This window comes from Falco biarmicus, chromosome W (assembly GCF_023638135.1).
Source record: "Falco biarmicus isolate bFalBia1 chromosome W, bFalBia1.pri, whole genome shotgun sequence".
Lineage (NCBI taxonomy): Eukaryota > Metazoa > Chordata > Aves > Falconiformes > Falconidae > Falco > Falco biarmicus.
The window spans coordinates 6,385,206-6,456,073 of NC_079310.1; the positions used below are offsets into that span (position 1 = coordinate 6,385,206).

Consider the following 70,868-nt stretch of genomic DNA (forward strand, 5'->3'; position numbering starts at 1 on the left):
CTGTTTGTTAGAGGAGATCCTCAGCAGCAAGGCTATACCGTGATGAGTGTGTTTTATGGTAGGAACTCAAACTTGTGTTCTTATTTATGTATTTAGAATAGAATAGAATAGAATAGTTCAGTTGGAAAGGACCTACAGTGATCATCTAGTCCAACTGCCTGACCAGTTTAGGGCTGACCAAAAGTTAAAGCCTGTTATTAAGGGCATTGTCCAAATGCCTCTTAAACACTGACAGGCATGAGGCATTGACCACCTCTCTAAGAAGCCTGTTCCAATGTTTGGCCACCTTCTCTGCAAATAAATGTTTCCTAATGTCAAGTCTAAACCTCCCCTGATGCAGCTTTGAACCATTCCCACGTGTCCTATCGCTGGATACCAGGGAGAAGAGCTCAGCACCTCCCTCTCCACTTCCCCTCCTCAGGAACCTGTAGAGAGCAATGAGGTCACCCCTCAGCCGCCTTTTCTCCAAACTAGACAAACCCAGTGTCCTCAGCTGTTCCTCATAGGACATGCCTTCCAGCCCTTTCACCAGATTTGTTACCCAACCTCAGACATATTCAAGTACCTTCACATCCCTCTTAAATTGTCTCGGGTTGATGGACATAATGTTTTGTCCATATGGGATCAGATTGACTGGCAGGACACGTGGGCTGGGAGCTGTGCTCTTGCTTTGTGCCAGGCTTCCTGGGTAGCAGGTACTTCCATTGTTACCGATTAGTTAATAAGTTAAAATTGATTGATTTTATTTGATTAATTAATTGATTTTATAAAATCATTTAATAGAATTAAAATATAGAAGGATAAGGAAAAAATTTCATAGGAAACTTGCATCTACGCAATAAGAGTTGTTATGGAATCTTTTGTACGTCTTGTACCAAGGCTAGAAGAAGGGCCTGGAACTATTGTAATAACTCTAGGGTTGAAAGGTTCCATTGTATTTAACCAGTCTTCTGTACGCAGAGGTGTATTGAAATGTCAGAATATGAGATTAATGGGAACTGGGGAGAGTCGACTGGAACAGCTTGTAGGTACCTGCCAAGAAACTGTGAACTTTAGTAAAAGGTAATTCCGGCAGGGGGAGATCGCGACCACCGACTCATATACCACCTACCCAAATCGTACCCCAGACCCATTTCTAGACCTTTCTAAGCTCTACTGCGCAGAATCGGATATAGGAGGAGAATATGTTAATGATTTACGGGAAATATCATGGTTATGCATGAATACGCAATGAATATGTATGAATAGGTTCTATATATGGAATCTGATTTTGGGACCTGGTGTGCGTTGATCGTGAGAGGACTCGCTCACGCACCCGGCCGTCAATAAAGAAGTGTCTGCTTATCTACATCACATTGGTGTCGATAAGTTTTTCATTCTGAGATTTCGGTAACAGTTTTGGCGACCCAGATGGGACCTCGCTGAAGGAGACCGGAGGAGTCGGGGACCTGATCGGTTCCGGCCGGCACCGAGGATTTCTCGGGGACACCCATCGATCCCCGATCCATAAGGCTCTTTGCGACGTTCCCTGGATATTTGGTAAGACACTTCTTTTTTTTAATTGTAGTAAGTGGGTGGGAGTCCCACTGAGTAAGTAAGTAAGTGCACTGGAGAAAGTGGGGGGGAGTCCCGCTATAATAATTGTATGGGAAAGAGTGGGATGGAGTCCCACCAGTGGGTTGGAGTCCCACTGAGTAAGTCTACCTGTCAGACGTGGTGAAAGAGCTGCGCAGGGTAGGACTAGGAGTCTGCCCGTAAGACATAAGTGAAAGCTATTGCAGGGTTGGACTAAAAGGATCCTTGTGGAAGTGGAAGCCTAGGTGTCTGCCCGTAAGACATAAGCAAAAGCTATTGCAGGGTTGGACAAAAGTGTAGACAAGAGAAACTATATGCTATAGTGTTCTCTAAGGTAGTGCCTCTAACAAGAAGTTAGAAGTTGTTTTTGGTGTTCTTTGTTGTTTTGTGAGTTTGTGTATTAAGAAGAAAATTAAGAGGTATAATATTGTGTTATATGTTTGTTTAAAGTAACTGTGGGAAAGTGTGAGTGTGGCTGTAAGAGTGAGACGTATAATTGAGAACGAAAGTGAGTGTGGATCCGCGGATCGGAGTGACAGAGTTGAATAATCGTGTATTGTACTGTGGGTAATTACACCATGGCAACTAAGTTAACTCGGTTGTTTAAAAGTAAAAGCATGGGTAATCTTGTGTTAAATGATAAAATCCCGAAAAATTCTCCATTGGGATGTTTATTGGCGCATTGGGGGGATTTATATGAGGATTTGCCAAAGAGCCAGATGATTGAATATTGTAATAATTGGTGGCCACTATATATATTAGAAGATCAGGAAAAGTGGCCCATGAACGGGACACAGAATTATAACACTATTTTGCAGTTAATGTTGTATTGTAAAAGAGAAGGGAAATGGAGTGAAATGCCATATGTGGATTTGTTCTTTTACTTGAGACAAAGAAAAGATTGGCAGGAGGAATGTAAGTTAACTATTGGAGATAATTTAGTAATGGCTATAACTTCTGATAATAAGAAAGTGGAAAAAAAATGTTGTTTAAATTGTGAGGTTGGGAGTGGATACAGGAGCAACATTTTTTGTATTAAATACCTGTAAAGGAAAAACTGGAACAAAACCAGGCCATTCCTGCAACCCCTGGATTTGAAATTTGGAAATAAGATAATTATACATGAATTTTTGTATGTACCAGAATGTCTGATACCCTTCTTAGGAAGAGATTTCTTATCCAAATTAAATGCACAAATTGTTTTTGATGAAGGAGAATTCTTTTTGAAGATACCCGAGTCAAAAACAGGAGAAATCCTGATGATACAAGAAAAGGTAAAGGAACAAGAAATTCCACCGGAGGTAGATTTGGCAGTGATCCCTACTGTATGGGAGACAGATATTCCTGGTAAATCGAAACTAGCAGAACCGGTTAAAATAGATTTGAAGGAAGGCGCAGGAACAGTGAGAATTAAACAATATCCAATCAAACCAGAAGTGAGACAGGAATTTTAAAAAGTTGATTGATAAATTTTTGGAGTATAAAATTTTAGAGGAATGTGAATCTGAGTATAATACTCCTATTTTACCAGTCATAAAACCTTCGGGTGAATATAGACTGGCACAAGACTTGAGAGCAGTAAATCAAATAGTTAAGGATATTTATCCTGTAGTAGCAAACCCTTATACACTGTTAACAGCATTGAGGGAGACTTATCAGTGGTTTACAGTGCTTGATTTAAAAGCTGCTTTCTTTTGTATACCTTTGGAAAAGGAAACCAGAAAACTGTTTGCTTTTGAATGGGAAAATCCTCAAACCGGGCAAAAGATGCAGCTGACATGGACTAGATTACCCCAAGGATTTAAAAACAGTCCAACTATTTTTGGAAATCATTTAGCAAAGGAATTTGAAATCTGGAAACAGGACAAACCAAGACCTGGACATTTATTTTTACAATATGTGGATGATATATTGATTGCTACAGAAGAAAGATTTATTTGTATACAGGTGACTATTGACCTTTTGAATTTCCTGGGACTAAATGGGTATAAGGTATCCAGGAAGAAAGCCCAGATAGCCTGCCAGACTGTGATATATCTCGGCTTTGAGATTTTAAAAGGACAACGACAATTAGGAAAAGATCGCAAAGAAGCTATTTGTGGTATACCTGAGCTGAGAAATATTCATGAACTCAGAGCATTTTTGGGAATGACTGGGTGGTGTCACCTTTGGATCATGAACTATGGGCTAATAGCTAAACCGCTGTATGAGGCCCAAAAGAACTCTCCCTTTGTATGGGGCCCACAACAACAAAAGGCTTTTATAGAGTTGAAACGTGCCTTAATGTCTGCACCTGCCTTGGGACTGCCAGATCTAACCAAAGATTTCCAGCTGTTTGTACATGAAAGACAACACCTTGCACTGGGCGTGTTAACCCAGAGGATAGGAAGCTGGAAACGACCAGTCGGATATTTCTCTAAACAACTGGACACAGTGAGTAAAGGGTGGCCAAACTGCCTTCGAGCAGTGGCAGCAACAGTGATGCTCATACAAGAAGCTCGGAAATTGACTTTGGGAAGAACAATAACAGTCTATGTTCCACACATGGTGATAACTGTCCTAGAACAGAAGGGGGGACACTGGCTGTCTCCCAGCCGAATGATGAAGTACCAGATAGTATTGACTGAACAAGATGATGTGATTCTAAAGACAACTAACCTGGTAAATCCTGCAGTGTTTTTAAGTTCCATAAAGGAAGAAGGACGACTGGAACATGACTGCTTGGCTACCATCGAGTATGTTTATTCCAGTCGTGAAGGTCTGAAGGATGTGCCCTGGGAGCGACCAGACTGGGAATTGTATACTGATGGAAGCAGCTTTATGGAACAAGGAGTCCGATACGCCGGATATGCGGTAACAACAGAGACTACAGTTATAGAAGCAGGAGCATTGGCGAGTACCACCTCAGCCCAAAAGGCAGAACTCATCGCTTTAATTCGAGCCTTAGAATTAAGCAAAGACGAGAGAGTAAATATCTGGACTGATTCAAAATATGCCTTTGGGGTAGTGCATGTCCATGGAGCTTTGTGGAAAGAGAGGGGGTTATTGTCCTCTCAAGGATCAAACATTAAGCATCAAACAGAGATTTTACGATTATTACAAGCAGTTCAAAAGCCAGATCAAGTAGCAATCATGCACTGTAAGGCACACCAGATTGGGAATACAAAAATAATAGCTGGGAATAATTTAGCTGATAGGACTGCAAAAAGGGTAGCAAAGAAACAAGCATTGCAAATGGCAATAATTCCTTCTAAAACAGTAACCCTTCCCAGGGAAAAACCGAGATATTCAGAAGAAGATGACAAATTGGGTCAGTTATTAAATGCTAAGAAAAACTTAGCTGGATGGTGGATAACTCCTAACGGGCAAGTAGTAATTCCACCTCTTTTGATGAGAGAGATAATTCAAATGAGACACCAAGAATGTCATTGGGGGGCAGAAGCCTTAGTAACATTTTTACGAAAGCAAGTAATATCAGTTAAGATGTTAGGAATAGCTAAAATGGTAACTGCAAAGTGTGAAGTATGTTTGAAAAATAAACCAGTGATTAAGAAAAAGGTTCAAATGGGTAGGCTGAAGTCTGGTACAGAACCTGGAGATTATTGGCAAGTAGATTTTTCAGAGTTACCTAGACAAAATGGGTACCGGTACATCCTGGTAAGGGTTGATACTTTTACAGGATGGCCAGAAGCCCTTCCCTGTCGCACCACACAAGCAAAAAGAGGTGGTGAAGTGGTTATTACAAGAAATAATTCCGAGATTTGGAGTTCCTATTGGAAATCCTCTGACAGAGGTCCACACTTTGTTGCTGAAGTAGTCCAAAGTGTTAGCAAAGTATTGGGTATTAATTGGGATTTGCATGCGTCTTGGAGACCACAATCTAGTGGGAAAGTGGAGAGGATGAATCAAACTTTGAAACGACAAATAAGTAAAATTTGTCAAGAAACCAGTCTAAAGTGGCCTCAGGCACTTTCATTGGCATTATTATGAATCAGGGTACAGCCAAAGAGTGGAACCTCAGTCAGTCCTTATGAATTATTATATGGAAAACCATATGAGTCTCTAGAACCAAATCTAAACATACATGTAAAAGGAAAACAAGATGTGTATAACTATTTGCTTTTTCTAAGGAATACTTTGGCTGTGATTTGGAGTGTAGTAATTTGAAATAGACCTTTACCCCTGGAAAATTCAGTGCATGATTTCCAACCAGGAGACTATGTCTATGTGAAGACTTGGACCTCCGAACCTTTGCAGGAGCACTGGAGAGGACCTTTCCAGATACTGCTAACCACTTTTACAGCTATCAAAATTGCAGAATCGGATGCTTGGATACATTATACTCGAGTGAAGAAAGCACCGTGAAGAAAGCATCTACTCCGTGGAAGATTGTGAATCGTGACCCAGAGACTTAAAAATTGACTTTGAAACATGTCTAATTTTGCATATCAGGTTATGATTGGTTTTTGGATATTTTTTTTTGTTGGTAGTGTTGGTGGGATCATGGGCTGACTTGGTGGACAGGAACAAAAGACAAATAGAAACAGAACAAGTGATTGACATTCCCAAACTGAGCTGAGGAAAATTTGATGGTAGGATTAAAGAATTTGCCAATTTACAGAACATCACGCAGATCACTGCTTGTTTGCCAATACCGAGGGCAGTAGGTGAATCTATTCCATGGGGAATTTTAACTATGAATCTGACTAATCTGGAACATAAAAATGAAACCACCTATTGTGAACAAAGGCCAGTAACTCAATGGTATGAACAAGTAAAGGTTATTAGAAAACAGTGGAAGTCACCAGGTAAAGAAACAGATTGTAAAAAAAAAAAACAAAAAACAAAAAACCAAACTATTGAATTATGATTTTATAACAGGATCCCGACCTAGTGCCATAGCTTGAGTTCTTCTTCCTGGGGGTCCAAATCTCCAGTTAGGATGGTGTTCTTATGATGAACAACTTAAAACCAATGTGAGCAGAAGTATCATGAAATGGAAGTATAATAAAACTGGCCAAGGTACCCTATTAGTAGAACAATGGGACTCTAAATGGTCTATGTCCATATTTTCTCATTTTCACTATATGGCAAGAACTTCTTGGTGTTTTACCTGGGATGGGAAAGTTTTTTTCAGTATTACCCTGGGTCAATGATAGGTCAACTTCATCGGGAGAGAAGGAAAATAAAATAGTGCCATGGTGGAAATGTGAAAAAGTGTATGATTGCAGTAATGCAGACTTAGTAATCCAAAGAATTCCTCCGTAGGCCACTGTTTTAAAATATGGTTATTTTGTCGAGGTCTTAAGAACACTCTCAATTTAACCAGCACTTTTACAGTTAGGAAAGGAACTTTGTTTAGTTGTAGTAAAACTACTATTTGAAGTCCAGGACATTTAGTTTGGGCATTAAGTGATGGAACCTGGACCACACATTTACCATTAGATGGTAAGGTGAAACAAATCACTTTAGGCATGCCAACATTGTGTCCAATTTGGAAGAAATCACCATTTAAAGGATCTCTAGAGAATCTAGAACTAAAACGAATAAAGAGATCAGGGATAAATGATATTTGGAATGAACCATCTACAGGAGTGAAAATTGGCTGGGCACTGGAATCACTTTTAAATCCTATAGCTTCATATAGAAACAGAGCATGGCTCTATCATTTAACTGGTCAAGTGGAAAAATTGGCAAACGTTACCAAGAAGGGGTTTAAGGAATTGAATATACAACTACAGGCAACTTCCAGAATGACTTTACAAAATAGAATGGCACTAGATATGCTCCTACTTAAAGAACATGGAGTATGTGGATATCTCAAGGATAAATTGGACCACTGTTGCATCCACATTCCAAATGTCACTCAGGATGTGGAACATGATCTAGACCTATTGGGAAAAATTGAAAAAGAAACTGAAACAATTCAAAAGGATATGTCAGAAGATTGGCTTGGGAAAATTTTTAACAAACTGGGATGGAATTTGAGCTCTTGGATACAATCTATAATTAAGACTTTGTTTCTGTTACTAGTTGTCTTTTTGATGAGCATGCTAGTATATGCATGTCTGAAGAAACAGTTTATCAATAGAATTGCAGCGAGTCGTACGATTATGAGAGAAGTACCAACTATTTCACCAAGACATGATCCATTACCCAAATATGTTGAAACAAAAGATATATGAATAATGTGAAAGTATTGAAATAATGATTTTCAACACTTTCAAAGGGGGGAAATGTTACCGATTAGTTAATAAGTTAAAATTGATTGATTTTATTTAATTAATTGATTTTATAAAATCATTTAATAGAATTAAAATATAGAAGGATAAGGAAAAAAAATTTTATAGGAAACTTGCATCTACGCAATAGGAGTTGTTATGGAATCTTTTGTACGTCTTGTACCAAGGCTAGAAGAAGGGCCTGGAACTATTGTAATAACTCTAGGGTTGAAAGGTTCCATTGTATTTAACCAGTCTTCTGTACGCAGAGGTGTATTGAAATGTCAGAATATGAGATTAATGGGAACTGGGGAGAGTCGACTGGAACAGCTTGTAGGTGCCTGCCAAGAAACTGTGAACTTTAGTAAAAGGTAATTCCGGCAGGGGGAGATCGCGACCACCGACTCATATACCACCTACCCAAATCGTACCCCAGACCCATTTCTAGACCTTTCTAAGCTCTACTGCGCAGAATCGGATATAGGAGGAGAATATGTTAATGATTTACGGGAAATATCATGGTTATGCATGAATACGCAATGAATATGTATGAATAAGTTCTATATATGGAATCTGATTTTGGGACCTGGTGTGCGTTGATCGTGAGAGGACTTGCTCACGCACCCGGCCGTCAATAAAGAAGTGTCTGCTTATCTACATCACATTGGTGTCGATAAGTTCTTCATTCCGAGATTTCGGTAACACCATCACCATTGGGTTTGGCCAACCATCTCATCTGGGCGGGCTACAGACACGATGCTCTCAGCAGTGCTCTCTCCAGGAGAGAAACAGTGCTTCACCTCTGCCCGCCACGTCCCACCCAGCCCCACAATGGAGGTCAGCAATGGATCTTTGTCTTCATCCCTGTTCTTCCCAATCCCAATAGCTTGGTCCCAGCTGTCCATGCTTAATTACTGCTCCACAAACCCTATCAGCCCCATTCACACCTCCATCCCCACCTCCCAAATGCCCAAGTGTAATGTCACAGCCAGCATCATTCCCAAATGCCCCAACCCCAGCACCCACTTACAGCTGCCCCTCCACATGCCCTGTTTCTATTGCTAACAAGTCTAATAACACATCCAACCTGGAGGGCCACATTGTGACCTTTCCCAATTGACACCAGCCAGCAAGGACCTACTTTGTTAACGCAGCATCCCAGCTCGCTGGTCAAACATGTCTTTGCTCAGGCTTGGAGGAAAATTGAAGAGGGTCCCCCATGGAGAGTCAGCCAAGTCACGACAATCACACCAATATGGCTACGTGCCGTGCTCACTTTATTAAACAAACAGGTCATATTTATAACTTCAACTGACCGCTCACCCGACTTTACACACAGGTAATTGGATAAAAGTCTCTGGTCATGCTGCAGGCGCCTGATCAGAGTGTGCCGATGAGAGTTCGCAGATCCCAGGACTTGCTCTGCACCTGGCTTCTTGTTTGTGCACAGCTTGTTTTCTTTCTCACACTGCTTGTTCCCAGGACAATTTAAAGTTGCTCTGCAGCTTCAACTAACAGGCCTGGGTTGTCCAACCCGGACTATGGTAACATATGTCTTTGGTCCTTTAAAAATCCCACTACATATCCCCCTTTTTCTTTTTGGACAGCCCATGTCTGTTTCACAATAGATGTTAAACCTTTCTTCAAACAAGAAAATAAACAGCTAAAAACTAAGAACATTGCAACAATGATTATAACAAAGCGTATTCCTTCCAACAATAACGACTTTAACCAACCTGTTATCCCCAGTCCTCTCAACCATTCATCGAAGGGATTATCATCAGCAAGAATATGCTTCATGTTTCCCTGCATTTGTGACAACTTCTTGTGCATTGATATGGAATGATCGGAAAGGTTCACACAACACATCCCTTCAAAATCCTCACAACCGTGTCCATGTGCTAATAACAAAAAATCTGTTGCAGCTCTATTTTGTAATGTAGCATGCCTAACACTATCTACATCAAGCAATAACGAACTTAGAATGTGTGACGTAAGATTAAATTGTTTCTCTCCCCAGCACGCTAACCTTCGTATATTCTTAGCATTTAATGCTGCCATTCCCCTGGCATAAATATGGAGGCCAGGACATTTGCTGTTACAGACTGCAGATCGACTCTGTCATTACATGTTTCATCAAAGGTGCGCAGTGCCCTCCGTGATCTATGAGATTGTTGAGTCTGTCTTTCATATGTGGAGCAAAGGAAGTCAAATGCCCTAAATAACATGGTCCACCGACAGGATACAAAGGAATCCCTGGCCACGCTCTGTCCCCACATATCAGAAAGACTCCCGGTGGCAACTGATAACCCCCTGATACATCTATATGGAAACCCCCAGTTTTCAATTCACCCCAAATAGGTGAACCAGTTAGATTTTGAAACCCTGTATAAAACCCCCGTTCACCTTGACGTGTTAGCCATAACTGCCACGGGTCACCACACCAAATTACTCCAGTGCCATTCATGGGTTGAAGTGGTGATGACATGTGGGTACAGTCTGCCATACCAGTTGCAGTTACATTAACATATTCAACAGGTACAACGCTACCCAATAGGTCTAACTCCTGCAAAGGTAAATGATGTGGCTGATTTAAATTCTCAATAACCGTCTTCTGCCACGCTGCATTACGCATAGAAGGCCAAACATATTGCCTATTCGGACTCATACATGTACCATTCTGATTGGAAGTCAGATCCACTGTTTTAACATTACAAAAAACCATCAAAATTTATTTCATTCTCTTGCAGGGGAATACCAATTAAACAAGTTCTAAAGGGGTTGCCTGCCTGTTGCAGACTTAAACAAAAGTCCGTTATTCCCATGATATTTGCCCATGTCAACCATATGTTTGTCCTAGGCAAGATGTCAAAAATACTTTGGCCAATGGGTAAAAAATTCATCAAGACTGTAAACCAAGTCCACCACTCAAATACGTTTACTCCTACAATTTCCACTTTAATTTTTTTTTTTACAGCCAAATATTTTTAAACAAATTTTTTTAGTCTCTTCCCAATCTTGCCCTAAAACAGACCAAAACTCCACTTGTGGAACAAGCCCAGCTCGATCCTTGGCCATGCTAGAGGGTCTAATAGACAGCAGAACAGTCTTTCTCCTCAAGAACCTAACTATTATGTTGTCAAGACCTGATCTGAGCTGCTGTAGCAGCTGATTGTGGTTAATATCAATAAGATATTCAGGCATAACAAGGTATAACCTCACCTTAGATGCCACTTATTTTTCTGCCCTACTGCTCGTACAGATAGGATAGGACCACTAATGAAGTAATTTGTGTTACTTGCAAAACAGTACCTAAAGCCCTATCCATTCAATTCATTACACAACCAGCAGACTTAAAGCTTCTTTGGGTTTTGTGGTTTGATCTTCAGCTCTGAGGACTCTCAAAAGCTCCCCAACTTTCACTTATGAGTGATAATAATGAGAACATAAACTAATTGCCATCCCTCATTTCCTTTATATGACAGCTGAACACTCAAACTCGTTTAAGGGTTGCAGTAAATGTATTGTTATTTATTCCCACCTCTACACCCTCTTATTTGCTATAATACACCAAATACAGTGTTACAACTGCACAGCTTTTTTCTGAGCTTAAAACACAGCCCAGCAGGGAAAAGCACAAATTGGATGTTCACAAAAAAGTGAAAGAATATGAATTGCAAAATCTGGGAGGGGAATTCTTCCAGATAAGACAGTTACAAAAAATGTTATCTAAACAATAGTGGCTATATCGTATGCAACCTGTCAAAATACAAGACATATCGCTGAGTAGCCAGTGACCAGGATCTTTTCCATACATCATTACTATCATACACTATACGCTTCTGCCTGACATACCAAATATCATACAGCAGGTGTCAATGTGCTGACCAACCGCAGCGTGAGCAGCCTGATGTGCTGACATTGCAGTTATGCACTCTGAGTTCCCAGATGCTATATTTAAACTCAGAGAACATGGTACTAGGATATATTCTCCAACTAGAAGGAAAAAAGTGATGCTCATAGTTATAACAGGGAAACACACACCACTGCACAGAGATTTCCAAAGGAATTTTAAGATGATTCTGAAAAGAATAGTTACCTTTTCTCAGAAGGCTGTGAGACTGGACAAGGCATACAAGAACAGATCATAGAAGAGAGAGGTTGGCTGTGGTGTTGGTTGGTTGTACCTTTCTTTCCAATAACTACTCAGTAGCCATTAAGAAGCAAACAGTACTTCAAAATTCAGACACTGTATTAAAGCTTTTGTCTATATTGATGCTTAATAACATATTTTATAAGGTTTGTTTTAACATGCTCGCTGTTGAAGAATAGTAAAACACCACCAAGCTCTGGCAAATGAAAAGACAGCAAGGACCACTAAGAAAAAAATTATGTTAAAAAGCATGGTGAAAGATAGTGTTAAGTATGTAAAACTTTAGTAAAAGCACTAATAAATCTATGTAAAATTCAGAATAACATGACATGCTCCAGTTTCCAAAGAATAAAAAAAATAAATGAAGTGTATCTTGAATTTTTAACTATAAAAATACAAACAAAAAAACATTTCATTTTTTTCTGCTCACTTTAATAGTCCCTAACACAACAGCAGTTTATTACACTCCATTAACGATGCTTCACTTTTCCTATAGCTAAGCATAAAAGCTATAGGAAGGCATTTACCTTATTATCATGCTCTATAGATACTTTTTTTTAAAAAAAAATCCCACAACTATGTGAAGATTTGTTAGGAACCAAAAACAATCGCTATGTAAACACAGCACATTATGAACCTCAATACCTTGAGGAAGGTCACAAGAACCATCTCCAGTTGGAAACCCGAGTCAAAAGCAGCAGCAGACTTAAGCCACAGCTGGGCTGGGAAAGCTGAGGAAGAGCTCATTTCCTGCCTCCATTCCCCTGCTCTCACCAGCAGACCACACACAATTACCTTCCTAATCAAGAACATCCAGCAAACAATCTGCTCAAAGATAATTGCTAAGTACATTTGCCATCAATATGCACAAAATTATCACTAATAAATGTCACTGTGAATTACAATCAAGTGCTACTAGACATGGTACAAACATGGATCTACCCCAGTGACGAGAATCACTTTTCATACCACGCTACAAGGAGCTCTCAGCAAAAGGGATAAAGATTGCAGGGGTTCAAGCTAACAAAACATCTCAGCTTTTCCATCTGTCCTACTGTGCTACACTATACAACTGAAGCAAGAGGCGGGCAATTTTTTTAACCCAAGTATAAACCCACAGGCGGTCTGCAGTGATAGCTTATTATAAGCAGGTCTTACTTTCTAACGCATTAGCTACCTGACTTCATTCTTGGAGATTACTCACCACAGTTTAAATACACTAAACCATTGCAACATGTAGCACTTAATCTTTTGGCACCAGAAGTTTGATTTCCCCAAAGCTATGGCAGGTGCCAAGGAGTTGAAGAGATTTTGAAGAACAGTTGTCACTATTCACTACATATTGTACTGTGTCCAGTGCAGGGCTCCCCAGCTCCAGTGAGACAAGGAATTACTGGAGAGGGTCTGGCAGAGGCTACCAAGATGATGAGGGGACTGGAGCATCTCCCTGATGAGGGAGGGCTGAGGGAGCTGGGCCTGTTTAGCCTCCAGAGGAGAGGACTGAGAGGAGATCTTATCAATGTCTACAAATACCTTAAGTGCGAGTGTCAGGAGGACAGGGCCAGGCTCTTTCCAGCAGCTCCCACTGACAGGATGAGGGGCAGCAGGCACAAACTGCAACACAGGAAGGTCCATCTGAATATGAAGGAAAACTTCATTGAGGGCAGCAGAGCCCTGGAACAGGCTGCCCAGAGGGGCTGTGGGGTCTCCTCTGAAGACATTCAAACCTGCCTGGACACGAGACTGTGCAATCTGCTCTAGAAGAACCTGCTTCAGCAGGGGGTTGGACTAGATGATCTCCAGAGGGCCCTTCCAACCCTGACCACTCTGTGATTCAATGAGGAAGCAGCTACTGCACTTTCTCAACACATGTCCTTGCTGACTGACTGTTGAGGGAAACCCACAGTCAGGTACTTTTGGCTGTTCTTCCACAGTCCACTCCCACAATATCAGCATTCTGATTACCAGTCCTTTCTGCCAGACCATTTTTGGTTTTATGCAATAAACAACGTGCAATTACAAACTCAACAGCATCTTTACAACAAAGCAAAGGGATTCATGGCTCCTGTGCCAGCATTATGCATCATGTGTTCTGTAATAGCAACTTGATATGGCACTACATAAAGATTTGCGGCAGACAGTGTGTCATGACTTTTTGCTGTAATCAAACTGATTTTGAATGCATTCACATTATTCACATTCAAAAAGAAGGACTGAATAACAGAAACAGAACAGCTAGATTACTTGAGCACCTTCTCTACCATTTTTTGTCTTGTGTAATACACACTCCATTTCCTGGAGATGCACTTTTGATTCTGCCTAAATTCCTTGACTCTTCCTGTACCCTTGTATAATCTACAGCCCACTAATTACATTTTAGCAGTTACCTTTTCAACAGATCAGTTCTAACCATAGAACTGTTAACTTCCCTCATTAAATTCCTAAAAATTGCATTAATTCCACTCCCTGGCTGATGCTGGTTTATGAAACATTTGTGAAAAGAAACACTAAACATAAAGCATCACCATTCCTGCAGTAGTATGTGGCCAGCTTCACCCCAGTTTTATTCTCTTCTGAACAGAACCATTAGCACCTTTCAAACTGTATAAAAGTGACTAAAGCAATTGTTTAAAAAAAAGCCAAATTAAGTTTCTAAATAAATTACTACGTTAAATTTAACACAGATCTTTAAAGAAAAAATAAACCAAACAACTTAAACCCTGTTCTAGAAGAGGTTTATTTTGCTATAAGAGCCTGTAACAGGCCAACAGCTAGTTAACAAACATTTAATTCTAGCAGAAGATGATGGTCAATATGTTATTAAAAGCTCTCATCACATTTTGAAGGTGTTCTCTTTCATATGTATGATACAAAGGAAGATTGTTTACACCAAATTACTTCAGACCCCAAAGAAAGTAAGTCTGGTTTACTACTGAATACATACTTTCAATCTCAACAGACTGTCCCAAACAGTAAATATGTTGTGTGTAACCTCATTGGTACTTCTAGTTTTAAAGCAAAGTTTGGGGTTTTTAGCCTAAACAAAACATACAATCACAGAATCATTTAGGTTGGAAAACACCCTTAAGATCATTGAGCCCAACCATTAACCTATCACTACCAAGTCCACCACTATACGGTGTTCCCAAGTGCCACATCTATGAAAAACATCAGAACTTTTTATAGTTTTTTGTGGAACATTTGTTTCACTAGCACATACCTACCGTATGAGCCTGGTGCTTTCTCTTCATAAGTAAAATGAAGTTGTAGCTCCTCTTCTGACATGCGACTGATGAATACTTTCAGCAAACAGCAAATAATAAACAGTGCATTGTGAGCCTGCCAAATAAAGAGGCGACTAGAAAAAAAGCAGAAAGAAACAACAATCAGTAATGCTTAACCTGCAAATGTGCATCAAAATGCACAAGAAAAATATGCGCCAGAGTAGACAAAGGGGTTCCTACAGATGAAGCAAGGAAAAGCCAAAGAGCTCAAGCAGGGAGTCTTCAGCTGATGCTACAGAAAATAAACTGAAAATTTATTTAAAATTAGTATTTTTTGCTTCCTGCAAGAGAACACACCCTCACTCCTAACTAAGTTTGTATTGTTAAAAACACCACAGTTGCCAGAAGTACCACTCTTTGAAGAGCTCACCAGATGGCTCACCCTGCTTCTAAAGGTTTCTAGATACTCAGGACTCAAGCCACCCAGATGTTTGAAAAGTTCCAACAGCTTCAGATATGAAAGCTACTCTGGCTCCCTGAACCTTAGCACTTTTCCCAGTCAAATAGCCTTCAGATGACCATACACACAAATATTTTCCACGCTTTCTGAATGCAAGGGGAATATAGCTTCATTACATTTTCTTGAGTCCCAATAAGCAACTGCCAGGAAGCCCACGCAAGAGCATATAGTCAAGCTCTTGCTTGAAGCTATACATTCGAGGTATTTTTGGATTAAAGCAGCAGGAGCTATCCAGGCAGGAATAACTTCTTTCTCCAGGTACAAGTGAAAAGGTTGAGGGCAGTCCTGGGAGCAAGGGGCATTAAAGAGGAAGTCTTCCTTTTTGAAGCCCCAGATCTGGTGAGAGTTGGACATCTGTCTACGGGTGTGGGGGAACAATTCCAGAAAGCTTCCTGCAAAAACTAGAGAGTGCTACACAGATAACCTCTTGGAGTTTTCTTTCCTACTGCTGAAAGGGGCAAGCAAAACCAATGACAGTTGCATGATACAATTTGAAAGCAATGTCTTTATACAGAAGTTTGTGTTCAATTCCAATTTAAAATATTTCCAAGATAAAATACTGGTTCATACACTGGGATTTAGCTGAAAAGGTCAGGTGATTTTTAAACTGCTCTAAACCAGTAGTAACCAGAAGTTACACTATTTGTACACAAATGTCTTTACGTAACACACAGGATGAACACAAACATGTCATTTCCCCCAGGAATCTATTTACACTTTACACTTCACCTTCTGCGTTTGGAAGAGTACTAGATACTTGTTCTGTTTCAAACAACAATTTAAGAGAATTTTAAGTTTTGGTCTGTAAGTATTTTACTTTGCTAGTTAACAAACTCAAGAGTTAGGAGCAAAAGGAACATTTAAAAAGTGAAATGGTGCGCACAGCTTTTTTCCAGGTACTTACTTCTAACATTCTGCTGAAATTTTAAACTCTTTGGTTCTAGAAAGAAAGACTTTAATCAGTGACCCAAGGTTTCCTGTTTGAGGATTCTTCTCAACTAGATGAGGAAAAAAACCCCTAAACATATGATTATATAGCACGCGTAAATTGCCACTGCTTAATTCAAACAATATATAGAAACTAAATTTCGATGTCTTAAATATTTCTACATAAAGCACAGTATGTCTGTTTTTCTGTAGAGCTACTGTTGTTCTTTTAAGATTCTCCAGTACATGCTTTACTACCCCATAATTGTTTTCTAAACATACTTTTCATCCTAGACTTAAAATATCCCAAATGTGGAGCTCATACGGCTCCTTTCCAAGACTTGTCTACAGCACAATAGTCTCCTGTCAGAAAATCAGGCAGGTTTTCACAACTAGCTTTTACCTTCTTGAAACATCGTTGATCACATTTATATTACCCCTTCCTTTCATCCTCTGATTAATTCTTTCCCCTTACTGATCAGCTTAGAGGGCAGAGGGAAAAAGATGTAGAAGGGATAGAGTTACTTGTTTTAAACCTTTCAGTCATTTCAAGTTCTACAAAACAGTTAACAAAAGAAGTTTCTAAAAGCTTGGGATATGTATAAACACACTGTTTACACTTAAACTTATTAGTAGAATGCATACAAGCAGAGTTAAGTACACTAAAGACATGGATGTGCACTTGAATGCTGTTTCTCAGTTTTTCTGATAAAAGCACATGGAAAAAGATGCCACAATTTCTCACCTAAAGACTTGCAGACTGAGATTGTAGCTTCTTCCAGGAGCTTTAAGTCAGCACTAGGGGAGGGGAAAAAGAATAAAAACAGTTATACAAGCAACTAGGCTCCTGTACTTGAAGTGAAAATGCATTACAAAACAGTAGTAAAATATTTCTATGAAGCACTTAATTTTACCAATCCATTAGCTGGTTTACAGAGATATCACAGAAGCACAGAGTGGTTGAGGTGACAAGGGATGTTTGGAGATCATCTTGTCCAATCTCCCTGCTCAATCGGGCCCACCCAGAACCATTTGCCTAGGGACTACATCCAGGTGGCTTTTGAGTATCTCCACCTCCTCTCCGGGCAACCCATTACAGTGCTTGGTCATCCTAGCATCAGGCAGTACAACATGCATCTGAAGTACAGTGACTATAAAACAAGAAACTAACATTCAAAAGTGAATTGTTTGTCAATGTGAAATTATGGCACTACACCATTTGTATTGCTACTACCTTTGTGGCTTCAATAGTGCCATGCTTAGCTTGATACCACTGAAAATACACATAGAACGGCAACCTACAGAAAGAACTTGATTATTATTTTTTTTTTTTACAAGATCATATGAAATAACATCTTTTTTAAAAGCATAAAGTATCCTCAATGCGACATTTAACCTCAAGCTAAATACCACTTTTGTTTAACTAATGTTATTATACTAATGCAACAATCACATCAGACACACCAATTTTTTTATAGCTTCATTAATTGCCAGTTGGTATGCTTCAAATTAAAACCATCAGCCGAAAAGAACAATAAAGCACTAAAGCAGAACTTGCCAACAACCTCTGAAAGTAAACACCGGCTGTATCAAACACACAAAAAGACATTTATATACTTCTACCAGTACAGAGTAACTAATCCTTGAAAACAAAACAGAAGAATACATGGGAAGTCTATTTTTCCTTAACAGATATGGAGGTGGGTGTGCGTGTGTGTAGACAAATAATAATCAGACATGGTGTCCAACACCACATTAAGCAATATGAAGGTGTCCCAATATTAACACCTAAAAAGGCAACTTGTTCCACTGTTTCATTATCCTCATAGTAAAGTATTTCTCCCTTCCATCTAGTCTGAATCTCCCCTCTTCTAGTTTAAAACTATTCCCCCTTATCCTATCGCTACAGGCCCTGCTGCTCAGGTTAAGGGAGAAAATTGTACAGCCTCTACACAGACTCAATTAATATACATTCTGACCTACAGGAATAGCAGTCCTGAAGTTCCCCAGATTAAGAGCCAGTCCAAAAAAAAATAACAGTTCAATGCTTGCAGATATAACACAGTACGTAATACTGGCTGAACAATTTCAGAGCTCATGTAGCTACATCCTTGTAATTAAAGGTATGAAAATCACCATCTTCAGAATAAATAGGAAAGTAGCAATGCAATGAAACCTGAACAGTAACTAAGCTTATAAAAGTCAGTGGTATGGCTTCTGTTCAAGCACTCCTCTCAAAAATATTGCAAAACTTAATAGTGCCATAATTGGATTGCCAAAGTCGCTGATGCTTCCTAAGCATTAAGTTTTCTAATGAGTAACCTGATTTATACAAAAACATCAGAGAATGAAGACAAATAGGGAGGGCATGGTACTGCATGCACACTCTGTCCCACCTGCTCAACCCCATCTCGGCAACCACCTACAGCTCTGCCAGCCACCTTCTAAAAGGCAGTAGTGGGGGAAACAGTCCTCTTGCTTTCCATTTTTAAATTTAGATGGTAACCTAGTTAGTTTACAGCAGTCCTAAGTACTGTTGCATCAACCTAAGATTAACTGCGGTGCTGTGTAGGAAGCCCCTAGACCAGCTCTGCTGCTGAAAAACTAGTCTGGAGCTGTGCTCTTGGAAGCTGTTGAGTGAGCTGTGCCCAAACTCCTGGGGACTAGAAGAGGGGTTAAGGATATTGGTAGAAAAAGCAGCCAAAAGAATTATTTCAAAAATTTTCAATAGGAAATGCTTCAAGACAGAGATATCAAACAAATTAAGTTTTAAGATGCCTGCAAATTTTGCTGCGTATCAGGCTAATTTACTGTGTAGTGAGCTTAGAGCAGAGAGAGCTCTTCAGTTACAGCTCAATATCCTATGACAACTTCAGATTATGCAGATTGGCTTTTTTTTAATCAAATATCAGCATTCATTCCTCTCAAATTGTTTTGAAACTTAAGTCTCAGAAAGAACAAACTTACACTGTTGACGCAGAAGGCTCGGACACAACTTATACGACCAATGTGATCAAGTTAGGGCCCCTTTATTAAGGGATACACAGCAATTTATACACTAGCACAAAGCACACACATTGCTTCTAGATTGCTAATAGGTTAAAGCTGCTTGTCTATTCACTCTCCTGCACTCTATGATTGGTCACGGCATGGTATACATGCTCCTCACCTACATTCTGTTTCGACATTCTATTTTCTTATTTTTCAGTCCAACTCCTTTATCTCTTTCCCACGTACAGTTCCTTAATAGTCCAACCCTCTTATCTCTCTGCCAGTACACAGTTTCTTTGTCTCCCTTGGCCTTGCATATGTCCTTCACAACAGCTGCAGCTTGTTACAGCTTTGGCCTGCTATTACAACAAAGTTACTTGGTCTGGATTGCTCATAATATGCCCATTGTCTTCTAGCCACTCCGCATTACACTGTCATATATACTTTAAAAACATTAGACTTGGTCTCAAAGGTGATCTCTTGTTTCAGTGCTAAAAACATGCAGAGTAATTAAAAACAAATGGTATAAAGCTAGAACACCCTGCCAGACAACAGAGTTTAAGTCTATGTGAAACAAGAACTTTTTGCACTTCAAAACCCCAAAACAAAACCCCTTTCTAAATTTGTCCAGCTGGCTGCTTGTCATCAGGATGTAATCCTTCCTCAGAGCTGACAGACAGGGTGAACATTGTATTGGAACACCAACTCAGCAGAGACTTCTTAAGTACTGAATAATCTAACACAACATGACCCACCTCCCACTATCCAAAGATGCTGCGGACTTCTGTAATACAGCCTGAATGATCACTGTAATTGCTCCAGGATTTAAACCATAAATGCAGACATTCAGCTTTAAATTACGGTTCATTTTCCCTCTAATGTCTAAGCAGGTAAATACAACATTCTTAGGGGGAGGATGGGGGGTGTTTTCCCTTTGAATTATTAAAAAACACACTAAGTCCTCAAATTTCACAGAGCTGCCTCATTTCTGCATGTTCTCAGGGTCAGAAACAGTAGCAAACCAAGCAAGACCTTCAGATCTTCAGTAAAGCTTTTAACACTTGAGTCATTCTTTTTTCTACCAAAACAAAGTTTAATGCTTAAAAATTAACCAAAGCCCACTCCCCCTTATTCATACAACAAAACACAAAACCAGATTTTGCCATACTCAAGACTAGGCAACAACATCTGCAAAATTTCAGTTCATGCAACAAACACCTAGCAAGGAGGAACTACAGCATAATACCACCCCAACACACACAACAGTGAAACTGTGTTCTTACACTCAACAGAAGTAATACTACTGCTACATCCCCAAGGATGGATTCATGGAGAAATAGTGGGGGGTACAAAAAATAGCAGCCCATTCCCAGGTATCTGGGGCAAAGCTTAGCAGTGGCTTGCTTTCTTTCACTTGGGCAGGAAGGAGAAGTGAGAGACATGGAAAAAAGCTCTCTGCATATTTTTTTGTGCTGTGAAGACAAGAGACATTAACACTTAGGCAAAAAATGCCAGAGCCAAGATTCAAAAGGTGGCACAAAAGAAACACTAAAACCAGCTATGGTATTGACTTTGCTCTACAGTCCCTGTGGAGATGACATTTGGTTAATGTATATAAAAATGGAAACCTAACACTAAAACATCCATCCTTCCATTAATCCACAGAGCAGCACTTATTGTATTCAAACTATTTCTCAGCACTAACAAGAGCAAGCTCCTTCACTGCACTGATCACAAATAATACCTCCCATTCCCTGAAAACCCTCACCTGAGGAACAAGGACTGCCTTGCTGCCAAATATATGTGTATGTGTGCGCACGTTGTATAGATATGTATTTTAGGAGCTTGCTATTTAGGACAGAAGAAAGTCTAAAATGCATTTAAAATTGATCCCCTTCAACATATTACATTTAATTTTAACCAAGTACCTACGGGAGGATCAAGGAGAAAACCTTTCAGAAAAGAAAAGGAAAAAATCCCACACATTTTCCACTCTGCAATTTTATCTACCAAAAACTGGGAAAATAAAACCCACACTTTTTCAGAACTGAAAAGCAGCTTCTGAAAGACATTATTTTCTACAGTACATAAAAATAGAAGAGAGATTCATTAAGGATGTAGGAGTAAAATATCCCCTGGTCTGAGAACTGTTAATACATTCTCAACAAGAAAAAAGCATCAATTTCTAGCAATAAACAAGCAGAAAGGTAAGTAAAGCCTTCTGGCTGCTTGATGGCACTGCTGAGCATCACTAGGAGAAAACCAGTGACATCTAGTAAAGCCTTGGCATGGAGGAGACACCACTTTGGAAGATGTTCATGTGCACATGGCAACAAAACACCAGCTTCAGGCCATGGATCTTTTAAATTCACAATCACAGTGACCTGGGTGAGTTTGTACATGTAATCATATATTTCAACTGGCACTACCTGAACTAAACCACCTGGTTTTAGAAAGCTGTACCTATCACAATCATATTTACCCGTTCTACAATTTTCCAAGCAAAAAGTATCACCTGGTGTAGAGATTCAAACAAGCTGTGAGCACAGGGAGTAAACATGAAGGATTCAAAGAAAAATATACTTAACCACACAGACTTGACTGGCTCATTTAGATCCAAGCAAACATGTGAAGTGCGGGATTGCTTCCCACATACTTTAGGAAAAAATTACAGGCTCCACAGGAATTTCTGCCTCATCCTGTGATCTGGTGGCCAGCATTTTCAAATTCCTTTATAAAAAGTAAAAAATTATTTTATTTGCTTTTCTTCTATGTACACAGCAGGCCCACAGACTTCAAAAAACCTAAAATTAATAGTGAAATCTGCTTCCTGACAACACAGACTTCTTTAAAGAAAATGGTTTTATTTTGTTTTATGTTACAGGTATCAGGACACAAGAGGTTTTACAGTGGCAGTGATTATTGCCTTGTAGCATCTTAACATGGCAAGCAGTAAGAATATTTTGCATACAAATTGTCACTACAAACCCATCTATACACAAGAAGCATCTATGTGATGCCAGGTATCACACACATCGGGGGTAGAAGTAAAGAGTAATCAAGGGTAGCCCCTTCAACAGGAAAGAGGACTACTATGCCTACATCACGTATTAAGAACTCTGTACTAGGAAAGGGAGAGAAGAAATCAAAATTAAGTTCAAACTTGCAAGCTCAAATACTGCCTAGATATACCGCTACATAGAATACCAGAGGTCACCTCTTCCCCGATACAAAAGTTCAATCCCTCAAATCTGTACTATCATACAAATGCCATTTGGGAATTTGATGCACACACCCCCACGCAAACATACGGGAATTCTAACACAAACCAAAATTGCCTCTATATTTCACAAGGAAGAGTGAAAATTATAAGTTCCCTATCACATGTATAAGCAATGATGATTGGAACAGTATTTAGACAATACAAATTCTGTTTTGTCTTGCTGAAATTGCTCTTCTATCATTTCATAACTGATCTTACATCAAGCTTTTTTATTTTGTTGGTAGTTAATCACTTTGTATTTGTAGTTACTGATCATAGTACAAGGAGTTTGTTCATCAGTGAGTTAAGTTTTCTGTAAGAAAGCATATTTTCAGTAGAGGTGGGGAAAAATAGTAAATTAAGCAGTCTATTGCTCAAAAAAATTCTCATAGTTTTCATTGACTACAGATTTTTATTTCTGGCTTCATAGTACCAGAAAACCAGCTTCTGTGGTCAGCTATCCTGACATATATTGTAAAAAAGCATTACTTCCAAAAAGAGGAAGAAAATAAATAAATAAATCCGTGGAGTTACTTTAGAGTGGTTGAATTCAGTTGCCTTACTTTAAATTTAGTAACAATCAGTCCCACAGACTTCAGCAAAACCATAATTAATAAAAGACAGCAAATGTTGCTTCCTGAGAGCAGTCACCTTTGAAGAACATGGTTTTACCTGCTTTTATTTTAAAGGCATCACAATAAGAGGTTTCAAAGTGGCAGTGACTACTGTTAAAATATCTCATTATGGCAAAAGGAAGTATTCTGCATACAAACTGTAATTATAAACATGCCCATACCACAACACCTACCCTTATGATGATAAGAATAAGGCCCAAACCATAGCAGACAACCACCCCCTCTAAAAGAGAGGGGAAAAAAACAGAAGGGAGCAGCTTTCCTGACAGTTTTTTCCTCTAAGTAAAGCTTTTTACTTTGCCATTGAATACAAAACAGAAGAATCAGCCCATTCAGTAAATTCATACCGTGGGAATGCTGACTTTAGTGGACTAGCTGGAGGAAAGACATCAAAGAATAAGAAGCTGAATATAATTTATTGTACCAATTTAAAAATGTACCATATTAAGGCAAAATAAAAATTGCTCATTTTTATGTCTTTCCATTAAAGCAGGGGTCCTTAAACCTTTTAAGCAGGGGGCTGGCGCAGATGAAGTGGCAGGCAGTCATCTGCGGCTGCTTGGTTTCCCCCCCAACCCCTGGGCGGGGGGTCTGTAAATACCAGGGGGCGGATTGAGGACCCTGGGGGGCCGTATCTGGCCCGCGGGCCGTAGTTTGAGGACCCCTGCTTTAAAGGCTCATGCACACTATTCTTGAACCAGCGACTCATTAAAAACTCCAGGGAAGGAACAAAGCAGAACAGTAAATATTAAGCACATGATTTTCAGCAAGTTCTGTGTTAGTTAACTCTGGTTTAAGTTTTCCATCAGGAAAGAATTGTAACTAATACTGCTTAGGAGAAGGTTGCATTCTTGGTAGCAACTTGTAGTGACGTGCGGAATTAGACTCTATAACTCGAAAGTTATAAAGTAGGTATGTTTATTGCGCGCAGATGCACGGGGGATCGCTCCTCCACAAGCGTGCATACCCGAAGTGACAAACCATCTCACATTTATACAATGAACAAATGAATATTCAATTAACGCCTATACATATTTGTTACCTAAACCCCGCTTCGTATGTTAATTAGCTTATCAGTCCGTTTCCTGGAATGTGGTGGTCTTGCAGGTTTGTAGGTGATTCATGTTCTTGTGACCATCCGATCTTCTTCAGGTGATTCATGTCCTTGTGACCACCCGATCTTCTTCAGGTGATTGTGACCACCCAATCTTTTCCAGCAAGGAGACTTAGCACTCCCTCCCTCTAGATAGCATTTGAATGTCTCTCATCTTTTCTTATTCTCTTTTAAATAGCCCCTTTGTTAGAGGAAGAAGGGCAGGCGTCTCCCCTTTGTTAGAGGAAGAGGGGCAGGCGTCTCCCCGTCTCCCCTTTGTTAGAGGAGGAGGGACAGGCGTCTCCTCAAAACTGTAGTTGTCACCGCACCCATGACTAGTCACCATACCCACATTCCTTAAGCAGACACATACAATCACAATCCATGTCCATTATCCCCATTTCACATTATTTCTCCATATCAGTAGGAGTGTCAAACATAAAAGGTCTGCCTAAACCGAGAGCTAAGACCCCAATGTAAATCTCACAGCTCTTGCTTGTAACAATAACTAAAAATGTCATCCAGAAAAGCTGTATTTTTCCAATAGCCAAACATTATTCAGATTGATAAATCAGCCACTTGAAATGTAGGAAGTGGTAGATTTAAGACATTTTATACTATTTTAATGAGGTCCATGAGTCTATTCTGTGCAACAAATAAGGATCCATGAAGAAAAAAAAAATAAACATGCAGGAGTGGGAATTTAGATCACCAAGTACTTCCTAATGGCTGAAACCAGAAATTCCTCAGTAGCCCAAGGGGATTTCACCTGCTTAGCATCCATAACCTGCTTTATGGAAGATGATGTCACAACACACCTTTTACAGTGAAAAACCTGAGACAACTGACGTACGGAATTAAACATGCCTACTTTATAACTTTTGAGTTACAGAGTCTATTGCGCGCAGATGCACGGGGGATCGCTCCTCCACAAGCGTGCATGCCCGAAGTGACGAACCATCTCACATTTATACAATAAAACAAATGAATATTCAATTAACGCCTATACATATTAGTCACCTAAACCCGCTTACTCTCGCTTCGTATGTTAATTAGCTTATCAGCCCTTTGCCTGGAATGTGGTGGTCTTGCAGGTTTGTAGGTGATTCATGTCCTTGTGACCATCCGATCTTCTCCAGCAAGAAGCCTTAGCACTCCCTTCCTCTAGATAACATTGGAATGTCTCTCATCCTTTTTATAAATAGCCCCTTTATTAGAGGAAGAAGGGCAGGCGTCTCCTCAAAGCTGTGTGCCTATGTGACCAGACACCACACCCATGACCAGTCACCATACCCACATTCCTTGGGCAGACCTATACAATCACAATCGATGTCCATTTTCCCCATTTCACACTATTTCTCCATATCAATCCCCCCTTTTCTATCAAACTAAGTAAATTCTTTTACTTAAGCAGTCTTCCCGAATGATATAAAGCATCATACATAAGCGTTACCCTTTTAAACATTCTCCAAACCCACAAATATAATGGTTAGTATTAAGGAAATTCCTAAACTGATCAATAAGATCACAATGGGGTGTACCACAGCATTAAGAATTCCTGTTGCAGAAGGTGACCAGCCAAAGAGGTGACCAGCCAATGAGAGTATCCCACCAATTATGGTTTCCATCAGGAAATGATTTACATATTCATTACAATTCCGGGAATTCATTTACATATTCCGCTCCTGCACAATGTCCTTGAGGAGTGGTCGCCTGGGGGTCTTCAGGATGAAGATCAGGAGTCTTCCTCCAGTGAACCTTTTTTACCTTCTTGTTTCTGTGCAGACTCTGTTCCTCGATAGACTAATGAGCATGATTCAAATTCCTTGTTTAGGTAGCGTTATATACACAACACAAACTTAGGACCAGATGGCCCTTATAAAGATAACGAATCCAAGGACCTTGTGTCTAGTACATCTGTGGTGCTGACACTAAGGGTCTTGGTGTATTCATCATGTTGACAATAAGGGTCCTTGAACACCTCCCAACTTTGGATAATTATATATAAGCACATCATTTTCTAAAAAAGTAGTATACCATTCATCACTCATTGTACGTAGCTCATTATTCAATCCCCCCTGTTCTAAAAACTATCATTATGCTCTCTGATCATTATGCTTTCTGATCATTCTTCGACAGCACCAAACAGAACATTGAAGTAATAAGGAGTACGTAATTGCCAATCTATTCCCAATACTGTACTCACTTGTTGTACTACTTTGGCACAAAAGTGTGAGTCTCTATTGGAAGAGATTGTTGCCGGAACCCCAAAGCGGGGGATAATTTCATTTAACAATCCCTTCGTTACCTCTCTTGCTTTATTTGTTCAACAAGGAAAGGCCAACCTGAAAACATATCAGACATAACTAATAAATATTGGTACCCCCCTTTTCTTGGGAGTTTGGAAAATCAGCTTGCCACTGTTGTCCTGGATAATTTCCTCTACTAATGTTCCCTAGTTTTATTTTATTTGCTGTATTGGGATTATTGCGTAAACACATTTCATGTTGCCGAGTCACCTGTTTTATTACAGTATACAAGTTTCGCCCTTTCAATTTCTGATTTAGACTTTTATATAAAGTATCAGCTCCCCAATGCGTCTTATTAATAATAGGGCTGTGGTCCATATTAAATTGGATGGTACCACTATACGACCATCCCTTAAATAAGTCCACTTATTTATTTTTATTTTATCATTCATGTCCTGAATTACCTTTAAGTTTTCTTTAGAATAGTTTGGCTCCTGAACTGTACTTACAGTTTGGATTTTATCGACTGGTATTAAGGATAATTCCTCCTTTCCTACCTCCTCTGTTACTCATCTGGCCTCATGGTCGGCCAGGCGGTTTCCAATTTCCAAATCAGTGCCTCAATGGGCCATCTTATGTTCTTCCTTCCTGGATGACCCTCTTATAACAGAGGGGGCCATTCCTCACATCAAGGTCTGGCATGGCATATGTTCCCACTGCTCAACGCCTACTGGGTTGCAGCCAACAGCGGAGCTCAAGATTCTTCTTGGTGGCAAACACAGAGGCCAACCCAGTCTTGCCCTTGACTATGGTAGGAGGCACCTGACCAACCTTATTCCTTGTACTTCGTTGTCAATGCAGAGTTTCATCTGCACATCCCATAACAAGTCACTGTCATGGCAAAACACACAGATTTACATTAGTAGAACTACTACAGAGTGTATTTTATTTCAGTTTTTCTGCCAATATCCCCCACAGCGTTTGAGTGCAAAACGAGTAAGGAGCTCTATCCGCGTTTCCAACCTTGGGTGGCTAAGGCAGCCGGAGAAAAACAAAGTAAAAAACCAGTCACCATACCCACATTCCTTGAGCAGACATATACAATCACAATCGATGTCCATTTTCCCCATTTCACACTATTTCTCCATATCACTTACAGAACAGAATGAATGCATCTAACTTGAACTCAAATTTTGCTGTCTCAAAGGAAAAAGCTCACAACTCAGTGTATGCTACCTTTGAAATAAAGCCAACAAATACTAAAGTTATAGAATAAAACAGAAGAGAAACCAATTTGCATAATGTACAAGAATACTGGATCATCAGTTAGAAGTATAAGAAACAAGGTTCAGCTTGTACATGGACATCTCAGCCCTGCAGTCCTTGGTCTGCACGTGTCCAACTACCGCAGAAGCCAACAGCAATGCTGTTGGCCCTGGACTCATATTTTGGCTTCCCTGCACCTTTAAATGACTTAACAGTCATCCATTTAAACCTTTGTTTCTCAGAGTACAGACTGTTCAAGTCCACGTCTGCCTCTAGTTCCCATCCTCTGCTTGTGCTTTCCAGCTCACGTAAGGAGCAGCTCACTTGCTCCACAAACACCCAAGGGAGAAGAGAAACAAGAGGTAGCTGGAGCCCTGCTGGCAAATTCTTCCACCTTAACCTACAACTCTAGTTCCCACACCAGCATGCTGACTCTGCCTTAAATCTTTATCCTGTTCTCCTAAGACAAGTCACTATTCTCACAGCTTGCAGCCGCTCCCAAAGCCCCTCACTGAACCCATTTCCCCAGAAGTATGAGAGCAACGGGAACAGGTTGCAAGCTAGCTCTTGAACAAACATCTGCATACTTTCCAGACTTCCTGCACTATCCCAGTAGATTAAATTCTATTAAAACAAATCCTCCAAAATAAACAGTGCTTTAAAAGCAAGTTTCAGCGAAATATTTATTGTCTATTTTCAGAGTCAGCATCAAATTCACATTGCCCAAGAACGTGCCCACTTCTGTGGCCAAAGCCGTACTCTCAAGCAACAGGGAGAGTTGCTGGCTAGAATCCCTTGGGAGCTCTCCCCGAATCTCACCGCATAGCTGGCTCCTTCCAAACTGCAGAGAACATTTTTAATTCCACAGCACTTCCTCAAAGTGACAGGAAAAATAAGGCACTAGCAGATTTCTTTTTTTCCTCTAAATGAAATAAACATCAAGCCATTGGGATCTGTCAAAAGGATCCAATTGTTAGCTTGAGCCCTAAATACTTGTAGAGCTAGTTAGTAACTATGTGGACTTTGCAGGCTTTATCATTTGTGAGCTAAATCTTACAGCAATCAAATAAACATGCAGATTTTTCTCTCTCTGTTATATCCCAGGTTTTTTTTCCCCCCTCTCCTAAGAGCATTATATTCACTATACTCTTCTAAAGTGAAAAATCTCAGCATGTTCTACTGATACCTATTGTAGATGACCATACTTAGAAACAACATACAACAGGTATAATAAAACTAACCTAAGTTCCCGATGAAAAGAGTTACCTCAAAACTTGCTGCTCTGCAGTGACTTCATGATGCAGCCTGAGCACCTTGAGCTCCTACAACCTGAACCACAAGCCCAGCTTTAAATAAGACATTTCTAAGGAACTCCAGCCATCAGGTGACAGAGGAAACTAGTCTTTCATTCAGAGTTCATGAATATCCCACAGGTCAAACATCTAAAAAATAATTTAAAAAATTTTTAAATAATAATTTAGTTTCCTGGCATTTTAACAACAGTAACAGATTAACCCCAATGCGTTAACTTAGATGGTTACATGTCACCCATGATCTCCAACACATTTCCAAGACAAATGCTATTAAATAATACTAAGTTAAATTCCAGTCACCACCTTCAATCATTTTTAAACATGCTATTAAATAGCAGATGTGTTTCTTTTAGAAACAACTGCCTTTGCTTTTGATTAAGAGGCACTACTGCCGTGCCTCTAACACTCTACGCTGGTTGAAGCTGTAGAGGTTCAAGTCTTTAGACAACATAACAGGTTGGTCAGTATTTGGAACAATTGCCACAGTATTTAAAAAAAAACACCATCTAATCCTGACTTATCCATTATTTTCCCTAAACTTGACTTTCATTACAGCCCCCGCTGCACAGAGAAGCTGCTCCAGGGGATCCCAAAGTCACTTCAGAAGGCAAGGTTAAACAGATTCTGCTTCCTCATATGCTGAAGTGGGATAGCCACAAGAAACACCACATAATAGGAAATGCCCCTTCACTCCAGAAAAAGTCAGTCCTAATCCCAGCAGTAAATTGCCAGCGAAATCGTATTTTATTTTTTTTTTAAATACACTAAGTAAATGCATGGTTCATTAAAAAAAAGTTACATCTTCTCTTGAAAAGCAATCAATTAATTATTTGCTAAAAAAAAAAAATAACATACAGACACAATTTATTACCAAGTCATGTAGTTTAATACACAGTATTATTACCTCTACCAACAACCACCCTTTCCTTCTAAATAAACTGGGAACACCCCCAAAGAGTCATAGCCTGGTCTACAAGTGTCATGCTCTATTAAACCCAACATCTGTTCAGTCCCAGAACTTGGCATCACGATGCAGAAGCAGATGCTTCACAGCAAACACAAGGGAGTTTGTTTTGCACATTAGGACTCGTTCCAATCTCAAATAGACAGGGGCAGATAAATCCCAAGTTTACTGTCCCTTCTATAAGATTTTAATATTAATTATTAACAATGTTTACAAGAACATCATTTTCCCTCTTCAAGTTAAAATCAATTCAGCAATACATACATGCTGTGTCCGAGCTCATAACTAGAGGTACAGTATATGTACTGTTGAACTTGTCAAAAAACTTGTCATGCTCTCTAAGCCTTCTATTTAAATAATTTTAGACAAGTATATAGTTCCATTAAATATTAAATCTCCTACTGGTCTCACAACTTAATTGCCAGTGCTGACATTTTGCTAATCCACCCAGTATAGCCAGCTCCCCTTCCAAAACTATCCTTGCCATGACTGTCTGGCTGAATCTGCAGATGACCTGAATAGTTTGGGTTTTTTAAATGAGTACTGTACAGCGTAAGAATCTGAGACGGTCATGCAGATGATTTTCCCATGCCATCTGAGATCTGGTCTCTAGGTCAGGTCTTTAACACAACCATATGAAAATAAATAGAGCAGCAATATTATTATACATTTGAAAACCTAACAAAATTTCATTTCCATATATAACAGCACTTCGGTTACCTTTATAGTTTGCTGCTTTATGAACTAAAGTAAATGGACATTGTTTTCCTTTCAAGCAAAGCAGCCAATATCACTGTAAAGATGAGAACATGAGATGTAATGCTGCTTATTCAACTATTAGCAAAGCTGCTACACTGAGGTTTTTGGTTGATTCCTATTTGCATCCAAGAACTGTAGGTTTCAGACCATTTTTCACCCATGAGACATTAAAATGTCCCACAAAGTCCTAACATAAAAATTCCCACACAGTTACGAGACTACTGCACTACATATATAATTCTTTACACAACAGAAGACATATTAACAGTAGGTATTATACAGCTCCAGTAGTTGAATTTTACTGTCCATACAATATATTTAAATTCTGTCTACTCATTCATATTATAATAAAAGTCATACCTAAGGATCAAATGCTTTGTGGATTAAGTATCATACAGAACATACCTACACAACTTAACTGGTATCGCACCCATAGATAAAGAACAGTCTTAAAAAAACCAACCACCCTAAGTTACATCTTGTAGATGTATATTCACATGCAGGACCAGAGTTAGTGGTCTAAACCACACCAGTTATTGGTCTAAAGCAGCTGCACAGCCCTCAAGTTTGCTCGTGGAAAATAGTTGTTTAATGTGTTTCATCCTGCTTTACTAGAGCAGGGAAAGCTACAGTGAACCAGAAGCCCTGCTTCTTTTACAATCTTTAAGATCCTCAACTTTCTGCTCCCAGCAAATCAGCTTGTGCAGCTCACTAGCCTGTTTCTGTCACTGTCTCAATGCTCTGTCCTAGCTTATTCCCAAATTCAAGATTTTATTCCTACTAAAATATTCCTGTTTTCCATGCAAGACACAAAATATCTCAAAACGTGTCTAGGCACACTGAAAGGGAGGCAGTCAAACCAAAGACAACAGATCAAGTAAGTCCCAGCTGATCTGAGCAAGTGCTTGCATGTACTGCTTTAATCCTCACCCTTTCTGTACCTCGGCTTGGCTAAGCCTGTACCACGTTTCATCACATCCCAAAAACTGCAAAATATTCATGACATAAGAGACGTTATTTTTGTCCACCAGTAAACAACCACGCAGCAGGACACACAAGAAAATAAAAACATATGCCTAAAGAAAGTGTCACAGAATTGTACAGAACAATTTTCCAAGAGGGAAGTGAATTGGGTACCACACATACCCAAGGGGACTAGAAAAGGACTAACAGACCTTAAACTGTAGAAATGAGCACCGATACTGTAAAACCAAAGAGATTTTATTTCAGCAGCGAAACTACAGTTTCTCTTACCTACATAATCTCCAGTCGCTTTCTGCCCACTTCCAGAAAAGAAGCCAACAAACAGTAAGTAGACCTTACAATTCAAATCAGTTAGCTCTCCAAAGCATGCACTTACATATCTGAAAAGCAAAGTGACAAAGCTCCCTTTGAAAAGATGGCTTTCCAGTTTTCCTGGCATATTGTTTACTCTATTGCACTACTCCAGGAATTGTTTTGATGCTGTTAGTGAGGCTAAAAAACCAAATGAAAACCCCAAACCAAGAAATGTGATTTGATCTTTCTTCAAAGATAAAAAGCAGTTATACAGATATTTCACTCATACCAAGAGATCGTTCATTAGACTTCACACACACTCCAAAATGAGGTACAAAAGCATCAGAATTGGTTTTACCAATTAAATTGGTGAAATTTTACTAAACAAACCTAATGATGCAGAAATATATGGCAATAAGAATTCATGCTTGTAAAAGGGATCCTTAAGAAAAAAAAAATCTTTACAATCTTCATAATTTAGGAATTTTTGTCATTTTTCATCAGAGAAAAGCACCAAAATAACCTTTGTTTCTAAAGCATGTTAATCAGTCAAAATATTTCAGTTATAACTAAATGCCTGGCAACCATCAAATGCAATCAAACCACTATTAAGAATCCACCTTCTCTTCTACACCAGCCGCATATAACCAAGCGGCTAGGGAGATTTCAGAACGGAATAAATGCAGTCTTCATAACTACAAATTAAAAATGTTTCCTACTGTTTTTAAGTTAATGAATTATGCAGGAAAGACTGTTCTGCTCATTTCACTTTTCACTGTCCCCATTTGCAATTTTCCTCCCCTTTCCTACTGCATATATGGTGAGCACTCCTTCCTCCAATCCCCTTTACTCACACCTCTCTTCCACAATAAAAGTGTTCAGCCACATACAAGCACCAAAATTTTTTTTAAAAAAAACCAACCAGACAAAAACACACACCACAAGAAAAAAAATGTTTGTGCAAAGTAGGAGAAAGTCAAGATGTTTTTTGCAAAAAAATAAAACAGACAAGCTTTTAGAGAACCTTTGCAACCTGGGGGCAAACGCTACCCTTCATAGCTTTCTAGATATTGGTCAAATTCTCTATTTCTCCTCTACCCACTATTTTTCAGACTCTACCAATTTGATGGCTACTGTCTGGGGGCATGAAAGTCTCTGCCATATCTACAACCCTTTAATACATTTCTGCACCAGCACAGCACACTAACCATTTACCAGGTACCACAGTATGTTTCCTTAAAGCTCAATACCTTAAGGACAGATGTACTTTGACAACAATAAGAAATACACAATTATGAAGCAGTCCACAAAATGCTCAAATACAAGAAAAATAAAGAAAACCCCATCTTAAGGTCTTTAGATAGCTCTCAATATCAATTTTCTGACTTGTCCACTGTTTACTTGGCTAGATGAACACACACAGCATCTTTTTGGGTCCTCCTAGCCGGTAACTTGTTCTAGTGCCTTCCTCTTCTATAGCAAGAGCCTGAACAAAGCAGCACTGCAGTGACATTAGTACAGTCCTTAGAGGTTCCACTGAAGCCTAGAGTCTTGCACATAGCAGAAGTGATTAATCTTGATAGATTTACTGCAGGCAAAGAAGGCCTCTCATAGGGAAGGCAAACAGCAGCTGAAAAAACTACTGATGATATACTATGTTTTCTGTTCCAGTTCCTTTTCCACATGCATTTTACGTGGGAGCCAATCGTCAATAAAAGCCTAATTCTGAAGAGCACAATCTGCTTACTTCACATCCCATCTACAGGACACTTGTCCTGCTCACAGCTGAAAAAGGAGTTTTTCAAGACCTTCTTAGGTAGCGTATTTCAAGCAGAAGAAATCAAATGTGAGCAAGCCCAGACACTGTGGTCATTGACCAAACTGCTCAACAAGAGATGCTATAAATCACCTTTGTCTTTGCCAGTTCACCCAACGGCAATGCCATAGTTTGCTGATTTTTAATAAAGTGTTCTGAAAGGGAGGTGACAGAAAAATAAAAAACTAAATTCTGTAAGTAAGACCAAGATGTACAGCTTGTGTATTTTCTCAGTGCCATCACAGGAACCTAGCACACATTTTCTTTCATTCTTTATAATAACATATAATCACTAACCAACAAGTTACTGTTGCGGCGATAAAATCTACTACAAATTTTGATCCCAAAGGAGATACCTGCTTGCTTATGTCAAAATATTTTATTTCAGATGAATGACTAGTCACCTTCACAGCCTTGTCCTGAACTGGAACTACTGACTCATGGCAGGGGAGGCAGGGCTTGCTCAAACTGTCTTTCTGTAAAGTTACAAGAGATCAAAAAAAAGCCTGATGTAAAAACGCCATTCCTTTTAACTGTTCCAACCTTTTGCCCCAGAAGAAAAACATCTGATACACAGTTCTCAAAAATATGAAAATGTTACATTACAGCACTGGACACCAATAAGCAAATCTATGCTTGTGGTGAATGATAATCTTGTTTTGAAGACTCCCCATTTCACTCTCAGACATAAATAAAACTTGCCTAATGTCCAAAGCGATGTTTCAAAAAAAAATTCAACTACCTTTTAAGCTTCAAAGAGATACTCAGATGCTCATTAAAAGGTCTGCGGGTTTTTTAATACTGGTATATTTCACTATATTTCAATAGTTATACAATTATTCTGGCATCTGTACTCTTCCCACAATTGGGTATTATGCATATTTTTACGACAGAGCCATTTGTCTCTGCTTTAAATGTTTCCTACTGCTAGAAATCTATCTACAACATAAAAAATGCATGTTGTACAGAAGGCCAAATCTGGTTTGTATATATCCTTAGTTTTAAATTATACTGCACATCATGATTTATATCGCCTACCTCCAGGGTCTACTGCAAATGAAATTATACTTGCCAAAGCGTGCAATTCCTCCAAGGAGCAACAGGCTTTCCACTCTAGAGCAGGGGTCCTCAAACTACAGCCAGCGAGCCGGATACAGCCCCCCAGGGTCCTCAATCCAGCCCCCGGTATTTACAGACCCCCCTGCCGAGGGTTTGGGGGGGAAACCAAGCAGCTGCAGATGACTGCCTGCCACTTCATCCGCGTGCCGGCCCCCTGGTGAAAAAGTTTGAGGACCCCTGTGTCTAGGGAATACACTTTGAAGAAATACAGTTATCATCTTTAGGCATCTACTTTGACAACAGTTCATCAGCAACCAAACAGAATTTACTTTTAGTATCTTCTGTTAGTCATCAGCATGTTAAAAACACCCTGTGATCTTCCTACTCATCTGGTAAAAATCAGTGGAAGCAGCAGAACCATCTAAAGACTAGCATTAATTTGCTATAAATACTTTTATATCGAATTTATCACAAAATACTAAGCGCTAGAAGCTGTGCTAGTAAAACGTCAGCATAGGACTGGAAGAGGAGGAGCTGATGGTTGCTTCAGCCAGGTGAGAGTGCCGAGTAGGGTCCATCGCTCCCTGGGCTGTCCACAGGCTTCTGATGATGCAGCTGCAGCACGAAGAAACAGCCCAAGGGGAGGACAGGAGGCAGCCTTCTTGAGCTCCCGGCCATCTGAAGAGCACCAACACTTTTAAAGTCACCCCAACTAGAGCAACTTCAACAGTTTTTACTTGAGAATTGACAATATGGGGGATTGCACAGCCCAGTGGCCTGCATTAGGAAACTGGACCCAACCACCCGGGAGCTTTGTTCCACTGCTCTGCACTCAGAAAGTGCTCAATGCAGGAAATATTAGCAGTCTGCTTACTTCTACAAATACCTCAAACGATTACAACTGCAGCCCAGCATGGGATAATGACACACACAAGGAAAGAAACGAGATTACAGCTTGATGAACCAGCTACACTCAACACAAAGTATTAAAAAAATAATAAATAGTCTTTGGCACAAAAGCACACAAGACAACACCTGATGTCAATTAAGATAAAAATACTCTTTTTAAGTAAAGCATTTTCCACTCTCCATAAACACCACCCTTCAGAAGTATGAAAACAAACCAGCCAGAGTAACCCGGAGGCAGCATGAGCCTGAGCATACCCGTTACCCTGCAGCAACCACCCAACACCATAAAAAACCCTCTGATTCACCAAATCAGAAGGGAAAATAAGCCATTTTACAGTCTTTCCATTATTAATAAATGTCATTAAGAGTACAGAACAAGGAAGAGAGGTACGACCCTCTCTCGTTCGGGTTCTGACCGCCTGTGAAGGAGCGGCGGGCACCGCTCAGGGCCCTGGAGGGACCCCAAAGCCTTAACAGCGGGTAGCGGGGCGGGACGGAGGGGGGGGGGGGGGGGGACGCGCAGCCCCCAGCCCGGGCGGGGACATAGCGGGGCCAGGGCCCCAGCAGAGCAGCTACCCGAGCCGGCGCTGAGGGGAGCCGGGGCAGAGCCACTGAGGTACGCCCGCTCACTCACCCACCGACCGACCCTCGCAGGTACCGCCGCGGCCCCCGCTTACCTCGTCAGCGGCACCGCGCCACAATGACGTTCGGCAGGAAGCGACCAGTACGGGCGTCTCAACCCGCCAAACCGGGAGAGCTCCCGCCACGGGGCCGCCCAGCCCGTTCCCCTCAGCGGGCCCGCGCCCCTCCACCGGCTCCCAGCCGCGCGCCGCGGGGACACTGCCGACGACCCCCATCCACTTCCCGCGTCGCCAACGCGCCGCAGGGCATAGGCGTGCAGCGCCGGCAGGGGCTGAGGGCGGGCTCCGCCGCGGGGCACGCCGGGAAGTGCAGTCCGCTATGAGGCGACCCAGCCGCCGCTGCCGCTCCGCCGAGTAGCGGCCTCCTGCCGGTAAGAGGCCTCTCTCGAGAAGGTGGGGAGGCTGGGGACACAGGCTGGCTACCACAGCCCCTGTGGCCCGCCGTTCGTCAGTAAGGCGTGAGGTAACTGGAGAAAGTTGGACCAAGTGACTGAGGGAGGAAGGATTTAACGCCACGGTCCTGCTTAGTGCATTGCTTGTGCCTCTGGTAACCTCCATCTCTGAAGTGGAAAATACATGCGTTGCTACATCTAGCTACATATCAATACATGTATTCATAGCATTTCAAAGAACTCATGTTTCAAATACAACAATGAAAGAGAGCTACAGCACTATGATCTCAAAAGGTTTCCAAAGCAAGAGAATCACTGTGGCAAACATGGTCTTCTAGACCATTTCAATTAAACTACTGCAGTTGTGTTCACTGAAAGGCAGAAATAATGGCAGTCTGTGAAACCCAAAATATGATTTGGTTCAGTAAGTGTGAAATGTGTTCATTTGATTCGTGTCAATATAGAACAATGCTAGGACCGCATGATGAAATGTAACCTTCTGTCTTACATACCCTTGTATAACCACACGCTTAAGAAAAACAGAGTGATCAATGTATATAGTTCCTGTATCTTGCAAAGAACATCTGGCTACATAGCTAGTTCCTGTATCTTACAAAAGACATCTGGTTACACACCCTGATATGCTGGCTAAAACTGGCTTGGCTGCTAACCGCACAGTGTTAAGTAAGAGAAGTTTACAGGGCGCATGCGTAAAATCTAGGGTCATCCTAAGGGTGAGCCGAGGAAGACTGCTGACTTCATCCACCGACCACCAGATAGGAGTTAAGACAACCCTCGGAGATAGAAAGAGCATGCGCCATGAAGTACATGCCTATTCCAAGGATCCATTTACATAAACCAACCCTTTCTTAGAAATAGCTATGAATATGTATTAGTTTAGGAAATATAAACCAAAAATAAATCTTGTACAGTGCGCATCTTGGTGGAGCGGAGACTCCCGGCGCACCCAGTGCTGTTTGCTTGCCTCTATTTGCTTAATAAAATGCAAACTTTGATTGCAATCCTATTTTGGGACTAAGTCATTTATCACAGTAAGCATGTTCTATCAATCAAGAAAACTGCACAAGAAAGATAATCCCTTCTTTCATGTCTCAAGCAGTTTAATGAAACAGAATTAGTTCTCATTGATGGCAATTTAGTTAATCTAAATCTAATTTAAATTTCATTTCCTTTACCTGCAGCCTCTGAAAAGACTGTTCTTTCAGCAGTAATGTTCTGCATTGTACAGAGGTGAAGAAGGAATGACTCTGAGAACTGAACCTCAGCAGCATGCCCAACAGCACCCAGAGGCCTGGGGCGTGACTGCTACATTTGGGTAATAACAGCATATTGTAATCCTGTCGTTAGATCAGCTTTGTGGATAGAATTTAATTGTGCTCTACAAACACATCTAAATAAAGATCATTTTGCACAAAATTCATTATCAGTTTAGACATCCTTAGAGGCTGATCATGTTCTATTTAACTTGCCAGAATTTCCTTTGCTTGCAGAATCGGGTCCATCAAAATGATCGGCATCATAAAACTTTCTCAGCTTTTATTTAAGAATATTTTGCATGTAGTTGCTGGTTTTTAAAGATGTATTTCAATTAAGTTTAAGTCCTTGGCATCCAGCTACCTCTGCAAGCCATCACACGTCACATTTAGACCTTCCCATAAAGAAAAAATATTTTAAATTAGTAGATTTCAATGATAATTTTTCAAATATTTTCACATATTGATTTCTTCATTCTTCCTCAATAGTATTTAAACAAAACCAGACAGTGTTAATGCTGAAGATCTCAGGACTAGATCTGCAGAAGTACTTTGGCCCCTGAGGATGCCTACTCTGCAATTTTCTATAAGTCTTCAGTGTACACGAAGCTGCTACTCAATCTAGTAAATTCTGGTATATGTCTATCTGTCATCATTAGGTGCCCAAGTCCTTTTGCAAAGCTTGCTTTTAGTGAGTAACAAACATGGAAATTTTCTTAGTTAAAATTAATTTACTTTATATAACTTGTTTTCTTACATGGGGATTTCCTTAATTTCTGTCTACTTATTTTTCTTGAACAAGGCCTTGTGCACTTCTTTCCATCCCAGCAGATGATCTCCCTGCCCAGGCTCAGGCAATTCTTTTGCTTTCACCTGATTTTTTGCTATTCACAACACAATAGGATTATTGACCTAAGCTTGGAAAAGAATACAAACAGAAGAGCTGCAACACAAATCTCCTGCCAGGACTTCCCATGAAGTGCCTCATTCAGGGAAGTCTTGTGATGTAGATTACTCACCTTACTGTATAACTGCAGCTCATACAAGTACTGAAACACATTCCAGAAAGCACAGAGATATAATTTTACTCACATTATCTGCCCGTTTTGCTTTTTGCAGTCTTTTCAGTAAGCCTGGTGTTTAAATATGGTGCTGGCACACAGCTAGAAGCCTAGTGCAGCCTGCAGTCTCATTTACTATACAGTTTATTTTCCACGTTACTGTCTGATGCATTTCCTTGTGTAATATCCTAAATAACTCAAAATAATTAATTATGTAACTTTACAAACTGCATACATTTACAAATTAAAGGAGCCCCAGTACAGCTCTTGCTCTACTTTTCGTCATGTTCACAGCTGTTAGAGGTGAATATAAGACTCCAAAACTTGGGCCTGTTTATGAGAAGCCCAACATTTTCAAATGGCAGCTAAAGCTACCTGCCCTGGGACAGGAAGCACAGAAGGGACAATCTTTTCATCAATGCTTACAGTGTAAGAACACATACATTCAGCTTCAGAAGTGCAAGAAATCTTCATTTCTATAGCTATCTGAAAGATGCCATGCATGACCTCAGTTCTAGAGTGACTTTCTCTGGTGGTTTACTCCTTTCTCATTGCAAGGTGATTTCAGACCCCCAGAAGTTCCCAGCTTTCAGATTCAGAGCATGAACTTTGACAGTAGTGGTAGCAGAGGAATTTATTGTTTAGGGTGAGGTGGGGATTGATTGGTTTAGAAAACCCAACCCACCACAGCAACAATTACATCCACCTTTTCCCAGGTGAAGTTCTGATGGATAGGGCAGGATTTGGTGTAACAATATGGGTGAAATATCCAAAGATATGGAGACAAAAACGATCATAAACTAGCATGGCCACTTTCCCTCACTTCTGCTTTCCAATCCCCATCTTCTCTACTACACGATCCACACAACATCCGTGAGAAGTTACAGGAGTGCAGTTAGTAATGTTATCCAAAGATAGATTTACTCATAAGTTATTTAACCTAAACTGTAATCACACCAAATAGGTTATAGATGAAAAGTAGTTCCAGTGAGGAAAATAATATAAAATAGTTGAAAACTAAAGTTCTTTAAGAAATGTGCTAGCTGCCATTTTAGTGGCAAAAGAGAGCCTCTCCTGTAAGTGATAAGGGTTTTTATTCAGCTAACGTGCAAAGAAAAAAGTCCCAAAGTGAGAGAAACATCACCAGTTCATATTGGACACAAGGGAATAAAAACCTTAGGAATTAATTCCTTTAATCCGTTTTCTTGTCAGAAACTTCTGTGGATCTCTTTACGGCAATTCCATTTGCAACGCCATTGCTTTCAAACTGCAAATAAAAGACAGCATCGTTCATGGGATGACAAAAAAGGACTACACATTCAAAACAGTAACAGCTGAAAATGGCTTTTACAAGCCAGGCCAGTGAAGATCTGTGAAGAAATCTGCAGCGAGAGCCAAAGTGGTGGTGTCTCTCTAGATTTACACATAATTATTGCTTTAGGGCAGGATGGGGGAATGAGGGCAGAGACAACATACACAAATCTTTACATTTTGTTAGAAGAGATAAATAATAAATGCACTCTTTACACACACTAAACATTTTTTGCCATTATGAGTGGCAGAGCTGGCTGAAGAGTGGGGTTTTTTTTAATCTTGCTTCACATATCTGGTGTGATGTACCAATTATTTGACTTCTTCCTTCTCTGAAAGAACAGCCAGTCATTAAAAAAACCCCAGAAATTAACAGTTCCAGCAAACAGGTGCAATTCTCTATCCTTCCATGACCTACCAGAAGCTGTCTTGAAGTATTTCTTGCTGGCTTAGTACCAGCAACTTCCTTTCGTAAGAAAATAGCCACAAAAACATCTGTAAAAACACTCAACTATTGACTCATTTGTGGTGCCCACCCCAAACTACTACTGGGTGCTTTATCTGGAGTTTCCCTGATTAGCTAAATGCATTAATCTTACTTTATAAATGGCAGGTTTGTCCTCCTGATTTCTTTTCATGGCTGAAGGTGCCTGTGGGTTTCCAGTGCTGCCTCCTTGACCTTGTTTTGTGGCTGTTGTTTCTTGCATGGCTTTCTTGGGCCATACACGCTTAATGAAAGGTGCGATAACAGGATAGATATATGGCTCAAGGAATTTCTTGTAGACCCAGAGGAGAACTGGAATGACAATACAGGGAATGCACACCATGGCTTCCTCTTGTTCTGCAACAAAGCTGGTGAGGGAAACAAACCAACAAGTTAGGATGACAGCGTTTGCATGCCACGAACTAAGAAAACAGACTTAAATAATGAATATAGATTGCAGTTGATATTCAAATGTGAAAGATTTTTTAATTATATATTAACTGTTAAAGTTTCAAAAATGCTGTGTGTTCCAGTGTTTTAAGTCCTGAACAAAGGAAATGTTCTCAACATTTTAACAAAAGAGGAGTTTGCTATTAATTTGTCAGTCCTACAGCAGGAACTCAGAAAAACAAGTTAATAAATAAGCATTTTTGCTTAAATCACACAAAAACGGTTTAAGCAGCGAGCCGCAGATGTTAGCCCAGTTCTTACTACACTATAACAGAGGGTCCAAAAGGTTTATTTTTCTCATTCTCTATTTATTTAAGGTGAAATGAAATGGCAGGACTCCAATCCATCTAATGCCCTGCTACCACTGAAGGGCAGGGCCGCGGGAGAGGGAAAGAGAATCCTAGACAGGGTTTGAGAAAAGGAGAATATAGGTGACTTCCTTCCTCCTGCACAGGAGGAATCACTTGATCCCACACCAATCCCAGACAATTGGCCAACCTATTAGAAAATTAGTCCTTCCCTCTCTCCAAAAACGGCAGCCTGAAGTCTGCAAGGAAAAAAATAAGTCGAAAACCAAAGCACAGGGGCAGAAAGGTGCAACTGGGAGAGGAATTAAGTAGGATTAGAGCTGTGCCTTTCAGTGCTGATAAGCAATAAATTAAGATACACTCTGCCCTTCACATTCCTCCTTTCTGGGCTGCTGACACCTGAATTCTTAAGTTAACAAGCAAAACAAAAGCTTTCTGGGATGGAGAACGAAGACACATTTGTTTGGGATCAGAGTTTCAGGGTTTGGGATTTTTTTAGACTATCCTAAAGATTTTTTATAGCCCCAGGCTCTGTGGAACAACTGAGTATTAATATAGTAAAATACAATTTATTATTTTCTTCTGTGATTTGGCGATGCTGCCCTCTGGTTAGCAGGGAGTTAATTTTTTTGGGGGAAAAGAAAAAAATTAGTAAAAGGGCAAATGGTCACATTTTAATAGCAAGCTTATTTCTTTGTGATTCGAGCTTTTGTTTCTCTCTGTAAGCCACCATATGTGACGGTCATTAGAGAGAACATGCATGACATCGCAAATTTAAGCACATTTGGTCTGTTTGCTATGTTTCACTCACTCATTAGTCAACTATTATGGAAACGGGGGAAAAAAAGGCTACAAACACAAAAGGGTTTGGGTTTTTTTTCCTCCTCTTCATAAAGGATGACCTAGTCTAGAAGAGCCGATTTATGTAATAATTCTAATTCTGTTTCCCTGTAAGCCAGCGTTGAGACTTAGAACCTTCCCCAGCAGCCGGGCCAGTCTCCCCGGAGTATGGTAAACGACAGCGACGCTTCCCCTTCCCGGTGACACAAAGACCGGAGCTCAGATATCTTCAGAATCGTTGAGGTTCTCCCAAACACGCGCTGACACTAACGTGCCCCACACCGCAACATGAACCGTGATACTCCAGGCCTTGCCCCGGCCGCTCCCGGTTAACGGAGCCGCTACGGCCACAGAGAAGGGCAGCGAACGGCGAGGCGAGGCCGCCCGGCAGCCGCTTCCAGCCGGGCAGCCGTGCCCGGGCACCGACAGAGCGCGGAGGGGCCCTCAGGGGCGCAACCCGGCCCCGCCCTGCACTCACCTCACTCGCCAGCGACCCAGCGCCGTTACCGGCTGCCGCAGCACCGGAAACGCCCCCCAGCTTCCGGTTAGCCTCGCCACCAATGGGAGGCAGAGGGGCGCGCGTCACGTGGCCGCACGCCCCTCCCCCGCCAGTCCCCCGGTGCCGGCGGTACGGGCCCGACCGCAGGGCCCCGCAGACGAACGGCTCGCTCCGTTTCAAATCCCCTCGCTTTACCGCCGAAGGACACGCGCCCGCCAGCAGCAGCCCACACGGTGGAGCTACACACCTCCCCCTGCCCGCCGCAGCCCCGCGTCAGGCGCCGGCGGGCCTGAGACTGAGCAGAGCTGCCGGCACTACCACCAGCAAAAGCCTCGACAGACCAGAACACACACAAATTTTTAACTTTATAATTTTATTTAAGTACACCTCTTATAGTAGAATTATTCCCGAGCCATAAGCTTTTGCTTCTTCAGCTTCTTTTGGGATATCTGAAAAACAAGAGATGAGAACAGCGTTATATCTACATCTTCCCAAAGCACCTTACAACCAAGCTTACAGGCACCTTTTAGAAAGTAGTACCAGGAATTGCTGGAAATTTCTTCGCCTGTTTGCAAAACGATCACCCTTGCATGTAAGGCCACTGACTTACAAGTACTACATTGCTTAGAGGCAGTCAACTCTAATTTTATCCTAACAGCTCACACCACTGTGCACACAGGAACCACAGGGATTCACCACGACTGCCCTGAGGGAGGGCAGAACAAACCACCCGGGCAATAGAAATCACCAAGGGGTGTTTCCCCCCGCCCCCAAGTCCTCAACGTTTTCTTTACAATAAATATTGAGGTTTGTCAGAAATAACTTATTTTCATGGGTATTCCAAAGGTGTCCTAAGATAGTCATCACAGCAACCCTTCCAGTTGAAAAACGCAGTTCTTAACACTCAGATTTCTTGACAGTGACACTAAAGAGGACTAAGGATATGATGCTTGGCACCTTTTTCTTTTGAGCAACTTCTTCCTCTGGCTTGGGAACGATCTGCTCCTTCTCAGTGAGGATCATCTCGATGTGGCAGGGAGAGCTCATGTAGGGGTTGATCCTACCGTGGGCTCTGTAGGTGCGCCGGCGCATTTTGGGAGCCTTGTTGACCTGGATGTGCTCAATGACCAGAGAATCCACATCAAGACCCTACGGGGCAAGGGGAAATCAAACTTGTGAGTTTTCAAATACAACAACAAAACAAACAAACAAGTAAATAACAACCCCTGGCAAATAAAGCAGTTGAGCATGGCAGGAGTCAAGAGAAACACAAGCCACTCTTCCACATTTCACAATGAATTTTCAACGATGCCAATGGCTCAGAAGGAATTATCTTTTCATGGTTATTCCAAAGGTGTCCTAAGATAAGTCATCACCACCATCGAGGTTATCAAGTTAAACACAGAGTGTATTACAAAGATACAAACTGACCCAAGAGCCCACAGATTTCACTTTGTAGGTTTTAAGAGCTCTAAACCACATTTATTCTAAACAGCTGATAACCACGCACAAACTAGCTCCCTGTGAAAAATTCTTACTCACATTTTAACTCAACCCACACACACAAAGCCTAATTCTAACTCACACTAATGGTACACCTCTATACAACTCAGCTTCATCAACAAAACAGGCCTTATCTGGCCCTCCACATTAGAGACACAGAGTTTGGAGTGCTGAGACATAGCATGACATCAATTCCTTACATTTAGTAACATCTACACAGCTTACCTTGAGCTCAGCGTTGCTCTCTGCATTTTTCAGCATGTGCAGCAAGAACTCGGCGCTCTTCTTGGGCCAGCGTCCCTGTGTCCAGCCCCACTGCTTGGCCTACAAGAAGAAAAGGGTTGGGGTTTTGTGCCAGTACAGCACAACTTGCCCTTTACATACCGTTAAGGTGCTGCTACATCCCCTTTTATTAAGGCTGCATACCAAAATAATTAAATTTGATCAATAACTTGACGGTCAAGTAGATGCAATACTTGCTGCACTGGAATTAAGGGTAGCTCTTTCCTGCTTACATTTTAATACATTATCAGTGATAATGAAACTACTCTCCACGCCATGTCAACATCATCTTTCTCTCTCAAGCAGCCACATTCTCCATCCCACATTTTCACCTTGGACCTCACCTGGGCGCATCTACCGACTCCCCCGTTGTAGCGACGGAAGGAAACACACTGCTTCTTCAGGGTGACATCCTTCAGGTACTTGGTGGCCTTGCGAATGTGCATGCCCTTGATGGCCTGGGCAGTCTCTCGAGTATTCTAGCAACACAGAGTTCCTATTAACACATCTCTCCAAGTTACAACGCGAGTAAAAGCGCTCCTCTCTCTTCCCTGGATCCTATTCTTTTTGTTACAAACTCAGTTTAAAAGAAGCACTCACAGAAAAAAAATAAAATTAAAGAATGAAGAATAATTAACAATACTTTTTTGGGTTACGCTACCTACTTTTCTAACCCTCAGCATGTCTTCCTTTCCTGAATTTGCATCTCTAGCATATCTTTCTTTTTTTACCTGATGGCTATATCTTTCCAACCAGCAAAACAAAGAACTTTAAGTATTTATACTTTTCGTAGCTCCTCTTTGGCTGCTAATCCAAAAAAGCGGGAACCCAAAGGATAAATTCCTTCTAAAATGTCACATATGGCACCTCAGAGGAAGCAATGAGAAAACAAGCTACAAAAGCAAGCTATGCACAATGTAACTATCTCTGCAAGGGAATTATAAAGGGGAGAGAACAGGCTCAGAAAGAAAAATCAGAGATGAAGTATCAGTGCTTAAAGCAGCACACTAAATGCAAAAGTAATTATAATCCTACCCAAAACTAACCAAAATAAGTGAAATCTCTCTCCACCTGCATTATATACCGCCTAGCAGTAAAGCATTTGCTCAGCTTTGGGTTTGTGGTTCACTCAACGTGTCCTGAATTCAAGCTACACCTTTCCCAGAGAAACCTGTGCCCCCATGACCACTGCCCCTGTCATGCTGAAAGGCAGCACAATTGGACAATCTCGACGTTCCTTTCAAACAACCACAGAATTAGACAAGTTAAACAACTCTCTCATCTAACACTGGCCTGATTCCTCCTACTAAATTCACTGCAACTATTTTCCCACTGTATCTTATTATCTATATTAGACAGAAAGTGCTATACGATACATCATCTTGGCTTTGATCCTGGGGATGAAAACAACCATTACAAGCAGCTAAAGCAAACGTGGGCCATAACCAAGCTCCCACCCTTAAGTAACTACGTAAGACACAGAAAAGTAAATACACTTCCTGAAAAAAAAAACAAAACCAAAAAAAGCAGTATCAAATGAATTTGCATTTCCTACAACACGCACACGACTTACCTTGAAATGCACCCGTAGGTTGGATCCCCGTGACTTGCATGCTGCAGAGAAAGAAGACTAACTTTTGTAATTAAAACCTCAATGGCTTTAGGGACGTCCTACGCGAACGCTCACGAAAAACAACTCACATTTCGTAGGGTTCTCCGGATCTAGCGAGTAGCGCACCATTTTGGGAGCTCAGCTGCAAAAAAGCAATTAAAAACCCCACCAATATGAAGCTTCTAACACAGAACATGGATCGTTCCCCTTACCGCCGACAGCCGACTGAAGGGGCTGATCAGAAGTTACACTTTCTTTTCACAGCTTGATCCAAAGGTGTCCTAAGAAAGACCTCACTCTGGGGCCTGCCTCCACCTCACCGCCGCCAGCCACCCCCAAGCTCCGCCATCGCCATCCCACCCTCCCCCTGCGCCAGCCCCGCAAATACCGAGGGCGTCCGGGGAGGCGGACCGAGCCCTCACCCCTTCAGCACCTCCCCAAGGCGACCGGGGCGGGATGAGGCCAGATAGGGCCGGCTGCCCGCCCGTCCGCTATGGCTGCTCACCTCAGGGCGGCGGCGGGGAAGAGGGTGCCGCCCAGCTCTCGCGAGAGCGCCGGCGGAATCTGGGCCAGGGAGCGTCGCGGAAGCGCGGCGCCGAGCGTGGGACAGAGGGTGGCCGGAGGGACCGTCGGGCAAGCGAGAGGCCGGTCAGGGCGGCACAGCCTCGCGTGCGGGTATGAGATTGGAAAAGAGAACGTTCCCGTGCGCCGGCCGCGTCCTCCTTCCGGCGTGCGGGAACGTGAGGGCAGGCAAGCACCGCTGCGGGGCTCCCCGCAGCCCCGGGTCTACCTCCGCAAAATGGCGGTGGGCCCCCTGCTGTGAGGGAAGGGCCTCTTCCCCCCAGGGAAACCGGTCCCGCGGCGGGGCCGCGGCCTCGTTAGCTCCCGGGGCAAAGCCGGGGGCAGGCAGCGCTGAGGCGGGTTGAGCCCAGGCCAGGGAGCAGGGCCCCGGGCCGCAGCTAGGTGGCAGCTCAGGATGAGGGGAGGGGAGCACGTCGCTTCACAGAGCTGCCTGGGAGACACCGCAGAGATCCATCCTTACGCACTGCAACTGGTGTTTATTGCGCCTTTCCTATAAATAAATAAATAAATAAATCAGAGGCTTGTGAAAATAATGATACTTCTTGCCCCATTTTAGGCTGCGTCCGCAACTGGAACTGTCTGGGATATTTGATAAAGCAGCTGTTCAATAAAAACAAAAGGCTTCTTGGAAGTGGCACCCAGCTTCAGCAAAAGGCTTGTTGAGGAAAGTTTGACAGTGAAAAACAAGAAAAACACCTCCGCGAGTGGCCAGCACCCTCTGTCCAGGCACCTCCCTGGCACGGACAACTACAGGTTCAGTTCTGCGCTTAGAAATAAGCAGAGCAAGAACTTGCTGCCTGTGCAAATGCTCAGACCAGGAGGCTGTTCTTGGATCGATTCTTTAGTGGTAAAAATCCCCAAAGCTTGGAAGCCAGAATTTCACCCAGATGTGAGGAGGAAAATATTTTAACTATCGCAGATACTTATGTGGCTGGAAACTGTAGAGCTCTAATTGTCACTGCAGCTCTCCATCTACTGCCTCAAAGTGTGCCTTTGCTTTCTACAAAGTCTCTAAGTAACTTTTATGTACTGATCTCAAAGCAGGGAAACCTGCTGGGATGCAGGCAAATACTATTCCTTCTTTTTATATAGAAAGTTCCCATGAAAAAAAAGTCAGGAGCCCATGCTCACAAGAACTCACTAGCTTTTGGGCACAGATGCTTCCTCTGAGATATTTGAGATCTATTTTCACCAATTAGTGCTTCCATCGTCATCCAAGGGATTAGAAGCCGCTCAGTACACACAACCCTCTCAGAGCAGTGGTAATGTGAGGGAGGATCAGCACCCATGAATGACAGCCTTTTTAAGTCAAGCGTTACTAGAGAAAAATAGACAAGAAAAAGTGTTCCCTCTGGGGTCTCATGACTTCGAGTAAACAGTAAATATGTAAAAAGCAATCTCAGCAATGACTTCCAACACTGTTTCAGTTCTCCTTCCTATGAAACAAGAACAGTAACATTTACAAGAGCACTAAGTTTGCAGGTGCAATAAATTAAAACTAGCAAAAAAGCTGAGCTCCTCAAAGACTTGCGTAGCCTTCCCCACACACTGTGGGAATCTCCTCTCACAGGGCACATGAATGCAACTCTCCTTTGTCATTTCTGGACTCTCTTCCATACCTACTTCCATGTACTGCCAGTGGAGGACACTGGCCTTTCCATGGGAAGCACCTTCACATGCAGCTTCTTCTTAGCAGTAGAGCACAGAAGCAACAAGACATTCAGAGAAAGCTGGAAGAGAGGTGTGAAATGTTAGTTGACACATGATGGGAATTATCACATGGTCATTGTGTTCCTCAATTAAATCCAAAATAAACGGGGCACATTTTCTGTTACTTATGTTTTCTGTTTTCCCGACAAGTAGAACTGTTTACGTGTTGGGGTCTGCAGCAGGTCTGCAGACAAGTTAGTTGACTTCAAAGACTTATCCGTGTACCTTTAAGACAGCCACAAATTGTCAGGTATGTGAACAGGGTGTGAAGAATCGGAACTTAGAACCGCAGCATACGGGCACCTACAGCAACAGCAAATAGCAAGCAAGAAGAAGGACACAAAACCCTATCAGGGTCTAACACCTGCACTGTCTAAGATATATAAATAGTTTGTATAAACAATAAAGGCCATTTTGCTGGAACCCAGCCACGCAGACATAGTGGTTTTTTCAGTCTGCCTCAACTTGCGTCACCACATTTACAATCAGCTGCTGAGGGCTTGCAGTGGTGGAAGTGTAGAGGTAGGAGCTTCTGCGGATGGTGTCAGGAAATGAGATGCATATTTTCATCTTTGTTGGGAGGTTAACAACTGCTTTCAGAGGCAGCCTAGCATATATCTGGTGCTGAGATCAGGGCTGAGGCAGCTGAGCATGTGCCCTTGTTGAGATTTACCCAGATTATTCCCCTGGTGCTGGATATTTATCTTGCATGAGCTGACTCGAAAAGAGCTTTTGGATCCTAATGAGAAAATTTAGGCACCTAAGTCCAAAATCATGTTCCTGAAAACTGCATAGGAGGCAGCTGCCTCCTAATCCTACTAGAATCTCAACTCTATAGGACTTAAGCTCCCCTGGTGCCATCCCTCTTAGGCTCCCCTGTCCATACCACCCAGCCCTGGTGACTGTGCTGTGCGTGCCCAGGAAGACCTCACTCTCTCAGCAGGCACTGAAAGCAAGATCCAACTGTGTTCAGACCCAAACTGTTCCTCTGCTTTGTGCTCTGGAAGTTCCTGCTGGTAGCATCCTCCTGCAAAGGGCTCACCACAAGGGCAGCAAAGGTGCCTACCATCTCCTGAGGTAGAAACTTGCAGAAAGCGATCGTGCCCATTTTTACCCACACAGCGCACTCCCAGCATGTGGGAGACCCACTTTCTATTTTCTTCTTGTGAGAGGTTTCAAAGCCACATCCTAACCACGAGGCCAGAGGCTATTCTGTGGCAAAGATGCTCCCACCCTTCCTGCTGCAAGTTTTCTGCCGAGCAGCCCACCATGTGTCGGCTTCACACCTCTCCCCTGGATGTCCTCCTGGGGCTGGAAGGAGGCTGCACTTGTTCACCTGCCCTGGAAGAGCCCAGCAGGCAGCAGGGGAGCATTTGGATACAGGAATGTTGTATCAAGTAAGTCCTTGTGTGGCTTTAGCTGTGAATAAACAAGCACCCTTATCACTGCTACTGGAATTGCCAAGCCAAACGTCATCCCAAGTGACAATCAGTAAACACCCTCCATAGCCAACATCCCTCAAGGATGAGGGATGATCCACTGGCCAGGGATATATTTTCACAGCAGATCTGGAACCAAAAAAGAGAGCTCGCTTCCTGCTGTAGGACCCACTGCTCACCTTCCAGCAGCTCTGGAGTTCAGCCACTGCCAGAGCAGATGTGACTGAAGCAACCCCAGAAGCCAGCCAGTTCAGAGGCCAGGGCATTACTTTTAGCCCCTGCCCTGTTACAGCTTGAGCGCCTGGCTGTCGGCTCAGGCACACACCTGCCTCTGCTGCCTTGCTGGGGGGTAGGAATCTCTAACGGAAGGGCAGGTGGAGCAACAGGAGGGTCTGGGCTAAAATCCCTGCGACAGATCCATTGGGGCTGATTGGCCAAGCTTAACTCTGGCTCACTAAAACACACCACATATCTGAAGTGTGAAGGAGGGGGGTTTGACGATTTCTTTGCACGGGAATGGAAGCCAAGCCCTCAAACTTCTTTGTAGATTTCTTGGCATGTCTTACAGACCTAGTTTTTGGAGTCCAAGGGTTATGTGGGGATATTAACTGTCATTCACAAAATTACATATAAATGTGTTGCTTGCCCTAATGGTTCCTAAAGCAGAAAATCTTGAAGACAAAGACATTTTAAATTGAAAACAGCTTGAATGCTGGAAACACTGAAGCTTTCCAGCCTTCAGACAGCTGCCTGTACCTTCTCTCCCTGAAATCCTCTTTCCTGACCAGCCTAAGGACTCTTGCACTCCCCTTCCCAGATGTGTGGCTCCTCCAGAGGCACAACTTGCTCCCACTGTTTGCTTTTTCCTCCCATGGGCAGCAAATCAGTGGCATTTGGACACATGGTAGGTGAATTCTCCAGCTAAGCCACTCTCCACAACAGTGTCCTAAAATCTACCAACCCAGGCAGCAAGTTCCAGGAACAAGATCTGTGGGCTTGGAAAAGGAGAAGATGCATTTCCAGAAGATGGACTGGCCACCGTCAGCAGGACAAGACACTATAGGAGTCTTGCTCTGCATCAGTAATTCTGTCCTGGTCACTTGAAGAGCTCAGTTATGTTATATATTCCTCCCTGTGATTTTTAAGAAAAGATGCTTCCATAGGGAGCCAAAAGTTCCTTACTTAAGCAGATATTAGAAAGTTATTTTCTATATATGTATATTTTTGTGTACATATATAAATCATCATAAGTGTATCATTAAAACATGAACAACTGGAACACTTTTGATTCCATGTGAGGCCTAAAACACAGGCAACTCTTTACAAGAAGAGGTTATCTATTCAGTCTGCTTACTTCTGTTGTGTATATACTGTACCCAGCCCAGGGGTGAGGAAACAGCTGAGGGAGCTCAGCATCTAGACAGCTGAGTGTCTGTCATTACTGTCACCACTGCTGAAGTGTGATGCAGCAGGCACAGCACCTTCCCTCCGCTGCTGGTAACCAGCCAGCCAGGAGCACAATCAACACAAAAAAACACAGCAATCTGTGATATTGCCTTAATACTTGACATTTTCGGCATATTGTCCTAGAGCTACGGGCTCATCTACCCCCTGCACGCCCAGCAAGGGAACCACCAGTAAAATAAATCTCCTGTGTGATTAAATAATCTCATACCTGAAGTTTGTGTTTATTCAGTGTATTTCATGCCAGCAAACCATTTACGCAGGTTGTGCAGGTCTATGACTGCTCGTTCATGGCTTTTAATTGCCAGAAACGGACTAGCCAATTGTCTTGATGAGTTAAGGCAGTAAATAAAGACATCATATAAGTGCCTGATCACAAACACTATTTGGGATAAATTAAATCCTGGGCTTATGTTTGCTCTAACCTCTCTAGCTCATAACCAAGACATACTGCTTTAAGCGTGCTTTTGGTTAATTAAACCAAAAAATATCCCTGGAATCGGGGATATTGCCCACAGTTTGCATCCACAATTTGGGCACAAATTAAAATATGGGGAATTCTGTTTCACCATAAGATAAAACCTTTTTTTTTTTTTATTCCTGTGAGGCAGGTTGGCCAGAGGCAATATCCTGGGCAACCAGCTCACGCTGATGCTGCTTTGAGCTGCAGGGTGGTTGCTCTAGATCTCCACTGGCCCTTTACAACCTCAGCTTTTCTTGATCTGTGAATCCTGTCAATGTTTCTAAAGCTGAATGTGCCCTGTACTATGAAACACTGCCTCAAACTTCATCTCTTTGTTTCATTGCACCTCCTAACCAAAATGGATCACAGAAGCCTTCTTCTCTGTTATTACCTGTTCTTTTTTGCGGCTGCCCGGGCCAAGAGCTCCTCTGGATCTGGTTTTTATCTGGGCTGATAAACCAGTCAAACCTGTTGTTCTCTTCCAGGGGCTTCTGCACCTCCACCTCCCTGGTGGCAGGCACAGCATGGAGGGACCTGGGGCAGGACCTGTCCTTGTCACCCCTGAAGCCCTCTCTGTGCTGAGCCAAGGGAGCAATCTGCACAGGGCCTGGGAAACAAGCCTGGATGATGCCTATTAACACAACCTGTGGAAAAGTTTCAGCCAGCAGACAGGGTTCTGCTCATGCCATGTCAAGAAGCTACAGCCCTGAACATCCATTCTCTTCCACATGTAATAATGTCTGTAGCAACACATTTTCATTTATCATCCCGGTGTGTGGTTTCTGTGTTCATTCCTTCCTGCTGTTATTGTCAGGGATTTTCCTCACGTTTCTGCTCTCTCCCACTCTGGCAATTGCAACATCTTCCTCTCCACAAGACACAGACTTCTGCACTAGGATCCCAAATGTCACTTCGGAGGTCATCCCTCCCTCCTGGCTCCTTCCCTCCTTCTTCCAATCATCCAGCTACCTCCTCCTTTACTATTGCAACAACTCTGATACAAGCCCCCTCTTTCAAAGCTTTCCTTATCTGTCCATGCTTACTAATCCTCTCTAGCTGAGCCACCCTCTCACCTCCAACCTCTCTTCTCCGCATGGTTTTTCCAGCGTGCACAGCCCAGTCACATGCTGGTGAAGGTCATATGATGGGTAGGGATGGCCAGGCAGGGCTGCAGCAGGCATCTGCTGAACACAGGGCCCTGCTAGGCAGCATACCTCCAGCTCCCACCCTGTCCCAGGGCCGTCAGCCACCCCATGGCTTAGGGCTGGACCTGCAATGTGCGGGGATGTGACACCAACTGCACGGGCGAGGGATGGGAGGCAGAGACCACAGAGCTGCATCGCAAATGGCAAGGAAGGTGCTTTATGCATGGGGAGTGGGTTAGCAGGATGAATCCTGCACCCATACCCCAAACTGGGCAGGGCCGCTGCTGCTCCCCTGTCCTGCCTGCCCAGTAGCTCTCTACTCACACCTCCTACGTCATGCTCTGCTTAGAACATATCACCCTTGCTATACAAAACATATAATAGATTCATAGAATAGAATCACAGAATGGTTTGGGTGGGAAGGGACCTTCAAAGTCCCTCTAGTCCAACCCCCTGCCATGGGCAGGGATATCTTCAACTGGCTCAAGTTGCTCAGAGCCCTGTCCAACCTGGCCTTGGATGTCGCCAGGGAAGGGGCATTGGGCACCTCTCTGGGCAACCCATGCCAGTGCCTCACCATCCTCAGCATAAAACATTTCTTCCTTCTATATAGCCTGAATCTCCCCTCTTTGAGTTTAAAACCATTCTCCCTTGTCCTATCGCTACAGGCCCTGCTAAAGCTCTGTCCCTGTCTTTCTCCTAAGCCCCCTTTAAGTGTTGAAAGGCTGCAGTAAGGTCTCCCCAGAGCCTTCTCTTCTCCAGGATGGACAACCCCAGCCCTCTTCAGCCAGTGCTCCAGCCTCTAATCATCTCCATGGCCTCCTCTGACCCCACTCCAGCAGGTCTGTGCCCTTCCTGTGCTGAGGACCCCAGAGCTGGATGCAGCACCGCAGGGGGGTCTCATCAGAGAGCAAAGGGGCAGAGCCCCCTCCCTCACCCTGCTGGCCACACTGCCAGTGATGCAGCCCAGGATATAACTGGCCCGTACAGAAAAACCCTCTTGTTTTTCCTGTGCCCTGACCTTAGTCTGTCTGTCCTTGGACTAGGAGTTCCTGGAATGAATATCAGCAATGTCTATACATCACAGGCAGTAACACGAGTACAAAGTACTAAGAAATGCCCCAAGCTTTTCTTAATTAATTAGAGAGCCACTGACTCTTCCCAATACGATCCACGCACTCAACAAACACAATAAATGGGAGAAGTTGGGCAATTAGGAATAAACAGCCAGAAGGCAAAGCAGAGCCCAGTGGGGGACCAGCATCCTCAGGGACATCTCATTCTTTCCCATCATCATGTTGCACACTTTGCAAACTGATGTGATGGATGCCCTTTTCATAGAGACACAGAGGAATTCAGGGATGGGATAACTGATGGGTTCTCAAAGTTAAATGCGCAAACTGGTGAAAAAAGAAATGAATAACATTGTCAGTATAAGGGAAGCCAACATCTGAGGAAAACAGAGGCTCCATGTATCTCTAAGGATGGCTCCAGGCTTTCCCCTGTCTCAGGAAGATCCCAGCACTGTGCCCTGCCCAGATTTGAGAAGGCAAAAATTTCAAAGGAGAGGGTAAATGAAAAACAGGGTGCTGGAGAACAAACAATACTGACCTTGATGATACACAGCATCGTCTTGTGCTGCTTATTTCTGTGCTCCAAACTATTTGTTATACTTTTTCTGAAAAACAGAAGATAACACATAAAAGTTTGTTTGTGGTTGAGAATACCATTCCCATTCAATGTCAATCACAGTAAAACACTGCTGAAGGATCTCCTAAACACCAGCCAAATCAGCAATCAACACTGCAGAGGCAGCGCGTGCATGAGCTGTCTGACCCAACAACAGCCTTGGAAGAAAGAATTATCTGAGATTTGCAACCATAAAGCTTGGGTGCAAATTAGCAATAATGGTGAGAACTAACATTTTATGTTTTTACGGGGCTTTGCCAAAGTAAGTAACAAATTAATTGGGTGTAATAAATAACTCCTTTTCTGTAGGCCACTGGGAAGTTAAGTGGCATGCTCAGAGGTTCCTCATTTCTGTGTCCATCCAGATTTACAGGATCAGTTTTGAAAGCCTGAGTGGCACTGAGATCAACTTAAAGTGGATTTAGGAGTGCTGAAAATGAAGCGCTAGATGACTGGTGTGGGATTTAGTCTAGGAAGCTTTTGGCAAAGGGGGAGATGTCAGCTTATTGTTTATGTATATAACTACTCTGCCAAAATGACAACTTGTAAGACCTTTTAGCTGCTAATTACCAGAAATGAGCCCAAAGACAGAGCTGCGCCCCAGTCTGACAGACACATCTGACCAGGCAGGAGAGCCACTGCCTGCTCTGCCAGGTCTTACGGTCTCCTCTTGAGCTGCAGTCCAGCAGAGCGTAGAGTACATCTCATTGATGTGCTACCACATCCACTCCAGACTTGGGCCAAATATTCCTGCAGATCTAAAGAAAAAGCATTTAGATAAGGATATGCGCTCTAAAGCAATCCCTAAACCAAACAACTGCCTGCCAAACTCCTCTCTGGACTCTAATAGCTCCAGGCTCCACTTACAAAACACAGGGGTGCAGTGTTAATAATTTATTATTTTGTTTAATCTTTTCCCTTTGCTGGATGCAGGAGAGTTAAAGCAGAAGTGCCACCGAGGGCTCACCATCTACCATCTGAAGGGTCAAGTGATCACAAACTTCTGAGACATTTCTCCAATCCCCCACCAAAACAGGACCTCAGAAAAGAGTAGAAGCAAACATCCTCCTGGCCACCCACAACACCTCTGCACTGCCAGCAGGCTTGGCTCCAAGTCCATGTTCAAGCCCAAACATGCCTGGCATTCATATGGCTTAGATGGAAAAGCACAGGCTTTGGGTAAAGGTGTAAGAAGAGAAAAAAATATACATAATTCTCTGACACAGCCCTGAAGACATCCTTGTCTGCAGAGTGGATGAAGCAGGCCTGCTGCCCACCACTGGGTCTCCTGTCTGACACAAAGCAGCCAACTGATCTGGATCCATCTCACATACCACAGGACACGCTGGGAATGACAAGCTGCTGAATTACCCTTGTCCATTTGGACACAGGGAATAGGCATGAGCATTGCAGCACTCTCAAAACTAGCCGGCTTACAACAAGGCTTTTACCATCAGTCAGATTCTACTGTCCACAGTAGAACCTGGGTGCTCTGGTTATGGTCTAGAGAGTAAAGACTAAGGCTATTATGGTCTATAGCATAGGGACTTCAAGTAACAGTCTTGGATAACAAGCAGCATAGCGATTCAGATGTCATTGGTTAATAAGTGCTAACATAATTCTAACATGGAGGTTAACTCCTTAAAATCAAAATGCTCTTATAACTAGCTGTTAGATAAACATGAAATATAGGAGGATTCAGTAAAATTTTAAGATAATCTGCAACATGGGGAGGGGGCAGCCAGCGGGGATCAAAGCCTTCTGGAAACCTCACTGTGGATGGTGATGCCTGGAGGCAGGTACAAACTGTAACATTCCTGCCTGTGTGACAACATTCACAAGAATTAGCATTTCACAGGAATGTGGGAATTTATTCTTCAAGGCCCAGGGTATCCACATATCCACGAGTGCTACAGCCCAAACATTGCACCAACAGAGCATGTGCTTGTTAAGAACCCAGGAACAGATGCCATTGGATTTAATGTGGGACAGGAGGCCCTTTGCAGATTTGCAGACTGCCGGCAGGGTCAGCTGTAAATATTCCCTCATGATCAAAGGCATTCATCTAAGGATTACATGCTGGGGGCTTTGTGGTAAAGTAAATTTGCAACTAACAGGACCATTCATTAGTAGTCAGACAGTTTAGTTGGCTCGCTGACTGCCATTTATTTTCCCCCCAGTCATTTTTACTACATCTAAATACCATGGGGATGTGAGACTTGAATGATATGGCCTAAGAAATCAGCTTAGAAGAAGTAGGAGAAGGGGTTACCTCCAACAAAGAGAGCTCAACAGGGATCGAATGGGGGGGGGATATCAATAGTGGGTAATGCCACTGAAGCATGTGAGCTGATTTCATAACCTGATAGAGATTAGCCTCTCTGGAAGCAAGCAGGATATGTCGAGGGATATGAAGTATTGGTCCTATAAAGCATGTTCACAGAGGGGCTGTATTTGAAAGGCTAAGGAGGGGAGGAGAGACTTTGTGGGGTAAGGAATTGCTGTGAAACAAAGACACCACGGCCTGTTTTCACACCAGTTTGATGCTTACAGAACAAAAGTATCCCAAGCAGAAGCTGCACCACATAAGCAACATCTTCCCCCCCCCCCCCCCCCCCCCCCCGCAGGAAGCCCTAAGTATAAAATAACCAGTGGCATGATGGGATGATGACAAACCAAGAGGTCCTGGGCTGAGCAGGCACCAGGTGATGCAAGGATTAACCTGGGATGCTGTTTTACTGCAGAGCTGCCTCTCCAGGACCGCAGACCCTTTGGATGCAGCCAGCTCTGCACGCCCACCCATTGTGGGGGCCCTCCCCAGGCCCTCACCCCAGCTCAGTGCACCCTGAGGTTGCTGCCATCCAAGCAGCCCTTCCCTCCCTCAGTTTGTTCTTCAGCCCCATCTCCACCCCTCCTCTCTCATCATCTCAGAAACAAATTAGGCAGAAGGAGCCAAGAGGGAAACTAACACCAATCCCATTAAATTCTACGGCCTAGGCTGTGTTTTATAACAGAAAAGAAAAACTGGTTTATAGCTAAAAAAATAAAAAAGGAGAGAGAGAGAACAATCCCTTTCTCTCCCCTCCTCCTATCTTGCAAATCCTACTCCCTCCTTCATTGGAGAAAAAGAAATAAAATAGAGAAAAAACAGGCAGGAAGAATGGAGGGTGTGTAAAACACTCTCAGGTTTCTAAACGTGGAATTAAAAATTTGCAGAACAGCAAATTCCCTGACACTGAATATCTCACCTAAAGCAATAAAATCAATCTTGGGCTTGTGCAAACAAGCAATCCCTAACAGGAACATCTTTGACTCTTGTTGTTCCATTGCTTTCAGCAACAAGCACCCCACGAACCCAAGAGCCACAATTTTTCCCCATCAGGAGGGGTCACTCAAGCCAAGTGCTCCACTGCCTCCTTCCTAGCGATGCAAACGCAATGGCATGCAACCTCAGCTGTGGGAGTACTGTGCAAATCTCTCCTGCAGCCGCTCACCGAGGTGGCGGTACCCTGTTCCGGGCAGCAAAATACTCTCTGCTGCTCTTCCCACAGCAGGTCATCCCTGGGAGAATGAGGGATGCAATGTCAGCAGCGCTGTTCATGCAAAAGGCTGCTGTTTATTTTCCTTGTGATCTCCATGGATGCTCACACCAGAATTTACCTCTGCAGGTCTTTAAAGAGGTTGTGTGATGCTGAAGGATTTTCCCTTTTCCCTTAATGCTCAGCTCTTTGATGATTCATACTTCTTGCTGTGATTTCTGCAAGGAAAGGAGGTGTTGCCATGCTCATTTTAAAGACAAGGAAATAGGAGCATTAAAGACAATTATTTTGCAGAAGGCTCCCGACTTCAGTCTCCGTGAGCAGGACGGCGACAGCCTGTTTTTATCAGAGATGCCAAGCTCCTGCAGAACATACTGGCCATAACTGAGGTCTGAGATGTTCTGCTCATACGGAAGCAGCATTGAAAGTGTCACTGCCAGACGCACGGACATGGAAACCTCTCAAATTAAATGATGCCAATGAAGAAACCTGCCTAATCCTTCCCTGAGATCATCACCAGACTCTAGACCTTTAAATATTTTGGCGTATTAATTTACATATGATACTGATTTTAGCTTTTTGCTACTGAGAAGGAAGCTTATCTCCTTTCACATCCTTTCTACCTCCACATCTCATGGCTCTGCTCTGACTCACCACATTTGGTGCTGAAGCAGAAATCAACACCGGCCCCAGCCACTCGGCACCCACTTGCAAAGGGCTTGTGACTACAGCTGAGCAGGCTATTTTCCTGTTTCCTATAAAAATGATTTCAAAAACATTCCTGTTCTGCTTTTGGACTGAACTGAGATCTTTAGGAAATCACAGTGGGAATGGAGCTGGGGAGAGATTAAGAGAGCCAGAAAAATGCCTCCAAGAACAGCCACTGTCTCCCCGGGCATTGCCCTACTCACACCAGCTGCTGGGATAAAGCCTCCAACGTCCCTCCAAGTGCTGTAAATATTGAGCTTCCAGCTCTTTTAAGATGGATTATTATCCGTTTCACCCTGGGTTATTATTTATTACTTATTACAATATCCAAAAATTCCATCTGGGAGCTATGAAATCTTTCCCAGTGAAAAATTAATCAAAACTAGGAATTTCTCCTTAAAATTATTAGGCTTAACAAACTGTTATTTTCCAAGCAGCTTTGGGTGGGAGCCGCCTTCTCTCCAGGCCATTAGGGTTACAGAGAGATCAGTGCAAAGCTGTACTCTGCACATTGATACAATGCCCATCACAACAGTTCCTGAGCATCTCCCCAAATGATCATCACCTTTTGGCCAAAGCAACCAGGAATTATTTTGATGTGCCCTTCTTTGCTGTTGCTAAGCTATTCTCACTGCTACTGTCATTCTTGGAAGCCAGAGATGAAGAGGAGAACCCCCTCCCAGAGCCTGGCTCTGCACAGACAAAAGGAGGACACAACAGCTGAATGCAAAGGCAGGGGAGGAAGAATGAGAAGATGTTGCAGTGGCTGGCAGTCTAGCAGGGCTTTGTTGGCACCAGGAATTTTTTGAAATAATGAAGCGTTTGATAATAAGGCTTAGCTGATTCATTTCCTGCAGGAGTAAATCTGCTTGCAGGCCAGCAGCTGAGAAATCTCTGTCCTTTCTTTTTTAGGCTGCTGCTGTCAGGATGCTGCTCCTTGAGAGGGACCACACGGCTGTGGGAGAGGCTGTGTCCTACAGGACACTCCACTCAAACCCAGGCTCGCTGGGGAGCAGCAGTTAGTTAGTATCATCTCCAGCCTCCTGAAACAGGAGGTGCTTGGCTAGCTCCCAGAACATGTAGTCAGAAATGAAGAGATTCTGGGAATGAACCCCAAAAGGAGGAAAGTAGCACTTCCAGCCACAACCTGCTGCACACACAAGAACTATCAGAAAAGCTTTTAGGATAGGATAGGATAGGATAGGATAGGATAGGATAGGATAGGATGGGATGGGATATTTCAGTTGGAAGGGACCTACAACGACCATCTAGCCCACCTGCCAACCTACATGGAGTTGGGAGGTGGCTAGGTTGAGCAAGGCTTGGAGGGGTGCAGGGAATGAACTCAGAGCTCTGGGAAAGCGCTGCTGGAAAGTCAGATCAATTATCTCCATCAGTATCCATCAGTGAGGGCTAAAGCAATTCCTGTACTTGCTTTCCCATTCTTTCCCTTGCTGTTGACTGGGTTTAGGCCTCAATCTTTTCCTCCTCATCTCTGCCAGGCGTTCCCCTGCACCTTTTCCCTGCCTTCTCCCCGCAGGCCCTGGTGCCTCCTCCTGGCTTTCTGCTGCAGGTTTAGAGGGAAAGGGAAGGAGCCAGAGCACCGAGGAAGGGGAATAAAGAGAGACCAGGAAAGCTGCATGTCCCATGGCATCACCTCTTGCCTTCACACTGCACGCACTGAGATGGCAGCAGAATAAACCGAAATATTTTGTGATGGACCTGTAACTGGCAAAAATAAAGGTAATAATAAAAAAAAGGAATAAACAGATACTTTTTCACAACGGAGGATTCAAAACCAACGACGGAATCACTAATACGACTACAGAAGTCACCAGGCAGCAAGCCAGGTGATGCCCTTCGGGAAGCGCCTCGCGCCCACGGCGCCCGGCGCATCCCGAGTGGCAAAGGCCCAGGGCTCCCCCAGGCGTAGCCTAAAGCCACAAACCCACGGCGGCACCCGTGCAGCAGGCGCAGCCCCCCACCGTGCCCCGCCGCGCGCCCACCCGCGGGCACCCCGGCCCCCGCGGCACTCCTCACGTGGCGCGCTCCCGCCGCCCGCCCCCACGCGAGCCCAGCCCGCCCTCCCATGCAGCCTCTCGCTGACGTCATGGAAGGCGTGACCAATGAGAGCGGCGCTACCGGCCGGCTCCACCAGGCCCGGCCCCATCGGGCCACGAGCACCGCCCCGCACGCGTCCTTAAAGGGCCCCGCCGCCCGCCGGCGCCACCGCTGGTTGCCCCAGCCATGGGGAGTCTTGTCCTCCTCCTCTGCACCGGTGTTACCTGCTTCAGCGCGGCGGGGGCCGTGCCGCCGGGAGGAGGTGGATGAGCGCCGGCCCACGCGTGACGGGTTCCTACGGGGGGTGGGTGGCTCTCTCTCTCTCGCTCGCTCTCTTTCTCCTGGGCTGGGTGAGGCTGGAGGCCGGTGGGGGCCTTTGCGGCCTGGGCGCTTTGCTGACCCTTCCTCCCCCTGCTTGTGCAGATGGCACCATCGCGGAGCCGCTGGCGGAGGGGCGGGAGCGGGTGTCAACGGCCAAGCCGCAGGTGAGGTTCCATCTCCGCTCCACGCGTGACTCTGAGGAGGACGGCTGCCCGCTCATAATAGGCCAGCGCCTGGAGGGCTGCGGCTTCAACGTGACAGCTAAAACCTTCCTCATCATTCACGGCTGGACGGTGAGTAGATCCTGTGCAACTCTGAGCAATGCTCAGCACTTGAGCCGGCCGCTCCCAGAAAGAAAACTGCCCCACGTCTCTAAAATACATGGGATCAGGGACAACCTCTCACCTTTTGAGTGCTGTGACCTCCCAGGAGGTGCACCTGAGCTCTGTGGAGCAAAAAAACTCCCTCCACAATCCCAACTCGCTGTATCACAAAAGGCAACTTGAGATTTGCCCCAGAACCCAACTAACCCACCGCCAGGAAGGTGGCACCAGGCTTGATGTGCACCTGCAGATGTTGTGGCTGCCTCCGTTCCTGCTGCCTGGTCCCCTGGCTCAAGAAGCAGAGGGCAGGCAGGCACCCTCAGGCTTTATTCTGCATTTGATGTGACAGAGCATGTGGCATAAGGGGTCTTATTGGCTCAGCCAGGGCTTAGGCAAACAGCAGTGCCAGGGATGGAAAAGAGTTTTACAATCTAGCAGAGTTTCTGGAACTGGAGAAAAAGAGCAATAAGGTGGCATGTAGTGAATGCCTCTTCCCTCCTGCCTTAAAAGGCAAGGTGACTACTGCCAGAGTCTCTCAAAACCTGTTTTTCTTACACCATTAGTGTAGTGATGAGAAGTAGCAGGGCTTGCAGAGGAGCAGCATACAGCTGGAGCAGAATATGTAAATGATATATAAATAAGTTAACTGTGAATGTGTAATCTTGATCCTGTGAGCTGGAAACTAACACCTGCATTTCTCTTTCTAGATGAGCGGCATGTTTGAAACCTGGCTGGGCAGCCTGGTGTCTGCTCTTCAGGAGCAGGAGCAGGATGCCAATGTGGTTGTAGCGGATTGGCTTTCGCTTGCCCACCAGCTCTACACTGATGCTGTGAACAACACCGAGATTGCTGGAAGAAGCATAGCAAGGCTGCTTGATTGGTTACAGGTAATGTGAGTTAAGAACTGTCTCTGTTGTAACGCTCTGGGAGGGACTGTTGCACAAGAGAATGGAGTATGCCCCAGCTCCCAGGCTGGTGGAGTGGGGAAGGCTCTGGTGTAATCCCAATCCCCAGGCTTGCTGGGGCAATGGCTCATAGCTAAGGTGCTGTGCTCAGCCCTTGCATGAGCGCTTCTGCGCTGTCCTTGGAGATGCTGCTTTGCAGCCCATTGGGCTCAGTGATGCTAAAATGCACTTCAAATTTAGGAGTCCTGTCTGAGCCACCTAAACTCTGGAGTTGGGCATGCAAAATCAGCATTAGCTTGGCAAGAGGGTGGAAGAGCAGGTCCACGGTGCTACACTTGGCGCATGAGTCCATGGCCAGCGCTGAGGTCTGCTGGCAGCTCCCTGAAGGAAGATCCTGCTTAAAGAATATCATAAACAGGGTTGGAAGCTGGGCACTTTGGGAGCAAACCACAAGTGCCATCCAAACCGTTCAACTCTTATACTTGTCTTGGTGAAATAAAGAACAAAGCATGCTTGTCTGCCCCCTCCCTCCACACTCCTCTTAGAATTACCCCGCAGATAGGAGTGGTGCTAGCTGCCCTGAAAAAGAAGGGGGCAAATTATCTTTTTTCCCTCCTTCTTGCAGGAGAACCCACTCTTCCAGCTTGAGAACGTCCACCTGATTGGGTACAGCCTGGGTGCCCATGTTGCTGGCTTTGCTGGTAACCACGTCCATGGGACAATAGGCAGAATTACAGGCAAGTGGCTTTTTAAACAATCTTTTACCTTTCCTTAGCAGCACTGAGTTTCCCCAAAAAGGCTCACTTCCTGTGTTGCTGCGATGCTGTTTTGGGCTTGCTCACTCAGAAATTACAAGTTTCCTGCTTGTGGCAGCAGCAGGGAGCACAGGTCTCCTCACAGGAGAAAGCACCTTAATTTTGAACCCCAAATGTAGGGGAGTTCAATGAAAAACCTCTCAGAGGACAACCCAGTCTTGAGTATATTAAAGTTAAATGTGAGTTCAAAACAAGTCCAGCTCAAGCTTTCACTATCCAGATCCTAAGCCTGTGGGTGATACTGTTTTTGTAGTTATAGCTCATAAACTAGTGGAAGCAAGAGCTATTGAGTGCTATTTGTCAGCATTGGATGGATATTTGGTCAAAAAACCCCAAAACCATCCTGGCCCCTCATTCTGAAAACATCTTGAAGAGAATGCTTCTGACTCCAGAGGAAAGCTGATTCCAACATGTGAGAACTTAAGGCATGGTACAAGGGGTTGCATTCAGCATTTAAACACTGCACTGGTGGTAAGAATTCCTCAGAGCCTAGCAATAAATATCTCTATCTAGTTAAGTAGGAAAATCACCTAACAGTCAAGTTTGGGAACGGCTCAGCTTCAGGTTGGGTGTCAGGCTCAGAAGTTATCAGAATGTCCCCAAGCCACCATGGGATCTCAGATGCAGGGTTTACCAGGCTGCTGCTTAAACTTGTATTGCCCCCTCCATATGTCCAGTCTGAAAATGAGACTAAATGTCACCAAGGCAGCTTTGGCTACCAGGGGTCTCTGTGGGGTACTAGATCTCTTCTGGTGTTCAGTCATCTGCTGCCTCTTGAAATCTCTCTTCACTGTGACCTAGCAAAGACTCATTACTTCCAACAAGCCATCTGAAGCCATCACTGTAGAGCAGACTGGTGCTACAACTGGGCTCTATTGCACCAAAAGCGCTATGGACCATCTCCATTTGTTCCCTCAGGAGCCCATGGGTGAAGACATCCTGGGGGACAGTATCAGCAATGAGGCAGGGACTGTGTAGCACCTGGTTGGGAGGGCTGCCAGCAGCAGGTTCCTGGCTATATTCTGTATGAAATAACCCAATTTCTTACTTGGCATCTTGCGTACTGTCTCTAACACCAGGCTTGGATCCAGCTGGTCCTATGTTTGAAGGAGCGGACCCCAGTAAGCGCCTCTCCCCTGATGATGCTAACTTTGTGGATGTCCTTCACACCTACACAAGGGAAACACTAGGTGTTAGCATTGGGATCCAGATGCCTGTAGGCCATGTTGACATCTACCCCAATGGGGGAGACTTCCAGCCTGGCTGCGGTTTAAGTGATGTCTTGGGAGCAATTGCCTATGGGAGTAAGTTCTCATTACTTATTTTGCCTCTGGTCAGCATAGACTCCTCATGAATAGACTTGGGTTGATGCTGGGGGGTGATCTGATTTAAAAGAGCAGAGAAAACTACTTTTTCCTTCTAAACTGCCTGTACTACTGGAGGTAGTTGCTAGAAGCTAGACCTGCTTTTAATTCTGAAGTAGCATGTTCACTCTAACACCTGATCATAAACTATGGTCATCTTATGCTGGGTCTAGAATCCTCTTTAAAGCTCCCTTCATGGTAGGGAATAAGTGAACAGCCCTCTTCAGGTGTCTTCCACTAACCACTCTAATTGCTGCTGTTAGAAAAATGTTCAAGTTTGGCCATGGTCAGCTTATGTCAGGCTACAAAAAGGCACAGCTTACTACATCTTACCAACTGCCAGGGTGACAAATGCTTAAACAAAATGTATCCCTTGCAACTCTGCTTCTCTAGCAATTGGTGAAGTTGTTAAATGTGAGCATGAGCGGTCTGTGCACCTCTTTGTGGACTCTCTCGTGAACCAAGACAAACAGAGCTTTGCATTTCAATGTGCTGATTCCAGTCGCTTCAAGAAGGGCATCTGCCTGAGCTGCCGGAAGAACCACTGCAACAGCATTGGCTACAACACCAGGAAGACATGGAACAAAAAAACCAGCAAGATGTACCTAAAAACAAGAGCTGACATGCCGTTCAAAGGTATGTTTTCCCCTTTAGAAAGAACATAGTCTCATCTAGGAGCAGGCTCCCAAAGTCAATGTCAGGAAAGATGTAGAGGTGGAAGAGTAGCACCACCTCAAAGCAGCGCAGCACCAGGCGTTAGTCTTTCACTGTTAGCTGGCTGCATTGCTGTCCTGTGGCATTACTGTGCTACTTCATCCGTGTGGGATCAACAGGGCTTGGGCCATAAGGACACGCAGCCTTTTGAGCAGGACTGCAGTTCACATGTCATACCTGCCAGACCACCTCAACCTTGGAACAGTAGGTTTGAGGAGCCCTCCTACTAAACTCCCTCCTCCACCCCTCCATTACAGAGTGGACCTGCTGTAGTTGTGTAAATGTCAACTGTGTAATCAGTAAGGGCAGGAAAAAGCGATCAATGATGTCTCAATAAAGAAGGGTCTAGCCTTTGCTAGACAACACTGTTTCACAGAGTGATGCTGAGCAATGTTGTCTCCCAACAAAGTTGGTTCCATCTATGCTCTCCCTCTTTCTCTCCAGTCTACCATTATCAGATGAAAATGCACATATTCAGCTACATGAGCTTGGGAGAGACTGATCCCACTTTCTCAGTCACCCTTCATGGCACCAATGGAGACTCTAAGCCTGTTTCTTTAGAAATGTAAGTTGCCTGGCCTGTTGTATGTACCTAAGAAGGCCACTGGACTAGATAAGGTGGCATCATTCTTTTTCCTCTGGTTACATTAGCATTGTGCCCAAGCCTAGCAGCCTCACTTCATCACCATTCAATAAACTTTTCATCCAGTAATTTAATTATAATTTATTGCTGAGAAAGCAATTTGATGTGCCCGGTCTTCTACATATTAGCCTTCACAGCTCATTGTTGAAGTACTTTGTTTTGCTTTTCCTCTCTACCATTGGGATGTAGTCTGAAAGCACCCATCTCTCTGGAGGTATTGTTGACCTCCTTTAACTTCTACCAGAAAAAACACAAGGCATGTCATTCCTCCCTAAGCTATAGAAGGATGGCTGAGCCAAATACATGATGCATTGTGTTGAACCAGCTATCTAAGCTCACTTTCTTTAGTGTAATCAGTAATTAACTGGTGAGTTGGATGTGGAACACTTGATAAGCTTCCGAGGGCTCTGTTTAACTTCTCGCATGGCATGAATGAGCATCTGGCATGCTTCTATAGCAAAGAAATGCTGAGTCTCTACTTGTCTTTCAGGCTTGATCAAATTGGCCTAAACGCTACTAACACCTTCCTGGTCTATACTGAAGAAATAGGTGAACTGCTAAAAATAAAGCTCACCTGGGAGGGAACATCTCATTCATGGTACGATCTATGGAAGGAGCTGAAGAGCTACTGGTATTGGCCTGCCAAGTCTTCCCAGGAACTGCATATCAGACGTATACGCGTGAAATCTGGGGAAACGCAACAGAGGTAATAATTGCATTAGACTGCATGTGAGCTGGCTCAAAACTTCAATCAAAAGGAGAAATATTCAGAATCTAGCAAATGAAGCTGGGGTTTTGAACTTAGTTGGTATCCTGAGCTGTCTTTTGGTTTTAGTGTTGCCAGCTAATGCTCCCCCATGGTGTAGCAGAGCGGGTTACATGCCAGTGTGAGGTTGTGAACTAGGCTTTAAGCAAAACCAGGCACTGCAGGTCAGATCTGGGGCATTCTTTTGCTTTATTTAAATACTGTGACACTGTCTTTTCTGCCCTTGGGGACTAAATTAGCCTACTGCAAGATGGTTTAGGTCACACCTGAAGGGTTAAAGTACTGACTGCACCAAAAATACTGAAGCATAGAGAAGTATGGCTATTTACAGCCATAATGTGCTGATTTGGCACAACCAGCTAGACCTAAAACTGCAACCGGTAACAGGGTGGCACCAATTCCTTAAACACTGTAGTGCTCCTCTGAGATCTCTAACTGGAAAGCTACCTGAGCAACCAACAAGAGGTAAAGGTGCCAAGCACGTAGTACTGCACTCCCAAATCTTGTTTTAATCTTGTTCTGAACATAACCCAGATCTGTCAAAGAACAACAGTTGATGTTGACAATTTCCCACATTTCTCAGAGCTTTAAATAAGCATCACCTATCATCTCTAAGGTATTGTGCATCCTGGTTTCTACAATCTATGAAACATAGGGATAGTAGAAGCAAGGGTCCCCAAATAAAATATTAAAGCAGGAAATGAAACTGCCATTCAACAGGCTAATGGCATATCAAGATGCTCCACAGGAGGGATGTCAAATCAAAGAACTTGTCCTAGAATTAGCTGCAATCCATCTCACATGTTATTTGTTAATCACTGAGACAACAGGCACCTCCTCTTGACTTCTCATTCCTCCCCCTAGGTTTGCTTTCTGTGTGGAGGTTTCCCAGCTAACCAGTATAACTCCTGGCAAAGAGCTCTGGTTTGTGAAGTGCACAGAGGAATGGCGAAAAAGGTAGGGAAAAGTCAGCAAAGAGAAATCCTGTCTGATGCATGTGGCTGTGCTGGGATGAGTGGAGCTTTTCTTTTTTTCCTTTAGACTCCTGGAACCTCTCTTTCTTTCAAAAAAAGAATAATTCTACTCTAGATCCCCAGCTATTAGACTGAATTTTCACATATGCCCCTTAACTATCACTAACTAGGTGATGTTATCATCATTTCTGATCTTGGTTTGTCATCTTGTACCTTTACACCAACTTGGTAGTAAGAATGTAACACAGTCCTTGGGCCTAAAGAGCCTGTCTGCTTGCTGTCATGGTGGGTGCTACCAATACCCAAGATCTGTGCAATAGAGGAGAGCTAATTAGAGGCATCTATTAACTGCCCTGTAAAAGAGGGGAAAGCTAGGAGTGCAGGGGGTTGCCTTAAAGACCGTTTCAGCCTGGTAGGAGACCTTGAGCTGCCAAGAAATGCCTTGATTAAAATTTGAGCTCAAACTGCATGAGTAAGGCACCACTGAGGACTTGCCGTGGTGTTACAGGACTGACTCTTGACACTTCATCTTTGGCTGTGCTAATCTCTTCTGGATCAGGAGAGAGCAAACTCAGCTGTTGCCAGAGCATCTCAGCCCTGCTTAACCTCTGGGGGGACTTTCCAGATGCTGAGGATCAGTCCTCAGAGATGACTTCCAGTAAGTCAGGTCCCAGCAGTGACAGTTTGATTGCTTCAGACTGCCTCTAGTCATCTTTTGAATGAACCCCTGTTCGTTTGACTAAATTATAGTCTCCTTCAGATGGAGCCCAGCCTTCTGACCTCTCTTAAATTTCAGTTTGTAAACTTAAAGCTTTGTCACCTCTAATCTGGAGAGGAAGTGCTTGTTAGGGCTAGCAAAGCCCTGTGGAAGTCATGCTTTGCACAACCCTCTTGGGCTGCAGAGCTGAGACTCAGAAATGCGAGCTGATACTGTTCCAGGCTTGGCAGAAACCAGCAAGCTGTGCTACAAACAGTAGCAAACAATTCTGTGAATGAAAACCCTGTGCAAAAACTTGTTGCTCTGCCACAAGGCTTGAAAGATCAAGTCAACATTCCTGCAGGTACAATAAAAAGGCTGTTTTGATATGCTACTCTGTAACCCCCATAAAACAGAATTGCTGGCAGATGTGTTCTTCCTGCTTACTCACAGTAGTACAGCTTTTGCATGAGGCAGAGGAGCAGAGCTGAGCTCCAACACACTCTGGTTTCTAGGAAACTGTCCTTCCTCCCAGAGAGCACAAGCAATTACTTGCTGCTCAGCTCTCCGTTCCTGCCAAGTCCCTGGAAGGTTACAGTTCCCTACTTGGAGATTGAGTCTACTAACATCTGTCCACCCTGAATGGATCTGAACAGGCAGAGTCTAGCATAAAGACCTGTAGTTTCTGTTTGCAGCCTGCTTGCATGCATAATGCCTGCTTCAGGCTCTCATCTAGTAGCTACTGGGCAAAGTGCTGCTTTGACAAAATAAAATACCAACCTGTACTGTCTAAACCTGTTCTTAGTGTCCCAGAGAGTTTCTTAGGAATTCTTTATTACTCATCTTCTGCATTTAACTAGATTATTTTTCCCCCTCTCTGCTTTTCCCAGGTCCATCTCAAATTTGCTCTGAAGAATTCTCTGAAGACTCACAACTGAGCAACCTAGATACATGAAGACCACACAGATGGCAAGATGCTTTGGCAAAAATCCAGCTCAGTAGCACTTAAAGCAACTGGCTCTTCAGGACAAAACATCTTGGATCAGATACAAGAAACTGAGGAGCAATTGATGGACTGTGGTCCTAGACCTAGAGTAACTAAAACTACATTCTCCCTTCCCCAAGGAGCCTGGTTTGTGCATTTAACCTTACTTTGACCTGTTGCATGCTGTGTTTCTTGTCCTGCTCCCATTAATCAGGACTATGGACGAGATCTTCACAGATCTAGATCTCAGCAATGATCTTCTGGTCTACCTGCCAGTGGAGTTGAGAAGATAACCATGCTAACTGCCCATCAGGCTGTTGGCAACAGACTTGCCAAGAACAAACTGGCATCTAGTTTAGGAGTTACCATGGGTGTGATAGCACTATGGGCTGTAGGAAGATGAGACCAGCACAGGTCAAGCATGTGGGGTTGTTCAGGGGAGGGGTGGGAATAAGCACAATGCCACTTAACTTCAAGTTGTCCTTTGCTTGCCTTAAAAATAATCTGTTCTGTGTCTGGCTGATACTGAAGTCTCACTATGTTACCTTATAAGAAGGTAGTACTCAGTCCTCCCTGGACCTGGGGCAGAGCACGGTGGAGATGGCAGCTTGCTCCCTGGTCAGTGCCTGCAGTGAGGCTGCCCCATCCCATGTGTTGGTCTCATCGTAAGAGGCAAACAGCCACTGCCCT

At 43.2% G+C, this 70,868-nt stretch overlaps 3 protein-coding genes, 1 long non-coding RNA gene and 3 other non-coding genes across 12 annotated transcripts; 1 reads left to right on the plus strand and 6 right to left on the minus strand.

Annotated features, from left to right (window-relative positions):
- Positions 1 to 9,082: 9,082 nt before the first annotated feature.
- Positions 9,083 to 37,085, minus strand: LOC130142078 (uncharacterized). Of its 4 annotated transcripts, none has more exons than XR_008819290.1 (5): positions 36,892 to 37,085; positions 17,366 to 17,418; positions 16,598 to 16,691; positions 15,174 to 15,307; positions 9,083 to 13,584 (listed from the first exon to the last, which is right to left on the minus strand). It is a non-coding gene; the product is annotated as an uncharacterized LOC130142078 (long non-coding RNA). The 4 variants fall into 4 exon arrangements; XR_008819289.1 differs by having other exon boundaries at positions 9,083 to 13,563; positions 15,170 to 15,307; positions 36,892 to 37,084; XR_008819288.1 differs by having other exon boundaries at positions 9,083 to 13,563; positions 36,892 to 37,083.
- A 3,113-nt stretch (positions 37,086 to 40,198) lies between these two features.
- CWH18orf32 (chromosome W C18orf32 homolog) lies at positions 40,199 to 43,548 on the minus strand. Its single transcript, XM_056323524.1, has 3 exons — positions 43,454 to 43,548; positions 41,493 to 41,745; positions 40,199 to 40,849 (listed from the first exon to the last, which is right to left on the minus strand). Exons 2-3 carry the CDS (start codon positions 41,718 to 41,720, stop codon positions 40,775 to 40,777), a joined length of 303 nt encoding a protein of 100 aa, XP_056179499.1. The 5' UTR covers positions 41,721 to 41,745; positions 43,454 to 43,548; the 3' UTR covers positions 40,199 to 40,774.
- A 279-nt stretch (positions 43,549 to 43,827) lies between these two features.
- Positions 43,828 to 47,492, minus strand: RPL17 (ribosomal protein L17). Of its 3 annotated transcripts, none has more exons than XM_056323520.1 (7): positions 47,377 to 47,492; positions 46,961 to 47,013; positions 46,833 to 46,873; positions 45,604 to 45,738; positions 45,203 to 45,301; positions 44,432 to 44,623; positions 43,828 to 43,923 (listed from the first exon to the last, which is right to left on the minus strand). In XM_056323520.1, exons 2-7 carry the CDS (start codon positions 46,998 to 47,000, stop codon positions 43,876 to 43,878), a joined length of 555 nt encoding a protein of 184 aa, XP_056179495.1. In that variant the 5' UTR covers positions 47,001 to 47,013; positions 47,377 to 47,492; the 3' UTR covers positions 43,828 to 43,875. The 3 variants fall into 3 exon arrangements, with proteins under 3 accessions (XP_056179495.1, XP_056179497.1, XP_056179496.1); XM_056323522.1 differs by lacking the exon at positions 47,377 to 47,492 and adding an exon at positions 47,260 to 47,360; XM_056323521.1 differs by lacking the exon at positions 47,377 to 47,492 and adding an exon at positions 47,084 to 47,106.
- Positions 44,283 to 44,346, minus strand: LOC130142172 (small nucleolar RNA SNORD58). Its single transcript, XR_008819323.1, has one exon. It is a non-coding gene; the product is annotated as a small nucleolar RNA SNORD58 (small nucleolar RNA).
- LOC130142171 (small nucleolar RNA SNORD58) lies at positions 44,789 to 44,855 on the minus strand. The gene has a single exon (XR_008819322.1). It is a non-coding gene; the product is annotated as a small nucleolar RNA SNORD58 (small nucleolar RNA).
- Positions 47,105 to 47,172, minus strand: LOC130142173 (small nucleolar RNA SNORD58). Its single transcript, XR_008819324.1, has one exon. It is a non-coding gene; the product is annotated as a small nucleolar RNA SNORD58 (small nucleolar RNA).
- Positions 47,493 to 61,809: 14,317 nt separating the features above from the next.
- Positions 61,810 to 70,312, plus strand: LIPG (lipase G, endothelial type). Its single transcript, XM_056323518.1, has 10 exons — positions 61,810 to 61,933; positions 62,095 to 62,285; positions 63,023 to 63,202; positions 63,846 to 63,957; positions 65,115 to 65,339; positions 65,793 to 66,035; positions 66,558 to 66,678; positions 67,247 to 67,462; positions 68,387 to 68,479; positions 70,084 to 70,312. The coding sequence occupies exons 1-10, from the start codon at positions 61,858 to 61,860 to the stop codon at positions 70,103 to 70,105; spliced, it is 1,479 nt and encodes a 492-aa protein (XP_056179493.1). The 5' UTR covers positions 61,810 to 61,857; the 3' UTR covers positions 70,106 to 70,312.
- Positions 70,313 to 70,868: the final 556 nt, after the last annotated feature.

Excerpts from the sequence above, each read along its gene's own strand:
- CWH18orf32 (XM_056323524.1), bottom strand. The coding sequence starts at position 41,720 with ATGGTGTGCATTCCCTGTATTGTCATTCCAGTTCTCCTCTGGGTCTAC. Across the intron at positions 40,850-41,492 it reads ACAAACCTGCCATTTATAAA|TTTGAAAGCAATGGCGTTGC; the intron begins GTAAGATTAATG and ends TTTTATTTGCAG.
- RPL17 (XM_056323520.1), bottom strand. The coding sequence starts at position 47,000 with ATGGTGCGCTACTCGCTAGATCCGGAGAACCCTACGAAAT. Across the intron at positions 45,739-46,832 it reads ACCTACGGGTGCATTTCAAG|AATACTCGAGAGACTGCCCA; the intron begins GTAAGTCGTGTG and ends CTGTGTTGCTAG. Across the intron at positions 43,924-44,431 it reads AAGTTGCTCAAAAGAAAAAG|ATATCCCAAAAGAAGCTGAA; the intron begins GTGCCAAGCATC and ends CTTGTTTTTCAG.
- LIPG (XM_056323518.1), top strand. The coding sequence starts at position 61,858 with ATGGGGAGTCTTGTCCTCCTCCTCTGCACCGGTGTTACCTGCTTCAGC. Across the intron at positions 66,036-66,557 it reads AGCTGACATGCCGTTCAAAG|TCTACCATTATCAGATGAAA; the intron begins GTATGTTTTCCC and ends CTTTCTCTCCAG. Across the intron at positions 68,480-70,083 it reads ACAGAGGAATGGCGAAAAAG|GTCCATCTCAAATTTGCTCT; the intron begins GTAGGGAAAAGT and ends TGCTTTTCCCAG.